Here is a 72,089-nt window from a genome sequence, read left to right on the forward strand (position 1 = left end):
KCTCTAAGTAAGTGAAACTGAAATTGAAAAAAAGTACAAAATCTCTCTCTCTTGCTTCTCCTTCCTTTTGGAATAAATTAATTTCTTCAAAACTGTTAAACTATTGTCTTTCTCTCTCTTTATGCCAACTACTCACCACATTGCATGCACTGCAGCGCTAGCAAGCTGTAGCTTATGCTTTCGGTACTATATTAATTCTCTGATCCTTTGATTGGGTGGACAACATGTCAGTTCATGCTGCAAGAGCTCTGATGGTTGAGGGGCGCGTAAGATGGAGGTCAGTGCAGATGTGTTTTTTTGGTAGGAATTTTGGGATTCCCTCACCCAAATATGACCAATTGGTCATTTCTAAGGTCAGAAAACCCTGTATGAATATGGTTGATTTTGTTGATCAAATAATTTATTACTTTCTGCAAGTTATTCACCTCAAACTCTAAAGCGACAAAATTAGATATCCAGATCAGCTAGCTAAATCTGTGGAGAAGTATAAACCCTCAAAAGTGACATGAAGTAGGTGGAAGTTATCTACCAGGAAAATTAAAAGAAGGTGGCTGAACTCGAGCAAAAGGTGAATGAGGCGGAGAGATACCAGCGCAGGTGGAACCTGAGGCTCCATGGAATTCCAGAGCAGGCAGTTGAGGAMATCAACCGCAGAGTTGTTGACATCTGTGGATATGTCATTCCCGAATCAAAAGCCAAACTTCAGGAAAATGTGGACATCGTTCATCGTTTGGGAAGACTTAAGAATCAAGACAAGAGCCCGAGGACAACCATCAACCAGTTCACCAACAGATCTACACGGRATCTTCTCTGGAGGCGWGCAAAGAACTGTGAGTTCCTCATCAAGCAAAAATTGAGGTTCACAGGGATCTGACCTCTGCGGACAAAGTGACACGGGAGAAACTGCAGACGATGGTGGCTGCAGCTCAAAATGCAAGGAATTCTTCATCGATGCAAGAGTGATCGTTGATGGGAAAGATATGCGGCCAAATCAGAACATTTGAGAGAGAACTGGACAGAACTGGTAGGCCAGGTGAAGAGCAGCCTTTTATTATAAAGAATTTACACAAACACTTGAATGAAAAAGGCTGACCTGAAACTGCGGTAAACTAAACACTAACTATGGTGAATAACTGCGCACTGTAAGCTCTATAAGCTCTAATTTCTCCCATTGTGGAGGAAGAACACTTTGGTAACTTTATGACCAGTATTTTTTTCTGTTGGGGGGGGGGGGGTTTAATAGTGGGATGGAATCCTTTTGAGTTTTCATATCTTAGGAAAAGCTTATATTACATAACAGGTTGTTGGTTGAAGTTTATGTCTTTATCTCTTTGTTCAAATTAATGTTTTTGTGATCTACTCAAACGTAAGGCATTTTCCTGTATTGCAAACGGTTAATGCAGTCTTTTACTTCTACAAGAGCTCATGCTTGTTCTTCCATCTAGCTTTTTGGAAAAATCTATGTGGGTAACAATCTGTATTATATGGCAATAACCACTCTTCGTGGTGCAGCGCAAACTGGCTCTAACCAGTATAGAAAGAGGAGTGGAGCCGCCAGTGCACAACTGAGCCAGAGGACAAGCACATGAGAGTGTCATTAAATAGTACCAGCAAAACACCAGTCTCAACTCAACAAGTGAAGAGGCGACTCCTGATGCTGGCTTCTAGGCAGAGTGGAAAGAAAAGCATGTCTCAGACTGGCCATTGAAAAGAGAAAAGATTAAGATGGGCAAAAGAAACACAACACTGGACAGAGGAACAAGCATCCCGGAGTCGCCTCTTCAACTGTTGACGTTGAGACTGGTGTTTTGCGGTACTATTTAATACAGCTGCCAGATAAGGGCTTGTGAGGTAGGTTTCTCAAACTAGACTATGATACTTGTTCTCTTAACATTCTAACAAATATCAAACTTTTGGAATTCATGGTAGGACTACATGTACATGGGCTAATTTAGTATGAAGATGGTAATGAGAACTCCACATCAAAAGTTATAATATACCCGTTCTTTGTGCCGTGCTAGTTTTCCCAAGGCTAAATAACTCTGAACTGAGAAAGATTAAATGACACAACTCCAAAGGGCAATCAACATCTGAAACATGCTTTTTACTGGAAGCAGCGGCCAAATCACTGGTTAAATCACACACTCCCCCATTACAGACCTCTGAGATAAGGATAAAGACATTCACAACTTGTGATATTTACTAACAGTAGGCTATTGACTCTGCCAAAACCAGTAAGTATGACTTTTACAGCTATGGATACAAATCGCTTCCACCTAAAAAGTTACAATAAAAATGAGCACACTAAGACAATGATAACTAATTACTAGGTATCATGAATTGTAAAATAGTGTGACACGTAAGGCTTGAGAATAAAGCACCAAAGTACAATCAATGGAGAGAAATGGTTGCCATGTAGGCCTATAGCATTTTTAGTTATTTACACTGAGTGTACAAAACATTAGGAACACCATCCTAATATTTATTTACACCCCTTTTTGCCCTCAGAACAGCCTCARTTYCTTGGGGCGTGGACTCTACAAGGTGTCAAAAGCGTTCAACAGAGATGCTGGCCCATGTTGACTCCAATGCTTCCCAAATGTCCTTTGGGTGGTGCACCATTGTTGATACACACAGGAAATTGTTGAGCGTGAAACACCCATCAGCATTGCAGTTCTTGACACACTCAAACCGGTGCGCCTGGCAACTATTACCATACCCCGTTCAAAGGCACTAATATATTTTGTCTTGCCTATTCACCCTCTGAATGACACACATACACAATCCATGTCTCAATTGTCTCAAGGCTTAAAAATCCTTCTTTAACCTGTCTCCTCCCCTTCCTCTATAGTGATTGAAGTGGATTTAACAAGTGACATCAATAAGGGATAGCTTTCACCTGGATTCACCTGGTCAGTCTATGTCTTGGAAAGAGCAGGTGTTCTCAATGTTTTGTACACTCAGTGTATATTATTTGTAATAATTTTAAAAAGTGTAGAAATAAATGGGTTTGTCTTTAAAAACTTACAATGTAGACCGGTTATGATAAGGAATTTCGAAATTCTAAAAAAATATTATTATTTGCGGTTGAAAGAGAAAAAAAAAGTATTCTCTGCCAGGCAAACACTCAAATACATTCGATCATGCTGAAAACTATAGGCAAATCTAGTCTAAATGAACTGAATAATTGAAACATACTTAACAGGTGGAGTTTACTTATGGAAAATATTTTCTGAATCCTTTTAGTGTAAATGGAATTTCTCATTCGTTCTTATTTCAAGATTTTTCTCCTCCAATCTACCAGGGAAACTTTACAATAGAAGGTAACAGTCGTGAGTGAAGCAAATGAGGGAGAAGAGTTTGAGGCAAGAGTAGTCTGACGTAGAGGGCRTGTGCCACAACTTTTCATGCAGCATCTCGACTCCACTGGCTGCAATAGAAAGAATTCCTGTGTATGTGCGTGGTTMACCACATGGGGCCATGATCTAAAATAATTTTCCTACTTGCCCATGTTAGAAAAGGATATTGAATGTTGGGCTGTCTGGGTTAAAAAGTCTGGGTTAAAAAAGGCTTGCATAAAAGCTTGCTAGATAGACTAACACACTGCCAAATATTAACAACCATTAAAACAAGATTCATAAGTATCATTTATTACACCTTGCCTTGTTCACTACAGACCACCTAAGGTAAAGGATTCATTTGATGCTTGGATAACTCTGTAAAAGTGGATTCTCTTTTTACTGACTCATGACATTTACTCCCCGATGAGCTTTCCTAGAGCGCTAAAGACAGATGTGTTCCAGCTTGTTCATACCACATCCTGTCAAAGCAGATCGTGTGATGATGAGGCTCATTGCCAACATTACATGGTACTTGTCATAATAGCCTGACGCATCTTATTCAGTCATACAGACCCCACTGTGAAAAACACACTTTTTCAGTCATCTGACCAATACATTTCAGATACTCTGACAACATTAAGATCACTAAAACCCCCACACAAAAAAACTTTGTCTGGCTCTTGCATTGCATTTTCATATGTATTTTGAACATACAAATCTATGAAACACCGAAAAATAAATGACACCTTTGTTTCACATTGTAATTGCGTACATACGAAGTGCATCAGAATCACATAGCAATCGGGCTCTCTGTGCTTGCCTGGTTGTCACGCTCGTCGTAATGTGGAAGAGAGGAGGACCAAGGCRCAGCGTGAAGTGAATACATTCTTCTATTTATTTAAGAAGAAACACTAACCAAACTAATACAAAACAACAAAACGACCGTGAYGCTAGATATAACAGTGCAGACACAGGCAACTAACACATAGACAATCACCCACACCCCACAATGACAAAACAGGCTACCTAAATATGGTTCCCAATCARAGACAACGACAAACACCTGCCTCTGAYTGAGAACCATATCAGGCCAAACACAGAAACAGACAAACTAGACATACAACATAGAATGCCCACTCAGATCACACCCTGACCAAACAAAACATAAAAACATACAAGCAAACTATGGTCAGGGCGTGACACTGGTCCTGTAAACCTCTGAAGAATGTCCCTGACCTAAATAGCATTTTCATCATAAAAATCCTGGAAACTTTTAAAAGCTTTTTCTTCTTTTTGCTAATGCAGAGCCACTGGCTCAGAGCCAGCATATATCATACGTCTTTTGATTTCATGTATAAAAGCGATATTTAAAAAAAACTTCATTTGGCACATATTGCTCGTATGCTCCCCTGTGGAATATACAAACTTTACCTATACAAACCTGCATGGTTCCAAATATTATTGTACATTGTTTCCGTCAGGTTTTTTTCCTGTATTTCAGAGATTTGGGTTCCCAATTTCCAGAATTCCTCTTCTCCCAACATTCCCAGGTGTCTCAGCTGTAGCTGCTGTCAGCTGACAAGTACGATGTTGTCGTCATCGTTTGGAGCCCTGAAACAGAACAACCATCTCATCCGAGTAAACTAACATACCACACACCCCCCCCAAAAAAAAAAAAACATTGTTTACAATTGTTCCAGTAAATCTCATTTACTAGCTTCAATCAGAATGACATTGTTTTGATAAATCGCTAATGCTCAAATAATGCCTGTCATTCGGCCAGCGTCGGTCCATGTATCCATTTATCCTTGATGTTTTTCAGGGGCACTCAAAAGGTCAAGTGTTTGATCTGGTTAGAAAGCTCACTGATAAAGATGGCACAGAGGCATTAGAGTGGGATTAGATAGAGGGGAATCTGGAGACTTTGCGCACCCCATTCCTTACATCTAACCACAACAAAGTACTTTTTAAGATGACAGGCTAGCCCTGGCTTTTCTCGTGAACTCATTTTCAATCGAGTACAAGCTTAACTGATTGACAAAACAGAGACCAAGAAGATCATAATTAGAGAATTTGATTGAATGAGTTGGGGTAGCGCCTCAATCTACGAGGAATCTCCTCAGTAGCCAGACGGTGCTTGAAGTCTGACAAGACCTGGGCAGGCATGCATCAAACCTCACCCCCCCCCCCTCCCCTCCACAACAAAAAGAGAAACAGGTTACCAGGGAGAAGGTGGAGTACATGCTGGCTTAGAGTTTAACGAGTTTGAAGACAAGTTAAATACGTGCTTAACCAAAGCATACTATGACATTTGCAAGCAACTACTAACAAAAGTGCAATTATGCTGTAATTGAAAATATCATATGAAATGTTTTTGGTTGAAATGAGATGTCTGCGTGTACCTCTACCCAGCCATGCATGCCGTAAGAGGTATGCAGGATTAACATGAAATCCTAACTGAGTGTTGAACCCAACAGCACATGCCGTAATGCTATATGCATGATTGACATGGAACGCTAACCGAGCGTTAGGCCCACTGTGCACCGCCGAAATGCAGGAAGATATGGACACCTGCCCAAGTCCTGGCCCAATGCTGACCTACTGAGTGCCTCGCATTGTTACTCTGATTTATTCAGAAGAAATGTTACGCATGATGGTAGGTAGGACCAAACCAAACATGCTGCAAATTGATTTGTCAAATATGCTTCGAACCCAGTCGTGCATTCGGTAAACGAGTGATGGGGACGCACGCCAAAATGTGTCTGACCCAAAAGCCGGGTGTAATATGAATGACCGCCACATGCATGCGTGTAATTGGAAACTCGCCAACTAAATTAGATATTGATAGCTACGGTAAGGAGCCATTGCTGAGAAGAGGTCAAATAGATTGGGCCTAACAAGTGAGGTGTAGCAGAGCATAGCCAGAGACCTAGCTGCTGGAATTATACCTAATGTAGCTGTGGTGGTTACTGCTCCAATTCTGAACAAAAGAGCAGTAAAAGGGGAAAGATAGCACCTTTATATTACTTAAGAAAGGAGAGGAATGAAACAGAGGGATGGAAAGAGAATGAATGATGAGGAAAAGAGCACGGTCGAGTGTGAATAAGCATAAAGCAAGAAAAAGGATAAGTAAGAGTGCGCTATYATGAAAGTACCGCAGGAACCCAATTTAGAATGCAAGTGATTAAGGTGAAAAGACCAGATSAGAAACACTAAATCACGTGAAGGAAATTAGTGATAGGAGTTGTGAATGCCATTGAAGGAACCATGAAAACCAGTAAGAAGACCTTAGGGAGACGTCAAGCGGGTGGAAACACCTTGTCTGAGGCTGCAAGCATACGCTGTAAATTTATTTTTTTAAATGACGATACTTAATTAACTGTTAATTTTTAACATTTTGTTTTCTGTATTTATGAATAATGGTGGGATAACATTATATTTAACTTTCGTCATGTAGAATAATAGGAAATGTCAGTAAATGCGAAATACATTAAACTTCTTGTATTTTTTACAGACATGCATCCTTTTTTCACAAATAAGCTGTAGAAATACAGTAATAGACTTATAAGAAAATACAAAATGTACCATTATTGTTTTATGGATTTTACTTTAGTTTTATTGTAAGTGCAGAAGGTTACAGTAAAAATAATGATTTCTGATGTTTAAATACAGTATAAAACTATGCAAGAGAATGTAAAAAGATGCTTCGTCTGTGAATTGTACTGATATTGATCATTACATTACAAACATTAACTGGCATTCTACCTTGATCTCAGGTGGAAGACCATGCTATATTGTCTTTTGTTTTACATTAATATCACCTCACTTCAGCAATTTCGTCCTCATCAGAGTATGATTCATTATGATCATTCATTATGAATCTAACATTCTCCATATCAGACACTTCCTCTCTATTTTCAAAGTCACCCATCTTCTACATCACTTTTCTGAACTATTAAAAAGGTTAGTGTAATTAAAGGCTAGTCAATATTTCACATTGCTTTTTCGCAATTGCCATTAGAAACCATTTGACAACGAATCAGACGCAAGTTGGAGGCGTCATTCAAACGCCCGCGCACACAACTGACGCCAATTGAATGCAGTTGGCAGCAGCTTTGTCACATGCGTTGATTCGAGAGCGGATAGCTTATCATATCCAGGTGAGCGTCCCCACCAAACAGTTTAACATAAAGTTGAAATAGTTGACGAAGTTGCTGGATGTGCAGCTCATTAAATCAAATCAAATGAAATGTATTTATATAGCCTTCTTACATCAGCTGATATGAAAGTGCTGTACAGAACCCAGCCTAAACCCCAAACAGCAAGCAATGCAGGTGTAGAAGCACGGTGGCTAGGAACAAACTCCCTAGAAAGGCCAAAACCGAGGAGAAACCTAGAGAGGACCAGGCTATGAGGGTGGCCAGTCCTCTTCTGGCTGTGCCGGGTGAGATTATAACAGAACATGGCCAAGATGTTAAAAATGTTCATAAATGACCAGCATGGTCAAATAATAATAATCACAGTAGTTGTCGAGGGTGCAACAGGTCAGCACCTCAGGAGTAAATGTCAGTTGGCTTTTCATAGCCGATCATTCAGAGTATCTCTACCGCTCCTGCTGTCTTTAGAGAGTTGAAAACAGCAGGTCTGGGACAGGTAGCACGTCCGGTGAACAGGTCAGGGTTCCATAGCCGCAGGCAGAACAGGTGAAACTGGAGCAGCAGCACTACCAGGTGGACTGGGGAACCAGGAGTCATCAAGGCCACTAGTCCTGAGGCATGGTCTAGGGCTCAGGTCTCTGGAAAGGGAGTGGGAGAAATTAGAGGGATCATACTTAAATTCACACAGGAGAATTACACCAGATTAACAGACTGACCCTAGCCCCCCGGCACAACTATTGCAGCATAGATACTAGACGGCTGAGACAGGAGTGGTCAGGGGACACTGTGGCCCCATCCGACGATACACCCGGACAGGGACAACCAGGCAGGATATAACCCCACCCACTTTGCGAAAGTACAGCCCTGAGCATGTGTGCCAAATTTCATCACTCTGAGTCAAACAGATCAAGAGATACAAAAATGTGTCCRTTATAGCACCACCATGTGGTCAATGAGTTCTTGCGTATGTTGAGTCTTGACAGTGTTTGCAACATGTGTACCAAATGTAGTTACAATACGAATATCCTTGACTGATTTATATGCATTTATGTGCCACACCACGCACAYGTGAATGTTTATTGGCCAATAGCATCCATGTTGTTTTAGGTACTAGTCTGGGRAAAATTGCAAGAGACSTTTGTCCACAGATGCTGCAGATCGGTCATTCGGTGACAGAAGAGTACCGTTTTAAGTGTTTATCAAATTCAAAATGGCGGACAATCCATCAGGGCGGACCTTATGGGTCACTGAGGCAAATTTGTTCCTTGAGGAGATTGATGCATGTACCACATTTTTTTCATGACTGTAGGTCAAATGGGGTGAAGGGCGTGACCTTTGAAATTTGCATTTTCAATCTCTTGTTATAGMGCCATCATCTGGCCAATCAGTGTCATTTTGTAAATGTCGGAGCTCTATTGCAAGACGCATCATTCACGTAAGTTTCGTAAAAAATTGKCCGGTGCTGTCAGATATCGCGTGTGACTATCGTACTAACGGACGAAAACTGATCCACAGTCCCCTCCCCGATTTCATTGTGGAGGACAACAAGGCTGCATGGGATTTCTGTTAATGCGACTCCGTGTAGTAAATGGCAATGTCCGCTTTAGTTATAATGCCAGTTGCACCAACACAGTTCAACCTCTGACACTGCCAAAACAACTGCTATGCGAATGTCAGCTAAAGAGGATCTGATTGAAGAGCCCTAAAGCTAAACATACATGAAGCTAAACATGCATGATTGCAGTGCCTGAATCACATACCAATATACCAACATGGATGGCTAAATAGTAAGCAGGTCCAGATAGAGGCTGAAGATAGCCTTATGGCATACCTGACATGGCTAATGCTATGATAAAGCAATAGGCTTGGGMAAGGCACTGCCTTGKAGCATACAAATCTAACAGTAAATKATGCACTATCAGCACAATAATGAAATGTGAGAGAAGGACATTAGACTAGGGTGTCTGTATGTAGCCTCAGCATTAAGTACATAGAGGATGAGGGCWCAGAAGCCAACAGTTCAGATGAGCTCCAGCAAGCTGTTTTTACCAGATTTCAGAGCCCAACAGTTTTACATGCCTCGAGAGGAATAGGCCACAATACAATATTATATTCGTTATAGAATACTATATAAAAATTAGGTGACGAGGACATTGTTGGCATACCATATTTCCTTGTTACCATCACAAAAGGGAAAAGAGTGAAGACATATTGTGCCTCTGTTCTCCCTACAAGCCTTGTTCAACTTTTTTCCCCTTCACAAACCAAACTTCTGCCTCTGGACCAGGACCAACCAAAAGCATATTTGGCAGCAGAGAGTTTCAAACGTAAAATGAGGAATTGAGCACAAACACATACAAATGTGGAATTGAGTAGCATTGTGTGGTGTAAAGCCACAGAAAGCCAGTAGCTGCGTGGCACTTTACAGTAGGGAAATAATTTCTAATTAAAGACACACATATACTGAGTGTACCAAATATTAGGAACACCWAATATTAGGAACACCAAATATTAGGAACACCTTCCTAATATTGAGTTGCAACCCAGCCCCCGCCCTTTTTGCTCTCAGAACAGCCTTATTTCATCGGGGCACTGACTCTACAAGGTGTCAAAGCGTTCCACAGGGATGCTGGCCCATGTTGACTAAACTGTTGTCCTTTGGGTGGTGGACCATTCTTGATGCACATGGGAAACGGTTGAGTGTGAAAAACTCAGTGTTGCAGTTCTTGACACAAACAGGTGCACCTGGCACCTACTACCATATCCCATTCAAAGGCACCTACATTTTATGTCTTGCCCATATGTAAACATTAAAGTGGCATTATTAAAGTGACTAGTGTTCCATTTATTAAAGTGGCCAATGATTTMAAGTCTGTATGTAGGCAGCAGCCTCTCTGTGCTAGTGATGGCTGTTTATCAGTCGGATGGCCTTGAGATTTAAAAACAGCTTCTGTCTCGGTCTCAGCTTTGATGCACCTGTACCGACCTCGCCTTCTGGATGGTAGCGGGGTGAATAGGCAGTGGCTCGGGTAGTTGTTGTCCTTGATGATCTTTTTGGCCTTCCTGTGACATTGGATGCTGTAGGTGTCCTGGAGGGCAGGTAGTTTGCTCCCGGTGATGCGTTGTGCAGACCGCAAACCCTCTGGAGAGCCATGCGGTTGTGGGCRGTGCTATTGCCGTAACAGGCGGTGATACAGCCTGACAGGACGCTCTCAATTGTGCATCTGTAWAAGTTTGTGAGGGCTTTAGGTGACAAGCCACATTTCTTCAGCCTCCTGAGGTTGAAGAGGCGCTGTTGCAACTTCTTCACCACACTGTCTGTGAGGAGCATTTCAGTTTGTCTCAAGCATGGAATAGCCTTCATTACTGAGCACAAGAATAGACTGACGAGTTTCAGAAGAAAGTTATTTTTTTCTGATCATTTTGGGCCTGTAATGGAACCCATCAATGCTGATGCACCAAATACTCAACTAGTCTAAAGAAGGCCCGTTTTATTGCTTCTTCAAATCAGAACAACAGTTTTCAGCTGTGCTAACATATTTGCAAAAGGATTTTCTAATGATCAATTAGCCTTTTAAAATGATGAACTTGGATTAGCTAACACAACGTGCCATTGGAACACAGGAGTGATGGTTGCTGATAATGGGCCTCTGTGGATATTCCATAAAAAGTCAGTCCATTTTCCAGCTACAATAGTCATTTACAACATTAACAATTGTTACACCTAAATTTCTGATCAATTTGATGTTGTTTTAAAATGGACAAAAAATTGCTTTTCTTTCAAAAACAAGGAATGTAGGGTGTGAATACTTTTGCAAGGCCTGTACAGGGCTTAGAAACAAAGGTGTCATTGTACACTGATGATTCATGCTTTCTTTAAATCCACAACTTGGATCCATCCACAGCCTTAATAGAGGATCTAGATACTTTTCAAATCAAATCAAAGTTTATAACGTGGAGTCTTCGCATTTTTAGGGCCTCCTCTGACACCGCCTGGTATAGAGGTCCTGGATGGCAGGAAGCTTGGCCCCAGTGATGTACTGGGCCGTTCGCACTACCTCTGTCGTGCCTTGCGTTCAGAGGCCGAGCAGTTGCCATACCAGGCAGTGATGCAACCAGTCAGGATGCTCTCGATGGTGGCAGCTGCAGAATCTTTTGAGGAGCTGAGGACCTATGCAAATCTTTTCAGTGTACTGAGGGGAATAGGTTTTGTTGTGCCTAATCAGACTGTCTGTGTGCTTGGACATGTAGTTGTTGATGATTTGACACCAAGAAACTTCAAGCTCTCAACCTGCTCCACTACAGCCCATCGATGAGAATGGGGGCGTATCGGTCCTCTTAATCCTGTAGTCCACAATCATCTCCTTTGTCTTGAAGGAGAGGTTGTTGTTCCTTGCACCACATGGCCAGTTTTCTGACCTCATTGTCGGTGATCAGGCCTACCCTGTGTTGAGGATCAGAGTGGCGGATGTGTTGTTACTACCCTTACCATCTGGGGGCAGCCCATCAGGAAGTCAGGATCGAGTTGAAGAGGGAGGTGTTTAGTCCCAGGGTCCTTAGCTTATTGATGAGCTTTGAGGGACTAGGGTGTTGAACGTTGAGTTGTAGTCAATGACTAGTATTCTCACATAGGTGTTCCTTTGTCCAGGTGGGAAAGGGCAGTGTGGAGTGCAATAGAGATTGCATCATCTGTGGATCTGTTAGGGCGTTATGCAAATTGGAGTGGGTCTAGGGTTTTTGGGATAATGGTGTTGATGTGAGCCATGACCAGCCTTTCAAAGCACTTCATGGTAAGATGTGAGTGCTACGGATTGGTAGTCATTCAGGTTACCTTAGTGTTCTTGGCACAGGGACTATGGTGGTCTGCTTTAAACATGTTGGTATTACAGACTCAGACAGGGAGAGGTTGATAATGTCTGCGAAGACTCTTGCCAGTTGGTCAACGCATGCTCGCAGTACATGTTCTTGTGTAATCCACCTGGCCCTGAGGCCTTGTGAACGTTGACCTGTTTAAAGGTCTTACTCACATTGGCTGCGAGAGCGCACACAGTCGTTCGGAACAGCTGGTGCTCTCATGCATGTTTTAGTGCTATTTGCCTCAAATATTAAATAGAAGTAGTTCAGTTTGTTTGGTAGGCTTGTGTCACTGGGCAGCTCGCGGCTGTGCTTCCCTTTGTAATAGTTTGCAAGCCCTGCTACATCCGACGAGCATCACATCCGGTGTAGTACGATTTGATCTTAGTCCTGTATTGACGCTTTGCTTGTTTGATGGTTCGTTGGTGGGCCATAGCGGCATTTCTTATAAGCTTCCGGGTTGGAGTCCTGCTCCTTGAAAGCGGAGCTTCTAGCCTTTAGCTCAGTGGCGGATGTTGCCTGTAATCCATGGTTTCTGGTTGGGGTATGTACGTACAGTCACTGTGGGGACGACGTCGTCGATGCACTTATTGATGAAGCCAGTGAGATGTGGTGTACTCTCAATGCCATCGGAGGAATCTCGGAATCTCATCAGACAAGTCACTGGTTCTTTCCTGCTTTAATTTTTGCTTGTAAGCAGGAATCAGGAGGACAAATTATGGTCAGATTTGCCAAATGGAGGACAAGGGGAGAACTTTTTGTATGAGTGTCTGTGTGTGGAGTAAACGTGGTCCAGAGTTTTTCCCTCTCTGGTTGCACATTTAACATGCTGATAGAAATTTGGTAAGACGGATTTAAGTTTCCCTTCATTAAAGTCCCCGGCTACTAGGAGCGCCGCCTCTTGTTTGCTTTTGGCGGAATACAACTCATTCAATGCGGTCTTAGTGCCAGCATCGGTCTGTGGTGGTATGTCGACAGCTACGAAAAATACAGATAAATTGTCTAGGTAGATAGTGTGGTCTACAGCTTATCATGAGATACTCTACCTCAGGTGAGCAATAGCTCGAGACCTCCTTAGATATCATACACCAGCTGTTATTTACAAAAATACATAGTCCACTGCCCCTTGTCTTACCAGACGCCRCTGTTCTATCCTGCCGGTACAGCGTATAACCAGCCAGCTGTATGTTGATAATGTTGTCGTTCAGCCACGACTCCATGACGCATAAGATATTACAGTTTTGAATGTCCCGATGGCAATTTAATCTTCAGCGTAGGTCATCTATTTTATTTTCCAAAGATCGCACGTTTGCTAGCAGAATGGAAGGAAGTGAGGTTTATTCTATCTTCTACGAATTCTCAGAAGGCAGCCTGCCCTCTTGCCCCTTTTTCTCTGCCTTCTCTTCATGCAAATGAYGGGGATCTGGGCTTGTTCCCGGGAAAGCAGTATATCATTCACATCGGGCTCGTTAAAAGAAAAAAAGGATTCTGCCAGTCCGTGGTGAGTAATCGCAGTTCTGATGTACAGAAGTTATTTTCAGTCATAAGAGACTGTAGTGGCAACGTTATGTACAACAACTTAAAAAACAAACAACAAACAAACAAACAAACAAACAAACAACGCAAAGAAGAAAAAAAAAAGAAAAAACTTTTGTTAGGAATACGTAAAACGGCAGCTTTCTTCTCCGGTACCATCTTAATTACTGCTCGACTAAAAGAATCTCGGGTTGACCAACAGCCTAACGACAAAACAATCGACCAGTCAAGTAATTGGAGTCAGCCCTACTTATAAATATAGACCTATTAAAATCTCAACAGGACCAATTCTGAGTTGAGCTCACATTTGATTGGCTGCAGAGACTGACACCTCCAACACAGAGTAACCAATAAAATAAAATGGCCCCTAGGGAGTATCAGCTATTGACAGAGTAGTGAGGTCAGGGTACACTTTTCAGGGTGGGTATAATTTKTGGAACATTCCAACAGGAATGTGTTCCAAAAACTTTGTAAATAACAAATGTTGCCAACAAACAACACATACAAAGTTGAATAGCGGGCAAATAAGATACCGGGTAGGGAGTGGGCTATTTCATTAAATTTTCACTCACGTTAAATACGRAAAATGTCTGTCCTCACTTTGGTAACCTATGGACAAACATTAAGAATAAACTACGTGGTGAGTTGATGCCTATTCGGCAGCTAGTTAGCTAGGTGAATTGATCGCGCTATTTTGTATGCTTTGTTTTTTGGCACCTTGTTACTTACGAAGTTATAGAACATATTCCCGTTGGAACGTAACACAAATTATACCCACCCCACTTTTCACAGTCCCAAGCACATTCCTACAGCACATAATCTAGCAAACACTGCTCAAAAAAATAAAGGAACACTTAAACAACACAATGTAACTCCAAGTCAATCACACTTCTGTGAAATCAAACTGTCCTACTATAGGAAGCAACACTGATTGACAATAAATTTCACATGCTGTTGTGCAAATGGAATAGCAAAAGGTGAAATTATAGGCAATTAGCAAGACCCCCACTAAAGGAGTGGTTCTGCAGTGGTGACCACAGACCACTTCTCATTCCTATGCTTCTGTGTTTTGGTCCTTTTGAATCTGGCGGTTGCTTCACTCTAGTGAGCATGAGACGAGTCTACAACACCACACAAGTGGCTCAGGTAGTGCAGCTCATCCCAGATTGGCACGTCAATGCGAGCTGAAGGGCAAGAAGGTTTGCTGTGTCTTCAGCGTAGTGTCCAGAGCATGGAGGCGCTACAGGAGACAGGCAGTACATCAGGCAAGCGTGGAGGAGGCCTCGGAGCGGCAAAACAACCCAGCAGCGAGGACCGCTTACCTTGCCATTTGTGCAAAGCAGGACACTTTGCACGACCCTGCCAAAATGACCTCCCAGAGGCCACAAATGTGAATGTGTCTGCTCAAACGGTCAGAAACAGACTCCATGAGGGTGGGTATGAGGCGCCGACGTCACGGTGGGTTGTGCTTACAGCCCAAACCCACGTGCAGCGACGTTCGGGGCATTTGCCAGAAGAACACACAGATTGGCAATTCCCAGCTTTCACAGATAACAGCCAGGTTCACCACTGTTAGCACATTGTGACAAACGTGACAGAGTCTGGAGACGACGCCGTGGGCAGAAGGCTTCCGCTGCCTGCACATCCATTCCACGCATTCGACCGTTTGGCGTGGGTCAGTCATGGTGGTGGGTGCCATTTCTTATGGGGGCCGCACAGCCTCCATGTGCTCGCCAGAGGTAAGCCTTGACTGGCCATTAGGTACCGAGATGAATCCTCAGACCCCTTGTGAAGACATATGCTGGTGCGGTTGCCCTGGTTCCTCCTAATGCAAGACAATGCTAGACCTCAATTGGCTGGAGTGGTTCAGCAGTTCCTGCAAGAGGAAGGCATTGATGCTAGGGACTGGCCGCGTTCCCCAGACCTGAATCCAATGAGCACATCTGGGACATCATGTCTCGCTCCATCCACCAACGCCACGTTGCACCACAAGACGTCAGGAGTTGGCGGTGCTTTAGTCCAGGTCTGGGAGGAGATCCCCCAGGAGACATCCCGCACACCTCATCAGGAGCATGCCCAGGCATTGTAGGGAGGTCATACAGGCACGTGGAGGCCACACACACTACTGAGCCTCATTTTGACTTGTTTAAGGACATTACATCAAAGTTGGATCAGCCTGTAGTGTGGTTTTCCACTTTAATTTTGAGTGTGACTCCAAATCCAGACCTCCATGGGTTGATAAATTTGATTTCCATTGATAATTTTTGTGTGATTTTGTTGTCAGCACATTCAACTATGTAAAGAAAAAAGTATTCAATAAGAATATTTCATTCATTCAGATCTAGGATGTGTTATTTTAGTGTTCCCTTTATTTTTTTGAGCAGTGTATATATTTTTGAAATATAATCTGGACATGTTAGGTGGTTAGCTGTTGAAAGAGTCAGACTGCTGTTCTTTACAGAAGATCCTAACCCGACTTGACCCAAGGCGTGTCTGCCTCCTGAGTTAGTTACAGTAATAAAGTTCACATGGTAATAGCCTGCTAACAGAAATCCTATTATCTATGACATGGTGTAAAGTGTGATGTGAAAGAGAAATGTTATATCATTACATGGCTGATATTCTAACACAATGTTGTTTTATTTCGAGTAAATTCACCTCAAAATGTATTTTGTGTCATACTTAAACATATGCAACGAATATCTAGACACTTGTGCAACAAATACATGTTTTTGTTTTGTTTTTACCTGAGCAGTAACAGTGCTGGAACTACTCGGTCCGTACTCCATTGACTGAAAGATATTGTGTTGGTGGTGCTGCCAACCATGATAAAATGTTGCAAGAAGTAACTTTTAACTTGTGTTGATCATCAACATGAAATTATGTATCAGACACCCCCACCGCCTTCACTAGCTTAGTKGCCGCTGTCTCTGCTTTAGCTAGCMGGACAAAAATCAACTAGCTAAAATCAACTAGCTATCAGCTAGCATGTTGTGTATGGTAGTCAGTTTCCACACGGACACATTAGCGTGTGGACCCATATTGACAATGCGCACGCGTGGAATGTCTGACCGCTGCTCGTCTGCTCTCGGCTTTCATTCGACTGTCCAGTCTTGTTGTCGTCTGAGTCCGTTCCTAATTTTTTGTGTTTATAGATTCTGCATATTATCTCAAAGGAATGTGATATTTTCTTAATAGAGATAAAACAGCAGCAACCATCGCCTGTCAAATAGAGCTAGAATAGTTGTATCCTGTTATAAGAGAATAACTACAATTACTATACTGAAGTTTTCTGAAGTTACAGCTCGCTAGCTAACGTTATCGTTCGGGCTGGGTGTGGACTGCCAATGGCGTGTGTAGAGACATCAGGTAGCTAGGTCTGCCAGTGCAATTTMTCATCACTGCAACAATGTAACCAAGTTATCAGTACATTGTTATTGCTAGCTATCAAGATTCTGTTCTATTTGACATTTAGAATTATTTTTATGTTGACTAGACCTAAGCTGATTTTTATTTATTTGTTCTACAGATGACAGAGTAGGAGAGGTCCTGCTGAAAAGGTGAGTTCACTTTCACAGATACTCAAAACTAACCAAAGATGCATCATATGGACACACCTACACTACCGGTCAAAAGTTTTAGAACACCTACTCATTAAAGGGTTTTTCTTTATTTTTTACTAGTTTCTACATTGTAGAATAGTAGTGAAGACATCAAAACTATGAAATAACACATGTAATCATGTAGTAACCAAAAAAGTGTTAAACAAATCAAAATATATTTTATATTTGAGATTCTTCAAATAGCCACCCTTTACCTTGATGACAGCTTTGCACACTCTTGGCATTCTGTCAACCAGCTTCACCTGGAATGCTTTTCCAACAGACTTGAAGGAGTTCCCACATATGCCAAGCACTTGTTGGCTGCTTTTCCTTCACTCTGCRGTCCGACTCATCCCAAACCATCTTAATTTGGTTGAAGACGGGGGATTGTGGAGGCCAGGTCATCTGATGCAGCACTCCATCACTCTCCTTCTTGGTAAAATAGCCCTTACACAGCCTGGAGGTGTGTTGGGTCATTGCCCTGTTGAAAAACAAATGATAGTCCCACTAAGCCCAACCCAGATGGGATGGCGTATCGCTGCAGAATGCTGTGCTAGCCATGTTGGTTACGTGTGCCTTGAATTCTAAATAAATCACAGACAGTGTCACCAGAAAAGCACCGCTACACCATAACACTTCCTCCTCCATGCTTCACGGTGGGAAAAACACATGTGGAGATCATCTGTTCACCCACACCGCGTCTCACAAAGACACAGTGGTTAGAACCAAAAATCTACAATTTGGACTGCAGACCAAAGGACAAATTTCCACCGGTCTAATGTCCATTGCTCATGTTTCTTGGCCCAAACAAGTCTCTTCTTCGTATTGGTGTCCTTTAGTAGTGGTTTCTTTGCAGCAATTTGACCATGAAGRCCTGATTCACACAGTCTCCTCTGAACAGTTGATGTTGAGATGTGTCTGTTACTTGAACTCTGTGAAGCATTTATTTGGGCTGCAATTTCTGAGGCTGGTAACTCTAATGAACTTATCCTCTGCAGCAGAGGTAACTCTGGGTCTTCCATTCCTGTTGCGGTCCTCATGAGAGCCAGTTTCATCATGGCGCTTGATGGTTTTTGCGACTGCACTTGAAGAAACTTTCAACGTTTTTGAAATTTTCCATATTGACTGACCTTCATGTCTTAAAGTAATGATGGACAATCATTTCTCTTTGTTTATTTGAGCTGTTCTTGCCATAATGTGGACTTTGGTCTTTTACCAAATAGGGCTATATTCTGTATACCCCCCTACCTTGTCACAACACAACTGATTGGCTCAAATGCATTAAGAAGGAAATAAATTCCACAAATTAACTTTTAAGAAGGCACACCTGTTAAGTGAAATGTATTCCAGGTGACTACCTCATGAAGCTGGATGAGAGAATACTAAGAGTTTGCATAGCTGTCATCAAGGTAAAGGGTGGCTATTTGAAGAATCTCAAATATAAAATATGTTTTGATTTTTTTGACCACTTTTTTGGTTACTGCATGATTCTATATGTGTTATTTCATAGTTGTAATGTCCACTATTATTTTACAATGTAGAAAATAGTCAAATAAAAAAGGAAAACCCTTGAATGAGTGKGTGTTATAAAACATTTGACCGGTAGTGTAGCTGTAAACCTGTGGCTGCTTCCAGTGGTGGGAAAAGTACCCAATACCCAAGTACCCATACTTTTGTAAAAGTAAAGATACCTTAACAGGAAATGACTCGAAGTAAAAGTGAAACTCACCCAGTAAAATACTACTTGAGTAAAAGTCTACAAATATTTGGTTTTAAATGTACTTAAGTATCAAAGTAAATGCATTGCTAAAATGTACTTAAGTATCAAAAGTAAAAGTAGAAATAATTTCAAATTCCTTATATTAAGCAAACCATACAGTACAATTCTTGTGTTTTTTTTAAATTATGGATAGCCAGGGGCACACTAACACTCAGACATAATTTATAAACAAAGCATTTGTGTTTAGTGAGTCCACCAGGTCAGAGGCAGTAGAGATAGCCATGGATGTTCTCTTGAAAAGTGTGTGAATTGGAGTAAAATGTTGTTGTTTTTTAATTCTTTTGGAATGTCGTGAAGTAAAAGTAAAAATTGTCAAAAATATAAATAGTAGAGTACAGATACCCCAAAAAACGATTTAAGTAGTACTTTAAATATTTGTACTTAAGTACTTAATACCACTGGCTGCTTCCATGGGGTTGGGAATTGACAAAAACAGAGAGCAAAAAACAATGTATTCTCTACATTATCAGCTAAGTGCAAGGAAGAAATGAAAACCGTCAGACACCGTGTGTCGTGACAACAGTTGTTTAGTTTGACACACAGTAGGCTACAGCAGGCTATGTGCTCTAAGAAGGAGTGGTTCTGAACCAGAATGTTCTCTCGTCCCCAGAGTGATGCAGGAGCAGCTGGATGAGGTGTTGTCATCAGAAGTMCCGGTAGTGGTCTCCACAGAAACCCAGGAATTGGAGAGTGAGCAGGAGCAGAAGATGGTGTTACAGCTGGCTGTGATGATACGTACCATCGGAGACGCCTTCAAGGAGAACAGGGAGCTGGACGAGTCAGTTGATATTAGAGCCATTGCTTTGTGTTTTACAGTACCTGTTCAATTTCTCAAACTGTTATTATGTGAATTCACATTGATGAATTTGATGCATAGACTACCCAGCAAATCGGGAACATTCTCTGAACATTATACATTAAGTTTAAGTTAAGGTTTAATCTAACATTAGCATTTATTTTTCTTCGGAAAATGATTTAAATGAAGTGTCCTTGGAATGTTCTAACATTCATTAAAATGTTATGCACAACGTTTGTAATAACCACAACAGAACATTCCCCAAATGTTCTCATTAGGTTTCCAGTTAATGTAATAATAAAAAACAGACTAAATGTGTTCWGGGAACATTCTTGCAACATCAGGCGAATGTTTTATACAAACATTGTTTAATTATCAGCACAACTGAACATTTTTTGTGTAATGAGAACATTTGCCGCAACCTAACGAATGTTCTGGGAACTTTCTCAGAATCAATTTTGGTTTGCTGGGTAGCTAAACAAATATGAATATAGAGTATGCTTGTCTATCTGTGTGTTAGTTTACAATGGTCTAAGTCAGTAGTCTAATTCCTTCCCTACCTCCCTCAACCCGCCTGTCCAAACAACAGTGTGATAGATGGAATGGTGGGGCAAATGACCAGCAAGCCCAGCTACTGGAAGTTGGTAGAAAAGGTATTTGAGGACGGTCAAATCACCTGGGAGAGAATTGCTGTGCTGTTCTACGTAGCAGGGAGGATAGCTGTCAAGGTATGTTATACAGTGTTCTTGTTACTTTGTTATTATTATTGGATGTACAGTACAATCACTGTGTGTGTATTAAATCACTCTTTTCATCTCTGCTAGGTGGTGATTGCTAACCTCCCYGAGTTAGTGAAGGACATTCTGAAGTGGACTCTGGAGTACTTCAGAAGCAAATTACTGGACTGGATCCAGAAACATGGAGGATGGGTAAGATATGGATCCCATCAGAGGCTGTCCCCGAAGTGTTTCCCCTTTTGTATTAAAGTAAACAGAATGGGCAATATTCTACATTAATATAAACTTGGTCTTGGTTGTTGTGTATGATGTGGTATTAACTATTGTTAAAGAAAACTGAACTGGGATTGTCATTGATTTCTCTCTCACTTTCTGCCCTTCCTTTCTCCATTTTCTTTCTCCCCCCTTTCTCTCTCCTCATCATTCTTTGTTCACCCTCTTTAACTCTCTTTTCCCAGATGAACAGTTTCGCTGAGCTGGCACGTGTACAGGTGGAGAGGATATCCTCTATGAGCGCCCGGTCCTCAGGACTCATCCTGGTCTTCCTCGGAGGTGTCATAATGGGTAGTGTTATCACCTGGAAACTGGTCAGGAGGACCTGACACACACACACATACACAGTCCCACTCCGGTTCAAACGCAATTGTTTGACATGACATGCAAACGTGTGGGCGTGCACACACACACACACACACACAAATACATTTGTTTACCTAGTCTATGTATTATTAGTTACCTACCTTCTGGTTTGCTCTGGATAAATAAGATGACCAGATGCTGCTGGAAGTGGTGTTGGAGAGCCAGTAGGAGGCACTCTTTCCTCTGGTCTAAAAAAAATATGTCCCAGTCCAAAGATTGGGGACATTGCCCTCTGTCGGGTGCCGTCTTTTGGATGGGACGTTAAAACGGGTGTCCTGACTCTCTGTGGTTAATAAAGATCACATGGCACTTATCGTAAGAGATGGGGTGTTAACCCCGGTGTCCTGGCTAAATCCATCTGGCCCTCATACCATCATGGCCACCTAATCATCCCCAGCTTCTAATTGGCTCATTAATCCCTCTTCCCTGTAACTATTCCCCAGATCGTTGCTGTAAATGAGAATGTGTTCTCAGTCAATTTACCTCAACTTAAATCAAATGAAACTCAGTGCCTTCAGAAAGTATTCACACCCCTCGACTTTTTCTACATTATGTTGTTACAAAGTGGGATTAAAATGGATTGAATACTTTTTTTGTCAACGTTCTACACAAAATACTGTATTACATCTCTGCACTTAGAAAAAAAGAGCCATCTGCACTGCTATTTTAGTTTTCAGTTAATCTGATTGAATATTCTCTCATCATTGATTTCATCTACTTATCTCAGCAATTTCAGGGTTTTCTGTATAGTTATCTAATGTTGGTGTGGCATATTATTCTGTTTTAATGTTACTCTTGAATCACAAAAAATCTTAAACACTACTGTTGCTCACAGAGTGAGTCCATGCAATTTATTATGACTTGTTAAGCAYATTTTTACTCCTGAACTTATTTAGGCGTGCCATAACAAAAGGATTGAATACTTATTGACTCAAGACATTTTTYATTMATTTGTTTAARAAAATCATCTAAAAACATAATTCTACTTTGACACAAAATCTCAATGTAATCCATTTTAAATTCAGGCTGTAACACAAAGGGATGTGAATACATTCTGAGGGCACTGTATATATTGACCTACAGTAATGAAACCAAAGTGTTGGGGCAGAGCTCAGTACATTTTGTGTCACTACCCTTGCGGGAAAAAACATGAATTTCACGTGTTTAACATGTGATCTTATGGGAAGTTAATGTGTCAACATGTAAAAGCAACATGTGATAATATGAAATTGCACATTTGCAAAATTTCAACATGTGATACCATGAAACTACACCTCACAACATTTGAACGTTTTTCACATGTGAAAGTCAAAATCTGATATTCACATGTGAGGTGAAAACATGTTATTCTCACATGTGAAAGGTGGTGTTAACATGTGAAATCTGTATTGAATACATGTGAACAAATGGTTTCACATGTGAACAACTGACCTCGCATGTGTCTCTTTTGTTTTCAAAGATGAAAATTTCAGCTCAACATGTGAACAGGTATATACAATTTCAAATGTGAAAATGTGATTTTCACATGTGGAACTGCAAATAAAATAAAACTGTATATCATCAAATGAAGTGTTCCAAAACCACATGGTTTCAAATGATTTCAAGTGAAGGGAAATGTGAAATGTTTTCTCGTAAGGGTATATCATCATGTTTGTTGGTATCCTGCTAGACTATGGTATCTGTGCCTGAAATGAGAAACCGGTGTAAGCCTAACAGACAGCCAATCATGTTATGTGATTTTTTTTTTACAGAAAGGTCATATTATTTTTCAATACAATATTTTACAGAAATAACACATGAATACCGATTTGATATTTTTTACGTTTATGAAAATGTATGAAACATGTATTTTGAATAAAAAACATTTGGGATGTTTGACTTGAATGTATTAAATGTGCCATTTTATTAGGATAAACAAAATAAATATGAGTTGACGATGTTTGTGCTGCAATAATCATGTTTTAAMTATGACCCCTAAAAGTCCTCAACATGAGCATCAGTCAGTAAGCTCCATAATATCAGTCATGATAGGAATTGTTAGCTAGATGTACAAAAAATGCACAGGACACAAATAGAACATTTTGGCATAAGCTTTTAATATTTTTATAGAGTTTTTGATGTTTTCTCTTTGAATTGGATTTGCTTGTTTTTCCAGTTAATTTTGTGGGTYTTTTCATTTTATTATTCTTGTTTTATTTTCCTATCTGCAATGGAGAAGAGTTTTTCAGTTTAATTAGCATTCACTTTCAAACTTTCATACTTTTAATAATAGAACTGTGTTTAAGTCTCTTTTTTCACAAACTTGTTTGTTAAATTATTACTGTTTATTAATCTTTTTTCTTTACACGTTTCAAAAATATAAAAGGTAAATTATAAACATTCCATTGAAATATATTTTATACAGTTCTTGATTCTTTTTTTTCCTGTGTTATGACATTAAAATTGTATCCAGTATCAGTCTTTATAGCATAAACCCCATTCAGTGTTATTGTAGTAACCTTCTCTTCTTCCGTCTCTGTCTTCCCTCTCTTTCTCCCCTGATAGGAAAGTGGCACGGCTGCACCCAGTGCCTTATTCCCTTAGCGGCGATGTAGTCACAACAGTTGGCAGGACCAATAGAAACATTAGCTGCATTGGCGCTAGTAGTGCAATGTTCTTTCAAATGTAAAAATCATAACACAAATCAGCAACAAAAACACAAATCAGACAAAAGAGTAATAAACAAGTCACCAAATGATAAGAAAATAAAAAGCACCAAATAAGGAAAAATAACAGATAAAAATTAAGTAAAGCAATGATATTGACATATCTGTATCTAGAGGGGTAGATTAATAGATACATAATCTACTGTTATAGACAGAAGAAGTGACTGTCAAAATTATATGTAGAKATGTACAGATGCAAAAGACAGATGGACATGTAAAAATATAACAGAATGGACAGATTGGCGCTATGTTACTAGCACTGCTGAGATATCCCGGACTGTTGTATGTATCAGGAAAGATATCGGACTCATGAAACTGAGCCTATTTCACCTCCCAAGTGCAATACACATAGAAAGATAGCCAGTGTATTTCTACCAATTCAGTAAAGCCACACTGCAGTGAACCAAAAATATAACAAAAAAATTTACATAATAAAAAGTTATATAGATTTCTTTTTTTTAAAGAGTATGTTTCAGTTTGCATATCCCCCCCCCCNAAAAAGTTATATAGATTTCTTTTTTTTAAAGAGTATGTTTCAGTTTGCATATCCCCCCCCCCCCCATCCTCTCACCACTGGCTGACAGAGAAAGAGGAAGACAGAGATTGCCGGCGAAAAGAGAGTTACTTCATTCTGGCCATTCACAAATAAGTTGTCTTTTTTTTCTCCCACGCATGCATTAGAATTGAACTTCAAACAATATGTTAGAAAAACACAAGAACAAGGATGCAAAAAGAGCTTCTTCTTCAAACATGTGTGGAGGGAGAGAAAGAGAAGGGGATAGGAAACGGGGATGAGAGGGAGGAAGACGTCGGGGAAAGAGAATTTATGACAGCGGGGTTTCTGGTTTTACTCTGCTCCTCTCTTGATATGTTTTGTATTTGGGTTTCAAGTAAAGTTATGCAAGTGTTGAGCTATCAATCCTCTAAAGTGGGTGTGGCCAAGTTCAGGAGCTGGATCACACACACCCCCACCTGCACAACGTGTCTTCAGGTAGCCCACACACACAAACACACACACACATTCCTATTGACACACAGTCAGACTCACAACTGTGGTAGTACAGTCATTCACATAAGGTGGCGATTATTCACAGTATATTCATCTGTTTTGTGAAAACCCATCCCAAAACTCAGAGACTAGATGTGTATGCATGCTATAAAATCAAGATGAAAACGTTTTGTGTGTTCTTTTTTTTTTTGGAGGTGGTAAGGTTACTTTGACAGTAAGTTTAGGTAAATGGCATTGGACTCCCCCACAAAATTGAGGGTTTGGAAGAAATTATTGCTCTGACAATATACCCCCCCCCCCCCGGCATTTTAAATGGAACGGTCTGTGTGGGTTGTGCTACCAGAAGGATGATGGGGGGGGGTATGATCCATTCACCTCTGTCTTTAGCTGTACCTAAGCCAGTTGTGCCCTTCCCCTCTTCTTCCCATCCACCTTGCACCCGATCCCTCTCCTTCTCTACCCCACAAACAATAATTTACATCTTCAGAATGAAACGTCTAGTAGTGATGCATCCTTCCATAATCTATGATTACTTATGTCTCTATCATTTCAAATCATTCTTTTGGTAACAAACATAGTGCCATAATAAACTTTTTTGGAAAGGGAGAGAGTGAAAGAAGGAGTAGGCAGGAGTTGAAAGAGGGAGAGAGGGAATGAATATGAAAGGGATGGGGGTCGAGGAGAAGGAAAAGGTGGAGGAATCAGACAAGGTGATGAATGACAGAGATCCAGTGTATCAAATGAAAACTGCGAGAACAGGGACATAACCGTGAGTGGCTAACTCCAGGGTCTTCAGTGGAGCCCCTATTCTAATTACTTTAACCCCCACACCCCCATTTACTTCAGTAAACAATGCACCATGCTAGATATAGTAGCTGCCCCTTTTTTTCCACCATTACCCTGCCCCATTCTTGCACTGCCACACAACAGACAGACCCAACACACTGAACTCCTTTGGCACAATGAAACACTGAAGTATAATCATATGCTACAGTCAAACTCTTGCATAGGTAGTTGCTCAGTTCTCAGTACAGTTAGCCCCCAGCATCTCTGGAACATCATCAAAATCTTCATCATTGCGTAATAACAAATAAACAAACAAAAACAAAGCAACAGTTTTGGCAAGTGAACACTCATTTAAGACAAAAATATAAACTAGCAATATGCAAATGAATGTGACCCAAATTGTATTTGACACGGTCTGTGATGTCATTTTAACCCCCCACCCCCAAACATAATTAACACGCCTCCTCCTCCATGTAACATTAAATACCACTCTTGAGATGAATCCTGCTCTGCTGGAACACTCGGCTAGACCAGAGTGTCACCAGAGACTAACCACGGCTCAGATGACACTCTTCACTGGGGGGGATAAACTACATCCCGCGCAATGCACTGGAGCCCAGTAGAGGGCGACAAAGAGTAGGCTACATCAGCAGCATATTATCTAAACTCTGATGTAGGCCTAGCTAAGGGTTTGCGGTGACTGGCGAGAWATGACCTATACATACAGGCCTAGAAACTGAACATAGCAACATTAGTTTTCACTTGAAAATAAACATGGAAAACAGGGGGAAATAAAACAAAAAAATCTGTTGTTGAGTGTGGTGAGGTGCCTGGTGCGATGCATCCAGCCATACTGCAAAACAGGCCGTGGTGGTGGAAGGTCAACATGAGCTTTTGTTCATCAACAGAAACAACAACAATTTATCTAGATAAGCTCAATATGATAGCATAGATAGACCGTTCGGCGTTCCCTTCATGCATATTTGAACAGCTGTTTTCCTGGAAATATGCTATCCCCACCTGAGGAAATGGAGCAAAGATGGCTGCYTCACCAACGCCGGGGTCACCAGTATGTGTAAAACAAACACTGTTGACSGTCACAAGGGCTGTAGAGTTAGCSAGCTTGTTAAATGCCACAACGACACGTTATGCACATCCCTATAATCATGGAGATAGGCCTACAGTACATTATGTCATAGCAGTACAAAGCTATGCATCGTATAGCTACAATATCAGAGCTGAGCTAATATGACACTATCTGGCCAGTCAGTGCAGTGCTACAGGTGCTAGCTAGCTACAGTACAGGGTCAGAGCTACAGTATTATTGGGCTACACGATCCAATCGATGTAATTTCTTGTATTAGGTCATCGCGAATCTCGTTCACTTGATCAGATACTTTCTCCCAATGCGCTGTAGGCAATTAGCCTGGGGACGGTGTGAGGTCTGATCTCCGCTAGGTATCGCTACACTGCTTTAGTTAGCCGAGACCTTATAGAGTCTACAACCGCGTCCTGGTGGTGAAGCTGCCATCTCCCACCTTGAGCACGAGAATGAAAGAACAACAACAGAGTCCATCATGGTCGTATTCATTAGTGCACACCGTAGCAAACAGCTTTGCAGCGGAAAACGTGTTAGACAAGTTCAGGGATAGTCCCTCCCGTTCCGAGCTGTTTGCTTCCGTTTGGATCCTAGTGAATATGACCCATCGGATCTGAGTACAGTCCAACTAAACATAGTTATACAGACAGACAGTGGAGAGGGGACCTGGATGGACAGTGGGGTGGAAGACAGAGAATTGGCAGCAGGGGACGCAACAGGGCGGTAGGACCAGAGCGTGAGAGCAGTAGACGAAGAAGTAGCAGAGCACAAGAAGAGTAGTCATCAAAGTAGTAGTAGAGTAGTTGTAGTATCAGGGGACGTTCATCGCATAGTTCATCTCTGGTAGATTTGGTGGTGTTTGTATCTTATTTATCTAAGAAAACATTGTTCAATGTGTATCTTGCAATCCTWTTTTTTTTTTCGTTATTCCTTTTTTATTATCCCAAAACAAAATATAGATCTTTTTTTTAATATAATCCTGCTCTTTTTTATTTTTTATTAGTTGCATATAACATAAATATTTTTTGTTTCCTCTCGATTTTGTTCATTTTTTCAATTCCTAGCCCTCTTTTTTTACGGAGGGGGTGGGGTGAGGGCTTGCAGAAGTAGACTCATGCAGAATAGTCATGCTGGTAAACAAAGTAATAAAAATGCATTTTCACTTTTTTCCCGGAATTGTTTATCAAAGTTCACCCTGTTCCCGCTATTTTCTCGCACTTCCTTGTGAACCTTTCTGATCCCCCCCAGAGGTGCAGTGCTCTTTGATCATCCTCCTTTCTACAGAAAGGAGAGAGACCTTTACAGTAGCCACTCTCTCAACGAGCAGTTGACCATTTGTTATCTTGACACTTGCAAATAGTTACCAATTGGATATTTTTGAAAAAGGTTGATGTGACAATGATTGTTTGGTTTRAAAAATAAAGTCTCTCTGGTCTCTCTCTCCATCCTTTTGTCCTCTACGTTTCGTTCTTCAGGTTTTTTCGATCATGCCATGCAGTTTGCTACGGAGGAGGAGCAATGCTGAGATGCAGAGGGGTGGAGATAAAGAGAGGGAGAGATTGAGAGCGAGAAAGTGAGGGCAWKGTATGTCCTTGTTTTCCAGCAGTCGCTTCCGTTCTTGGCATGCGCGTTGCGGTCATGCTTCCAGTGTCTCTCCTTTGGCGTCCTCCTCAACTCTTCAGCACACACACGCGCACACGCACACACACACTGGTTTTCTTTAGGTCCAAATCCTTCAAAGTGGTCGATGAGTAGATCTGTTAGGGTCAGCCGACACACTCTCATGCAACACGAGTCAGCATCAGTCAGTCAGGGAGTGTATCGTATTTCAGATCTACGCACAGGTTTATATGAAATGGCCAATGGCCTGGTATACTATATGCCTGGTTGCTCTACTATTGGGGCCCATAATTCAGCATCTTCTGAAGTGTGTCTCTTGTGAGAGGTAAGAGGAGGGCTGTCAATCAATGAAAACAGTCCAACAAGTGTGACTGACTGAACATAAGAAGGTAGTGTCACCATAGTGGGCTGACTCAAGAGTCACTGGACGCAATGGTTGTTCAGCCTCATAGCTTTGCATAGTGTTTGGCTGTAAAACAGTAGAATTACTGTTATGTAAATGTATTTTGCCATTGGCTAGCACCTGGCTCTCCTTTTCTGTAGTCACATCCACGCTGACTATGTTGAGTAATCTCAGACCASTGCAGTAGTTTGTTTAWATAGCCTACCCTACTGTATGTCCGATCTTTGAAGTACTAAATAGGAAGATTTAAAAACAATTGAATATACTRTATCTGAGAGCCGGTAAGATGTAATTTGTCTAAGGGAACATTTGACAGTGGGTAAAAGCATACATTGTCTATGACACAGTAGGATGACAACCAAGTTGTGGAACATTGTCCTACTATCCCATAACCCTTTGGCTCTTTCCTAGGGGCATTCTGTTCTATTGTTTGTTTCTTTTATTGTTTGTCTGGGATTTCAATGTCAATGACTTAGTATAATAAGACTCTGTAAAGTATGCTGACATAAGGTATGTGTTTCAGTGTGATGCTTTTCCAGGTACTCAGAGTCACTGTAAGTCTGTCACGTTGGTCTGGAGTTTGYTTTCTAAGGGATGGTGCTGATTGAGKAGTCCACAGGAACGAAGGATGCTTCTGGTGTGGAGGGATGAACAAATCTTTTTGACTCTCTTTGTCTTCTATCATCCGCTCATCATCGCCTTCAGTTCTCTCTTTCTTTCTTTCGTTCTCTCGCTCTCTCTCCTTTTTTTTCTCTCTCTCTCTCTCTCCGGTTACGTATCCCTTCAGCCTACAGTGAATCCAGTAGGGAGCTCTGGGTGAATTGTGTCCTAAGGTTGTTCCTCTTCTTGGMCAGAAAGGGACATTTTAGAAACTCAACACTGGAAAAAAAGAGGAGAGAAACAAGGAGAAGAATCAGTGGAAGTTCCAGCAAACCTAGAAAATCAACCAGCTACGACTGGATGTGTAAAAACCTACATGATCCAGGGTAGTTTAGTTGATATGATTAACCTAAAATGAGCTTGAATGGGAGTTTGAATTCATTTCACATTCTCAATTGTTATAGTCAAGTGTTTGATTGTATGACTGGATGGGTTTACTTATGATGAGTACAACTGTTCAAAGCAAATTATTCAACTGATCGATAGGCGATAAAGCAAACKAAATACCTGTTTTTTGCAAAGCACATCTGGCATGCATGTACACAAGATACGAAAAGGCAGAAAAGCCTGTAAGTTTTGCACAGACACACGCACAGACACCAATACAATTGGCGTGGGTGGTTTCAGTTCTTGTGGGCTGTTAGGTCTGCTGGTGTTTGTCTACCTCTTAATTCATTGGTTAGTCATAATCCAATAGGGTGCTTTTCCAGGAAAAAGGACTGAGTCAGTGATTTTGGAGGTCAATCCCATACAGGACTACAGCCCACCAGGAATGTTAGTTTAGATTAACACAGACCAAGAGCTGAGAGCACTTCAGAAACTATTCATACCCCTTGACTTTTTCCACATTTTRTTGTGTRACAGCCTGAATTTAAAATGGATCAAATTGGGATTTTGTGTCATTGGCCTACACACAATACCCCTTAATGTCAAAGTGGAATGATGTTTTTAGAACATTTTACAAATTAATAAAAAATGAAATGCTGAAATGCCTTGAGTCAATAAGTATTCAACCCCTTTGTTATGTCAAGCCTAAATAAGTTCAGGAGTAAACATTTGCTTAACAAGTCATATAATAAGTTGCATGGGCTCACTCTGTGTGCAATAATAGGGTTTAATTATCTGTAAGGTCCCACAGTTCGAGTAGTACATTTCAAACAGATTCAACCACAAAGACCAGGGAGGTTTTCCAAATGGGTAGATGGTAAAAAAAAAGACATTGAATTTCCCTTTGAGCGTGGTGAAGTTATTGACTACACTTTGGATGGTGTGTCAATAGACCCAGTCAGTACAAAGACACAGGGATCCTTCCTAACTCAATTGCCGGARAGGAAGGAAACAGCTCAGGGATTTCACCACGGGGCCAATGRTGGCAGTTACAGAGTTTAATGGATATGATAGGAGAAAAGTGAGGATGGATCAACAAAATTGTAGTTACTCCACAACACTAACCTAAATGACAAAGTGAAAAGAAGGAAGCCTGTACAGAATAAACATATTCCAAAACATGCATCCTGTTTGCAATAAGGCACTAAAGTAAAACTGCACAAAATTTAGCAAAGAAATGTACTTTGTGTCCTTAATGCAACGCGCTATGTTGTGGGCAAATCCAACACACACATCACTGAGTACCACTCTTCATATTTTCAAGYATGGTGGTGGCTGCAATCTGGTTATGGGTGTGCTTGTCATCGGCAAGGACTAGGGAGTTTTTKGGGGGGATCAAAATAAATGGACTGGAGCTAAGCAGACACTGGGAGACAAATTCACCTTTTAGCAGGACAATAATCTAAAACACAAGTCCAAATATACACTGGAGTTACTTGCAAAGACAACATTCAATGGTCCCGAGTGGCCTACAGTTTTGGATTAAAATGGGTTGAAAATCTKGAAAATGGCTGTCTAGCAATGATCAACAACCAACTTGACAGAGGTGAACGATTTTTAAAAGAATAATCTGCAAATATTGTATAATCCAGTTGTGCAAAGCTCTTAGAGATTTACCCAGAAAGACTCACAGTTCGCTGCCAAAAGGGATTCTAACATGTATTGACTCATGGGGTATGAATACTTATGTAAATKACATATTTCTGTATTTTATTTTAAATGAATTTGCAAAAAAATCTAAAAACAGGTTTTCACTTTGTCATTATGGGGTATTGTGTGCAGATGGGTGAGATTTTTTATATCTAATGCATTTTGAATTCAGGCTGTAACACAACAAAATGTGGAAAAATCAAGGGGTGTGAATACTTTATGAAGGCAGCCTACAGCCTACACACACACCACACACACACACACACAGCAAATGGCAACATGGAGGAAAAATTAGACATGAAACGGGCGAAGCACAGAATCACAAGACACACACGCAAACACAAAACACAGTTACACACACACACACATGCGAAAACACAGAGCGAAACAGCACACAGAAGACAAAACACATTCTTACACTGAGAAGTGATCAGCTGCCTTCCTCCTCTTATTTAGTATTTTTCTTCTTCCTCAAACTGTCCTCCATTTCATGGTTCTTCCTTTGATGACAATCCTTTTTTAATATACAGTTCCTACTCCCCCCCCCCCCAAAAAAAAACATCATACGTCATGTCTGACAGTCTTTCTGTCCATTTCCTATCCTCGGGAGACGTTTGTAATCCACCTTTAGGGAAGATGGAACTTTAACGTTTATGGTGGGGGTCTTTTCATTTYCCCCAAAGTCTGTTGTTTCATTTTGGGGTTTTGTAATGGAAGCAGTAGAGATAGCACATCTCAAAATACCAATTAAAAAAAGAWTAGGAGAAGGTGGAGAGGTCGAGATGGGGTGAAACGTGTGTGTCGGAGGGAGAGGAGAGTGGAGGGATAAAACAATCTCAGAATCACATAACAGGGTACATACTGTAGGTGAGCTGGGATGAGGACACAGGACATACAATATTTACAGGTCCATACATACAGTAGAGAGGAAGCAAAACATTTCAAACCTTCTCTCTGTTCGGCTCTGATAGACATTACGTCTGGAAGCACTGATTTAAACCAACATAGAGAGAAATATACCTGAGTTGTGAATGGAGGGAGACTGACGAAGAGAGGGAAAGGGGAAATGTGGAAAAGGGGGAAGACAGAGGTGTAGTCAAAAACATTGCACTGATGATATTATTAAATAAATTTCTACGTCAGTTGATGGCTAGACTACAAACATCCTCCATTTTAGCATCTTAAAGTAATTCTCCCTTCTTAGGATTGGTAAAAAAGTGGCTAATGAACTTCTTCCCAGAGTTTTTTTTAATCTGCAATGATTGAACAAGAACATGCTATGATACACAGACCTGAACATCACTCTACTAACTGAAACCACTAACTAAACCATCAACTTKCCCATCAATAATGAGCAAAATAACCACCTATCACAACAGCCTCTACTKATCCATTCTAGAATGTCACATGCTCGCCTCCTACTGCTTGTCAAAGAGCAGCACCCTCCTGTCCCAGTGACAATGGGGGAAAATTCACCACCCATCGGGGCACAGACAATCAATTCAATATCTATTCCACGTTGTGCCCAGTGGGTATTGACTATTCCTATCCCCTATAATAGGGCTCTGGTCAAAAGTAGTGCACTATATAGGGACTAGGGTGCCATTTCAGATGCATCAAAGCACTAAATAGGGAGTAGGGTGCCATTTCAGATGCAAACTAAGTTTAAAAAATGTGCAGGATGCACAAGGATGTAGCATAAGTATTTTTGTTGAGTCATGTATCTGTCTGTAGCCTACGGTTGGTTACGTGTGAATTCTACCTCCAGGGGGGAAGTATAGTCTATTTGTAGATTGTTAGTGACAGTTGAGGTTCGTTTTGCTATCTTCTTTGACTCAATATGTGTCCTAAACTAATAACCTGTAACCTGGGATATGATGTGCATTTAAATGTTACTTCGTTTTGCTACACCTTGTGGTTACTTATTATCAAAAGAAAGGATCACTAATAATGTAGATGTTGTGTGAGCTTTCCCTTCACATAGGGGAGGTTAGGGGAATTTGGGACCTGCTCAAAAGTAGTAACGTCGGTTACTTTCAAACGCTAAACCCCTAAATGTTGGGTATGTACTGTATCTCAGGATATTTCAAGCAAGAGGGGGCCAGGAGAGGATGGACTGATGGAACAAGAGAGAGGGAGAACAGAGAGGAGAGAAAGTGATGAAGTGTGTTGAAAAGTCGGTCAGGTTTGGGTGGGCTTTGGCCGATGTGGTTTCACCGGAGGGGCAATTGAGTTTTGAAGACGTTTTCTGATTAACGTGGAAAAAGGAAGAAGTAGATGATTTTTTTCTCTAGTATTAATTCACAGTTACTGCTTCTTTTTGCATATACCTGATAAGCACTGGGCTCTCAGAATAGTTCTCTGTAAAAAGATAACAAAAATTAGAAATCATAAAGTAAWTATTATTACCAGTTAGTCTAGTAAGGTCTATAAGAAATAACAGAGCAGCTACACAAGACCACTGGTTACCCTTCCCCATCCTTAAAAAATACAACTTTCCCAAACCCCCTYCCCATTAGGGTACCAATGGTCTCTTCCACCCTATAACATCTTAACATGCATATATAAGCTCAACTCTTCTCAGACAAAACTGTGAGAGGTGAGTGCTTTTTCCCCCTAATAGCATGCTGTTAGTCTATATGTTGTGTATAGAAATATACACATTCATATGCACTTAATATATACAGTAAATATATACACAATCATTAAGCTCATGATCAAATCTGATGTCTTCTCAAATCATATTTCCTTGATTTTGGATATAGACATATCAATTCCTTATTGCTTGCAATGGAAACCCCATGCAGATTGAAATAASTCAAAACTTTACAACTGTACAGAACATTTGGACCAATAACAGGTATAAGAAGAATTCCTATAATTAAAGAACAAACACCCAAAGCACTAGATCAAGGGAGAAGACAAGGGAGGGATGTAGGGATGAAGAGAGAACATTAGAAAAAATTGATTTTGTAGTTTGTAGACTGGTGTCTGGGTGTCAGCAAAACCATATATAGGGAATATATCTATGTATACTACCATATATAACTATATTATCATATATATTACTCTAGTGCAAGTTGGGGTGAATTCCATTTATATTATATCAACTCTGGAKGTGAATAAAAATGCAAACCATGAATTGAAAACAATCCGACATTTAATATAACAGGCCATTTTCAATGAATGAATTGAGATTCAATGCATCTCCTGAATTGACTGCAATCAAAATGGAATCCACACCAACCATAGTTACAGGTCAAGCTGTCACCCTCCCTGACACTCCCACCTCAAACTCAAACTCWACACAGATGAAGGCTTTTCAGATTCTCGCGCACTACTATTAGATTAGCATGGTCCCAGATCTGTTTGTGCTGTCTAGCCAACTCCTATGTCATTGGCAAGCTAATGTGACAATGAGTGACAAAGACTTGGTTATAGAGCACGAACTGACTGGCAATCAGGCTACTATTGGATAAGTACAGATGCAGATATGGAGCTATGTCATGTGACTCAYGACAACAGTTCATATTCTAATCTAATAAACGTCAAACCTCCTCACAGCATCACTTGAGCCTGTAGAGGATACAGTTCTCAACCTAATGAGTCCTGAGCTTTGAATTATCTAAAGGTTTTGTCTTATTGTATTTTTTTTTGCTTCGCTCGCTGAACGAGGTTGCCCTAATAGCCTTTTTAGCTTAACGCTATCTAGRGTGTATACAGTCSACACCTGTATATGGCTAATGCTAATGTTGGTCATAGAGAATGCCCTTTCTGCGAAATGTGAAAAGATTTCACCTTCAGTCCTTACACAACCCTCTGTCTYTAGTGAGAGAGGAGCAGGTGGCAGAGTGAGAGATGAGGAGGGGGAGAAATGGGAATGTCAAACCAAAAAAATCACATAAAATCAAACTGACAAGTTTCAAGCAACAGAACTGGATACAACCAGTTAGAGACATAAGCATTACCTTAATAGATTGCAACATTCGATGCCAATAAATATCAATAATAAAATCGACGGTAACATCGGAAAATACAAAAATAAAMATTTCTGTAAATCAACCGCTTAAATGAAAATATACAATCCATAAGAATGACAATAATTTAAATGTCGACATTGGGTATATCAAGATAGAAYGTTTTTAACATTGTCACTATAACCTCGTCATCTTCTACATTTCAACAAACAATTTCAAAAGAAATCAGGATTTTAAGAAGTTTTGGTCTCTTTTTTTCTAATGTCTGGTATGGAGGGAAAACATTTGTCCTCCTTCAACACTTCATTTGCCTTCCTTTTTTCCCCAGAAAACAGTGAGAAAGAAAGGAATGATCTGTAATTCTGATGAATTGGCACTCTKGCATCTTGGGCCAGAGSTAGATGCATGTCTGTGCACACAAAACCACACAACTCCCATGTGTGCCACAGATATACAGCATACAGCACATCTCCATAGGATTAACTATACATAGATACAAATATATTTCTATACATTGCATATTTCTATATATGTATATTGCCTTTTTTGTTCATTTTGTCATTGATTCGTTCTGTTCTTCTACCAAGCGCTGTCAGTCCATCCTCCATTCACGGTGCCCTCTTTTTAYGTGAGGTGCGATGGTTCAGCAGCCAGGACCGGGAGGTGGGGGGTGGGAGGAGRGTCAAAAAGGACAAAAGAGAAAAAGAAAAAAGAAAACTGAAAAAATCACTACACTCAAATCATAAGAGTCATTGTGAGTGTGGCAATGTGGTGAAATGCTCGATACAGGAAGACAACGAAGGATTGAGGAAGTGGAGGGAGATCGTTGATGAAGATGAAAAAGACCGAAACTGATCTCTCGTCTAACGGGTGACCCGAAGCCACTTCTGATTATAGCCAAACCCTCCTGACACTGACATGTGCAGACTGTATAGTTTGATAAGTGTACAGATTGATTTCTGAAGAGCCATATTTAGAAAAAGAGAAAGAAGCTACATTTAATTTCACGCACCTGCATACAAGAGGGCAGGCAGGGCCGGTATATGGTCAATGATGAGAAATACTGATCTCTGCTTCGATGGCCCCGCCCCTTTTACTGCTCCCGACMAATGGGAATGAGAGTTCCACCCCCCACCCCTTCTTCTCTACCACCCCTAACCCCGCCYCCTAGAGAAAGAAGAGAGAATCCCTCCATCCCTTCTAATCCTCACAACCATTATAAAAATAGTTTGTTATTATGTCCAACCTCTCTGTGGGTTAGGATGCTACTCGGAACCTCTTCTTTAAAACAATGATGGTTGTTGTTCAGGCTTTCATCAGAGTCTGTGTATTGCACAAAAGCCCCAGAACGCTTYGCGTTCTCTCCAGCTCTCTACATGGCACTGATAATATCAATAATGATAATAATAATAGTAGTGAATGAACGCTAGAATAATACAACTCTCTAGCACCCCCCCCCAGCTTTTAAAATGATACATTGCTGTTTGATCGGTCGGTGAGTCTCTATAAGYGTGTGTGTATGATAAGGTCTATTTTCAACACACAGAAACACATTTAACGGTCCAATGAGTCAACTCCCCTGGGAGATCTAGCACTAACCAGTACATGGCTTGTTTTATGGGTGATACTAAAATATACCTTTCTTATTTTGGGCTTGCCTCTTTTCTTTTCAAAGATTTTCTGTTAAATATAAGAATTTCTTTGTGTGATTTTTATTCCTACTGTTTTTCGTTCGATTTTTTCTTCAAAAAACAAATGCATGCATTTTAGTATATATTAGATATTTTGTTGGTGTTAGTTAGTGTAAGTGTGTTCTTCTCCCAAATACAAGAGGTGTGTGTGTGTGTGAGTGGATGRGTTTGCTGTTGAGGCTTGATGACGTGTGGAGGTGTAGAGTATTAGAAGAAGTCTCATTTGACTAAGGAGCTCTTTAGGATTAGTGGTAATATGGAGTGCAAGAACAGCACACATTTAGTATAATACAGGGAGGCCTGCTATTGTAGCTCACTACATTATTTATCAGTCTAAATCGCTAACCTACACTCAATCCCTGTTAATAAGGCAGGTGTGTGAGAGTATACGTGTGTGCGTGTTTGTGAGAGAGAGAAAGAGAGAGAGAGTATACGTGTGTGTGTGTGTGCGTTGATGAGTGTGTGTGTGTGCGTATGTGTGTGTTCTCATTGCTCCATCAGGTGTAACATTGCTGGAGACTAACACCGAATACCTCTTAACATTTTGCTTCGGCTTAACATATTGCACGTTGCATGTGKTGGGAAAGTGCATGTAGTCTTAGAATGAATAGCAAAAAATATCCACTAAGTCCCTTATACACTGGATGCCCGCCTCTACCTGGCTTTCAATAAAGAACATTATTACATGTGGCTAAATGGCACCCCCTACAGTTCATTATCATTATCACTATAGGACTAATATCAGTACTGGGATTACAGTGGTRTTGGTATGTCTCTCTTTCCTGATGCTCCTTCTGTAGTTGACTTGTTGGCTTGCTTCTCCACATCATGACGCTACAAAATGGAGGGGATGGGGGAGTGACAGCGGCGGAGGTTGGTTCCCGGGGGCTCGAAAGGGTTGGTGATGGGGGTGAGGCGCATGGGGGCTCCTGACATGCCCGAAATGTTATTGAGGCTGTGGGACTTCTCATAACCTGTCGCTGTGGTGACCGGGTTGTCATGTTTACAGGGTTACATTAGGTTAGAGGTCAAGGGGTTACCGTAGAGGTGACAGAGGTTATCAACAGTGGTGTTTTGGGGAAAGTAGTATTTGGGTTAAAATTAGTTTAAATGCAGGACATTTGGTACAAAATAAATATTAAGTAAAATTGCATAAATGTTTGTGGTTAATTTAAATGTTTTAATGATTATTATGTTATTTGTTCATGTTTAAGGAGGACATGGATATAATTTGGATGACAAAGATGTGGTGTTAAAATATATAATGGGTTAGAAATAGCAWGGAATAACAATTGTTATGAATAAAAAGGTTTCAAAAAACAAAAACAATTAAAACCCAAATCATACCAAATCAAGTCAAATCAACAGTCAAACCAAAAATTCAAATCAAGTTTTAAGGCCAAAGAAAACAAACAGACAGACAAGGGACAGAGAGAAAGACAGACAGAGACAGACAGACGGGAGAGACAGGACAAAACAGGAAAATGAGTTATGAAAATATGTCATCAAAATCTTGCCACATCAATACAAAATGGTGCTCTCTGTCAGTAGTGCCAGCATACACAGTACAACACAGTAAAGTACAACACAGTAGAGTACAGTGGAATATAGTAGAGGGGAGAGTACTGATGGATAAAACAGCTGGTGTCAAGCTCCAGTGACTTTTAGCTCCCTCTGGCACACACAAAGAGAGGGAAGAACACTCATGTGTCTCTTAGAAAAAGGAGAGAGAGAGAGGGCAGACTCAGCATCCAGATGTTTTAGCCTCCAACACTGAATTCTAAACCTCCAGACAGACAGACTTAYGACAGACAGAGGGACAGACAGACAGACAGGGCAACAGTACATACAGTCAAAGCTCTATTCAGCACCTCCCCAGAATAACAACGTGACCAACTTGGACCTGGTGAAGTCGTCAGGATTTGGGAACAGAAACATAAGCAGAACATTTACTGTGTGTGTGTGTGCTGTCTGAAGACCGTATGAAAACACTGACAGCTTCACCGGGCCCAACAGAACCTGGCTGCCTCTCCCTTATTCACCCTTTACACCTACCTCTCAGAGCCCCCATCACAKTAGTAATGATCTCGTATTAGTTTGACCTTTAGATCAAAACAAATAAAATKAATAAGATAATATTTGAATGTCCAGAGGTGACCTGATCAGAGATCAGCACTCCTACTCTGAGACGGTTTGTGAATGCAGGACCATACTTCCTCTCATGGTCCAAGCCTGCCTTCTTCCCTTCCTCCTYCTCCTCCTTCCCAGCGATGTAGTAGAACGCAAACATAAAACACAGTTTTTGCACCTTTTCATGTTGTGGATAGCCTCTATGCACATATTATTATGCTAGATTAGGGTTTGAATTTGCATTACTCCCAACTAGTCATTGTGGCTGGAGTTCAGAATGTAGTTTTTGTCACTACTGTACATCTCTGCTTCCTCAGCATWTCCAACAACTTGTGTYGGTCTGTTTGACATTTTTARAGAACAGATGTCATTAACCTGGAGAATGATCAGGTAGGGTAAAATAGATCAAGGCTTGACACAAGCTCAAGCTGTTGTTGCATCTTCYAAAATCTCACACCACCCCTTTAAGGGTGAGCCTAAATTCAACCACCTTTTAAGAGTGAGCCAAATTCTAACACCATCCCTTTMAGAGTGAGCCAAAGGTCRCATTCCCCTGCTCAGACGTTGCATGCATCAACCAATGGTTGCGTGCCACATCATTGACGGTGCTGTCAGCAACATCTGAGCAGGGGAACATGACCAATATCGAACACCACCCCTTTAAGAGCAAGCCAAAATCTAACACCACCCCTTTAAGAGTGAGTCTCTCTCTTTCCAGATACAATTTAGACGAAACTTTGTGTGTGTCTGTGTTTGTTGTGAAGTTACAATAGAGCAGCAATCTGGATATAAACCTCCCCACACATGACCAAGCAGTAGAATCCTCAGGTYAGGTGGCATAACAGGATAGGTTTGATCATYCTCTGTTCTCTAAACTCAAAGCAGCCATATCTCCTCCTAAGGTGTCCTTTCTTTGTGTTGTTTTTGTTGTCGTGAATGACTTTTTCCCCATCGTTACTGATAATAGAGAATGTGTTCCCGGGCAGGAGAATGAATGAGGGCGGAAAGACAGCCACAGCACATGTCATCAAACATGAAATTGGGATCCAATTCAATCAATCACRGATAAAGAGAAACCACACCGTGGTTTACGCTGTATACAAGGTCTCACAGACATTGTCATTGGATATTTTGATTTCGTAAAACCACATCTACCCTTAAAATACAGCATCAACATTCTGTATGAAACCTGCAGCCCTGCTGAAATAAACAGCATAGACCAGCATAAATTTCAAGCTGGTCTATGCTGGTCCATACTGGTCAGTGCTGGTCGGATGCTGGTCTAGCTGGTCTGACCAGCATGTTCTGGTTCTGCTGGCCGAGCAGTGTGGTCTAGCTGGTCAAGCTGGTCTGACCAGCATGGTCTAGCTGGTTATGCTGGCAGACCAGCCTTTGTTGTGTTTCCGTTCTGTTTTCGCTGATGACCAGCCTTCATTGTGTTTTTGCTGGTGACCAGCATAAGCTGAAGCAAAACCAGCATCAAGTCACATTTATGCTGGCTTACAAAGTGATGTTTAATTCCTATTGGAATCCAACCAGAGTGGATTSCCACAGTCTGCACTCAGAATGACTGCCAGGGTTTAGAAGATGAGGGTTGTTCAAAATTGTGACGCAGTTGTCAAGTCAACACGTCCGTCAGTGCTGCTGTGAACCGCATCACAAGAGACGTCCCAAATGGGAGATGTATATATATATTTTTTTTTTTAAATCGCAACGTTGGAGTTGCTTTGTGAATCACTAAATTAGCTCGATGTGATTTTACTGCAACGCTGCTCATTGCATCCGAGTTGCTTCTTGACATAGGCGTTTCAAAGAGCTGTCAGTCAAGTTCGAGCTCATGAATATAAGCTCCCCACCCCCTCATCCTGTCTTTTAAAACTTCCTGGTAGTTAGCCATGAGAGAAAAGGTACTTTTCAGAATGACTGTTCAGGACCGTTGGGTGCCATGTAGAACCCTTTGATTTGTCTCTATAGGGGAACCTTTCGATTTCCATTTAGAACCCTCTCATTAAGAACCCTCTGGTTCCCGGTAGAACCGATGACAGGTTCTACAGTTATACTTATAGGATACTACAGATGTGCCTGAAGTATCTTATAAGTATAAGTTACCTGCTACTGAGTTGCAGTAAACATACAGTGGGGCCATATTTGTTAACATAAGCAAGCATTTAATGTTAAATGGGTTCTCATGCACAAAATGTGTATCAGCCAATGAAAAGTGTTTATTTACATGCATGTGACGCAAAATTGTACTGGTCCCATCAAATAAGGATGAATATGTATGAACTTTCCAATTTGTAAGTCGCTCTGGATAAGAGCGTCTGCTAAATGACTTAAAAATGTAAAATGTAAAAAAAATAACATAGCACATGTTAGCCCTATACTAACCTCAACAAATCGTACTGATTATGTCCTGGCACAACTTCTTCATCAACCTATAAAAGATTTTASACTTTATATCGACCAACCAATGTCATTTCTTAACCCTGGACACTAGAGGGATATTTTAAACCTACAAATTCCAGATTTACTACTGTAACAAATTGTTGTGTGACAATATTGYWCTGATGCATCCTTGATTAGGCTACTAGCTACTACTAACGTAAGACACCATTTTCACGTATGACAAAACCCGGCGTTTTTGTTTACCAGTTTCACACACATCCATGTGCTTTTATGGGGACAATATAAATKAGGTCCTTACAACAACAAAAACCTGTTCACTGCCGGTCCTTGATGCTCGATTCAAAATGCATGTGATGAAGTGGATGATTCTAATAATGCACAGCCTACTAAACATTGTAGCCCTACATTTAGGTGTACACGTCCATGTAATATAGCCTATGCAATATGATAATTAGACAATAGCAGTGTGTTTGTGTGCAGGCTGAAGAAGGTAGCTCCTTATTAAATTCATTCATAATCTTAATTTTCAAACTGTTGGCTGTACGTCCCTTTTCAACACAATAGCAGTGCTTGACTTGGGCAGGAGCTCACCAGAACTGAGCACTTGCACCTCAAATGTTGTAATGCTTGAGTTCCTGCACCCCTTATCAAATATTAGCTCAAAAGTATTGTACAGTTCCTGCACTTAAATATATACAGTACCGGCACCCAAAATGAGTACCGGCACCTATTTTAGTCCAAGTCAAGCACTAAACACTAACACAATACATGTAAATCAACATTTCAAAAGGGGGGGAAACTCATGTGAGATTCAAACCGTTGCCACAATCTGTGACAATTACGTGGACTAGGCACTTTACACAGAGAGCAATTTGACMAGTCAGTCAAATACACGTGATAGTTGCTTTGACGATCAGATCTGTTGGACTTAGTTATGTTAAGGACACTTCCATCCATGAACAAGTGTTGGAACGCATCCAACTACTTTGACGATTTTAATTGGCTGACGCACCTGTGCCAGGATATAATCAGTACCACCTGTTGAAGTTAGCATAGGGTTAATTTGTACCATGTTATCTGATGGGACCAGCTACAATTTAGCGTTTGATCACACGCAAGTAAATCAACGCTTTCCATTGGCTGACATGCATTTTGTGCATGAGAACCCATTTAACTTTAAACGCTTGCTTTTTTACGGTTGAATTAAGGTGCTATTGTTGTAAAATGACTTGTTTACCTTACTTTCACTGCACTTTGAAATGTAGGTGGGGGCAATGTGCTGGTGAGGCTCATTAGCATATTTGGAGGCATGGTCTAAAATATGTTGTAYTTGTGCCAATTGTTTGTGGAAGTATTGTGCCAAGTTTAAGTGTTTTATCRTTATGTTGATGAAGGTTGAGGTAGAACTATCGTACAGTGCAGTGTGCCGCCGCGATCACTGCTCAATGAGTGCAGTCCATAGACATTGAAAACMGGTGCAATCATCTAGGTGTAGCGTGTGGGTGTCGAAGTTGGAAAGATGTGCAGTAGTGAGGACGAAATGGAAAAGTTTGGTGAAGCACAGCTGTGCTAGAATGCGAAAATTATGGGTGTGGTTCTGATGGTATGGAGAGGTGAGGATGAGGGTCAGGACTGAATGGTCTGGTAGTGGGAAAGACATAGGAAGAAGAGAGATAATGATACTGAAAGCAGTGGAGATTTAGTTAGAAAGCATAAAGAGCGCAAGGTAGGTAGAAGAAAAGTAATAATGTGTTTGGAGTGGTGGAAAGCGGTGACAGGGTTTATGAGACACAGGGCCTATTTACACCTGATAACTAATGCCGTAGAAAAAGAGGTAGGTCAATTAGCTCGGTTCAATTGGAATGGTACAGTTGAAGTAGAAGTTACAGACACCTTAGCAATACATTTAACTCAGTTTATCAATTTCTGTACAATTTGATCTAGTAAAGAAAAGAATTCTGACGTCTCATCACCTTCCCCCTACCCCAAAGGAGGAATCTAACGCTTGAACCTCATCTGTATAGAGCTGTTCTTACCACTAATCTCATTGCCAACTCCTCCAAGTCCGCCCATACTGTAATGCTTTTCTCTTCCGGTTCAATGCAACCTTCAACTGCCCTCCTCGGATGTATCGGAGCGTTCAATGTCGTTTCCCTCGTCTCGTCTCTCTCTCCATCTATCATTCTTCACTCTGTCAAACTTCACCGTATTCTCCTGTTTGCTCTCACTATTTCCTTTCTGCATGCCTTGACTCTCTATTCCCGTACCTCCAGGCCGGCTTCGGTCCTATCCCTCCTGGCTCGTGGCATCGACTACTATTGGCGGAGTCAGAAAGGGCTCGGGCAGCCGAGGGGAATGGAGGAAACCCGCCTTCCTGCGGACCCTGGCATCCTTTCATCCCTCTTTCTACTTTCTCTTTTTTGCTGCTAGCAATTCTAGCATTCCTAATCCTACATCGTCTGCTCTAACTCTAGGAAGCTCTAGTTGCACTTCTCCTCCCTTCCTGAATTCTCCGCTCTCCCCCCTCTCTGTGATGACTTCGTGCAACTATTTTTGGAAACGAAGGTCGAGCGACATCGATCTGTGTTGCTAAGTCAACGACTACTCGTGTTTGATCACCTGCCTACCGTGTGCTTTGACTCTTTCTCCCTCTCTCCAGATGAAATCTCGGATCTTGTGACTGCGTCCGCAACTGCGTTCGACTATCCCTCTCTCTCTTCCAACGCATTCGAGAGACTTTCCTTACCTCACGTCTCATCATCATCCTTGACGCTGGCTACGTTCTTCAGTCTTTCAGAGATGCGAGAGTGTGCCCCTTCTGAAAAACCTACTACTCGACTCCTGTCGATGTCAACAACTACAAGACAGTATCCCTTATTTCTTTTTCTCTCAAAATCTCTTGAACGTGCGTTTGGCAGTTCGCAATGCTGATCTCTATCAGAATGACCTTCTTAGATTCCAAGTCAGTCTAGGTTTAATCGATGTCATTCAATGAGAGCCTGTCTTCCTCTGTGTCACGGAGTGCGCTACGCATGGCTAGAAAGCAACTCTTCTCTCCTTGCTCTCATTCCTGCTAGACGTAATCGGCGCTTTGATATGTGAACATAGACTCCCTCGCACCTCTCTCGAGCTGGGATTTCGGCCGGGCCCACGCTTGGATTGGTCTACTGACCAGTCGCCTAGGTGGTGCGAGAATGTCTCGCATCCAGTGCTTCAACCTGTGTCCCCCCAGGGCTATGTTCTAGCTCTCCTATTTTGATACACAAGGTCATTTGCTCTGTCATATCCTATCATGGTCTCTCCCTATCATTGCTATTGCAGACGACACATCTAATTAATGTTCTCTGTCCCCATCTGATAACCAGGTGGTTGAATCGATTCTGCGTTGTCGACATTCAGTGGTGGATGAGATCAACACCTAAGCTGAATTCGAAGAGTGAGTGATTCTCTCCGGGGAAGGACTGCCGTTCCATGATCTCGCCATCCAGGACGGTTGACAAGCTCGCATTGTGTCCTCCTCGCGAGTCTAGAATTTGGGTGATCCTGGACAACACCTGTGTTTCAAAATAACATCAAGGGTGACTCGTTCCTAGTAGTTATGCTCTACAACGTCGCAGAGTAGCGACCTGCCGTCACGCAGGAGACGGCGCAGGTCCTAATCAGGCATTGTCTTACCGTGTGGATTTAGTCTGGCAGACTCGCTGGTGCGTGGGCTCCTGCTTGTGGATTAAACCCCTACATATGCCAGAAGCGCTGCGCCGTCTGGTGGTTTCAACTTTCCAAGTTCTTCAGACGTCACCCGTCGGGGTCCGCTCCTGCCGCTCTGTCTGCACTGGCTTTTCATTTGAAGCTCGATCGCTACAGAGACCATATGTGCTTGCCTACGGTGAGCTGGTGAGGAATCGCACCTCCGTGACCTTCAGGTTGCTTGATCGGCCCTACAACACACCAAGTGCCTGCGTTCATCCATCTCTGGCCTGCTCGCCTCCCTCCTCTTGAGGAAGACAGTTCTCTGTCAGCCCATCCAACGTTCGCTGCTGGCCCAATGGTCTGGGACAACTTCTCGTCAGTGACGCATGTCAGCGAGTCAGTCACACCTCCGGTAGACACCATGAACACCTTTTAAGGAATACTTAGGGTAGGATAAGGTAATCCTTCCTAAGGCCCCTCCCCCTTAAAAGAGTTAGATGCACTATGTGTAAATGTTTTCACTGGATATCATATTAGGTGAATGCACCAGTTTAGTGTATCTGTGCTCTGGTATCAGAGCGTCTGCTAATGACTTAAATGTAAAATGTAAATTGAAATTCCAGTCTTAGGTGAGTTAGGATCACCATTTATTTTAAGAATGTGAAATTCAGAATAAATAGAGAGAGAATGATTTATTTAAGCTTTTATTTCTTTCATCACATTCCCAGTGGTCAGAGGTTACATACACTCCAATTACTATTGGTAGCGTTGCCTTTAAATTTGTTAACTTGGGTCAAACATTTCGGTAGCCTTCCACAAGCTTCCACAATAATTTGGTGACTTTGGCCCATTCCTCTGGGGAAAGCTGTGTATTGAGTCAGTTTGTAGGCCTCTTGTCGCACATGCTTTTTCAGTTTGCCCACAAATTTTCTATGGGATTGAGGTCATGGCTTTGTGATGGCACTCCAAACCTTGACTTTGTTGTCCTTAAGCCATTTTGACACAACTTTGGAAGTATGCTTGGGGTCATTGTCCATTTGGAAGACCCATTTGTGACCAAGCTTTAACTTTCTGACTGATGTCTTGTTGCTTCAATATATCACATAATTTTCGACCTCATGATGCACTCTATTTTGTGAAGTGCACCAGTCTTTCTGCAGCAAAACACCCACAACATGATGTCTGCCACCTCCCCTTTTTCTCCAACATAATGATGGTCATTATGGCCAAAAAATTCTATTGTCTCATTCAGAAACAGAGGACATTTCTCCAAAAAGTACGATCTTGTGCCCCATGTCAGTTGCAAACTTAGTCTTGGCTTTTATGGTAGTTTGGAGCGAGCGGCTTTTTCCTTGCTGAGCGGCTTTAGGTTATGTCGATATAGAACTCATTTTACTGTGAGTATAGATATTTTGTACCTGTTTCCTCCAGCATTTTCACACGGTCCTTTGTTGTTGTTCTGGGATTGATTTGCACTTTTCGCAACAGAGTACGTTCATCTCTAGGAGACAGAACGCGTCTCCTTCTGAGTGGTATGACGGCTGCGTGGTCCCATGGTGTTTATATTTGCGTATATTGTTTGTACAGATGAACGTGGTACCTTCATGCCTTTGGAAATTGTCTCCAAGGATAACCAGACTTGTGGAGGTCTACAATTTTTTTCTGAGGTCTTGGCTGATTTCTTTTATTTCCCTAGAGGCACTGAGTTTAAGGCAGGCTTGAAATACATCCACATACACCTCCAATTGACTCAAATTATGTCAATTAGCCTATCAGAAGCTTCTAAAGCCATGATATAATTTTGTGGAATTTTCCAAGCTGTTTAAAGGCCCAGTAATTTAGAGTATACAGTGAATTATAAGTGAATAATCGTCTGTAAACAATTGTTTGGAAAAATTACTTGTGTCATGAACTAAGTAGATGTCCTAACCAACTTGCCAAAACTATAGTTTGTTAACAAGAAATGTGTGGAGTGGTTGAAAAACTAGTTTTAATGACTCCAACCTAAGCGTATGTAAACTTCCGACTTCAACTGTAGATTGTTAATATTGTGTGGTAGCCAGGCTCAGCAAGAGAAGATTCTGAAAATGGAAAAGCTTAATGGGAAGAAGATTAAAAGCCATGTCACTGGTGCTTATGCTAGATTGAGGGGAGTCATCACTGGGGTCCCAATATCTATGTCTATAGATGATATTAAAGAAAATGTGAAGGGAGGAAGAGTGATTGAGGCCAAAGTGTTGATCAGTAGGAAAGAAGGTCAAAGAAGTGAAGCCTATCAGTGCCGCTGAGGTTTGAGAAGGTTATGCCTGGGWAAGTACAGATAGGATTCCTTAGTTTCAATGTCGTGGAATTTGTCCTGTCCCCATTGCGGGGTTTTAAAAGTCAAAGAATGGGACTGATAGCTGTTCAATGTAAAGGAAGGAAAATATGTGCTAAGTGTGGAGGGGAACATGATTACCGTAAATGTGGGAGCAATGTGAAGGTTAAGTGTTGTAATTGTGTGGGGGAACATAGTGCAGCATTCGGTGGATGCCAGGTGCAGAGAGAGGCTCGAGAGGCTCAGAAATATAAAATGAGTCATGATGTATCGTATGCAGAGGTGCTAAAACAGATTGGTGGAGCTACAGTGTGGAATGATGCCGCTTCCATGGCTGCTCATGTATTAAGTGGACCTAATGTCGGGGGTGGTGTTTCTGCTGGTCCTGGCATGGTTTCAAGGCCTGTTCAGAAATCTTGTGCTCATGAAAGTGTGGTGTCAAAGGACACTTTGATAATGAATAAAGTTGACATCATAGCTTTTATTGGTAAGGTTATAAATATGACTCGGGTTGTGGAATGTAGGTTATTGTGGAGACGGCAAAATAGATATTGGGGGTAACAGATGTTACTGTTGAAGTGGTTGTTGACATGCTGAAAAATCCAAAGGGTGGAGTGTTTCAGCATGATATAGGTAAAGATTAATGGGGTAGGGGGGTAGGTTGGGAAGGGGTTTTGGGAGAAGGGCAGGGTGTGGTAGAAGTTAGTAGGGATTTATTTGGTTTTTATTTTCATGGTAGTACAGAATTGGAAAGATCATGATTGATCGTACATTCCAGCACAGTAGGTAACGGCATGCACTTAAACGTTTGTTTGCGRACTGCCATGATATCATAGAAGATAAAGGTTGAGCGCCTCATTTGTCATGTCCCAGTTCTACATCTTTKTAAGAGCTTGTGACWATCAAGAGCTGCGCTGTTAAGAGGTTACTGTGCATTTTCCAGTAACTTAATGGCAGTTTTTCATCAGGAAGTTCATGTTTAATTTSCGTTAACTTACTGTCAGCTTGCYGCAAGCAGTTATTGTAAAATTCACAGTAACTTACTGTGGCTGATCTCTGTCACRCTYACTGACCTGATGGTGTAGCAGGAAGGTCAGTTTGCTACCAACCAAGAGGTTGAGGCAATGTGAGGCTGGTTCCCAAGTGTGCTCACCACCAGGAATGCTGAGCGTTATACGCTATCTTGTAATCAGTTAGGTTGCCAGTTAAGGTGCCAGTAAGAAACTGGCAGTTAGTTACCAGTTTACGAGTTACTAGCAGTTACTGGCTATTAAGTTACTGTGAATTTTTACAATCATTTACTGACAACTGGTTGCCAATTAGGTAACGCAGAATTCAAAGCAACTTCAAGGCAACTCATTTCCATTAAGTTCCTGTGAAATGTAGTCATGTTACGKTTGATACCGGAGCTCCGAGGCATGCGTTGAAATTGCTAAGCAGCTAACTTCGAAGCAGTGTGCCGATGCGTGCATCACTTTATCAGTAGTACATCATCAATGACATCCGAGACTTCGTTTGATTCCATGCTTTTTCAAACCGTGTGTTGCAAAATGCGAGATCCCACTGATTTCGCCGCGGTTCAGATTATGAAAAATAGTCAACTTGAAGGCAGAAAAGGGAAGCATGATGAAAGATACAAACCTGGTATTCCAACTGATTATAGGAGTTTTGATGAAAACAGTGAAAAAATACTTCCATCTGATTATCACACGCTGCTATTTATTGCTGACCAGCAGATGTCAATAATGTACATTGTGAACAGATAATGAAGCTCTGAGTAATGAACCATTTTCCGGCACAATTTGGTGAATGCGCTGAAGCCTTCAGAAGGCCTCAGTTTCCCATCACACCCCCTTAAACTGGTACAACACTTCAACTGGCGGTTGGCACAAACACATATATACATTTCCCCCACCTACATTTCAAAGTGAAGTGATGATTGTACCTTATATTCAAAATATTGGTTAGAAAAATGTACCATTATACTAGATTATCCATACATGTACCCTAAAAGGGTACATTTTGCAAACCAACCAATACCATGTGAGTTCCTATGTGTACCTCTGAAGGTACCTGAAGGTCTACCTTTGAACTKTTTGTACTCCAGGGAACAAGACTGTACTCTAACTGTACCCTAATTTTGAGTGTGGGGATATATGTTCTTGGTAATAAAGATGCTCCTGGTGGAAATCCCCAAAGTATTTATGCACACTTTACAACAAGCACTGCTATTTCTTCATTGGTGTTGTCAGATAATCTGACAATTATTGACTTGGTTCTTGGAAACTTTWAGCAAAGTGCAGAAATGTAWTCTTGCCTTTAATCTGTGGCCAATCTCTGTCATGCCCACAGACCTGGTGGGGTTAGCAGGACATTCAGGTCATTAACAACCAACAGGTTGTGAGTTCAAATCCCAAGTGAGGTATAGTCTCAAGTAACCAACATTCAGCAGCATACTGTCCTTTTATAGCAATAACACCTTACATTTGTCTGAACCACACCCATCATTATCATATTTACAAGCATACTGTCACGCCCTGACCTTAGAGATCCTTTTAATTCTCTATTTGGTTAGGTCAGGGTGTGACTAGGGTGGGCAATCTATGTTTTCTATTTCTTTGTTGGCCTGGTATGGTTCCCAATCAGCGGCAGCTGTCTATTGTTGTCTCTGATTGGGGATCATATTTAGGCAGCCTTTTCCCACCTGTTGTTTGTGGGATCTTGTTTTTGTGTAGCTGCCTGTGAGCAGCCCAGAACGTTTCGTTTTCTTCTGTATTGTTTTTGGTGAGTTTCATATTTATTAAACATGTGGAACTCTAAGTACGCTGCGCCTTGGTCCATTCATTCAGACGAACGTGACACATACTCTATTGCTGTCTGTTTCAATATCTATGTTTTTGCATGTACATTGATTGATTAATTAATCAATTCATTTATCTTATACAACACAAAGTAGTATACTACTATCTTATACTAAATATTTTTCTCAACTAATCAAATCTGTTATTTGGATTTATTGCACCCGTTACTGAAATGGTTGTTACAGTTTAGATGGCTTAGGTAGTCTCATTCATACATTTTTCTAACCATGGCATTCGTGCTGAATGCAGATTTTGAGTGAGTGAGTGAATGAAAGGTCCAATTATTGGATATCCTTACTCAGTCTGGATTCCAATAGGAATAAGAAATCCCTTTTCAAGCCAGCATAATGTGACTTGATGCTGGTTTTGCAGGTGAACAGCTTATGTTGGACATCAGTGTCAAAAACACAACGAAGGCTGGTCACTGGCGAAAACACAACGAAGGCTGGTCACCAGAGAAAATGCAACAAAGGCTGGTCACCAGAGAAAACGCAACGAAGGCTGGTCTATGCTCTTTTTCTTCAGCAGGTAGTGCGGTTTCTTTCAATATCTGTAGTTGATTAAATGTGGGCCATAGTCGCCAACAGCACAGGGAGAGGTTGTAGGCTCCCATCCCTCTCCTCACACTGACACAAACTAACAAACAAAACGAGAGACAAAACATGGCTCATCACAAACAAATCAAAATCTGAAACGAACACAAAACAAAATAATACAACGCTGAATTACTATCACAAATACCAGGTATTAATATCATTACTATACTTCCAGATTAGTTGGGCTTGTGTCTGGAATTTAGAACTTAGACCTAGAACTTAGAATACCACACTGAGGGGCAGGTTTGGGGTTGGGGAGCACTGGGCTAACGTCGTCGCGGCCGGATGAGTTTGTTTGACGCCAGGTTCTTACAGTAATGCATTGCCTATAGGAGCCACTCAGTCATGGGCTGGTGCTGTGAACAGGAGGCATGCTGGGTAATACTGCCTGGGTAGTACGCTACAGCTATGCGACAGATCTGGGTCATCGTGTTCTTCACAACCTGACCACTCCTCTTTGGCAGAGCGGGTGTGATGATTATGTGTGTGTGTGTGTGTTCATGTGCATGTCTGTTTATGGTTTGTCTGCCTGTTTGAGGGTACAGGAACTTCCAGGATTCTGTATTAAAACTTGAGCATGTACTGAGCATGTACTGTTAATGTCTAAATTGATGATGTGTAAATATATGTGCACGTGTCTACTTTCTAAATACAATATATTTATGCATTAGCATGCATTACTGTTTTCATGTCTTTACACATGCATCTGACTAGCATCACTTTATGTGTAGGGTACAGCACACACATCATTTTTCAAAGGTACAGTGCATGGCTGTGTAGGATAACCTCCTGCGTTGGTCTCTCTCTTCAAACTCTTTGTGTTTGAGACGTCGACCCTTGTAACAGCCCACATCAATCCCAGCCCTGCAACTCTTAGCTGATTAGGAAGAGTGTGTGTGTGTGTGTGTGTGTGTGTGTGTGTGATCTTAGGGTTCCACAAGCAGTAGGGGGTGGTTTGATTGAGATCGATTTCTCCCAAACGGTTGGCCTATCGTGTCCTACAGTAATGACATGTTTGTTTTCAGGCTTTAAAGAAGCTTCGCTTAGCTTAGCTCGCTGAGACCAGGACAGGACAGGGACCGGGACGAAGGCCCTGCTCAGGAGAGGYTGAGGTGGGAAMGAACAACGTGGTAAACATGAGTAAYGGCTGGTAACCGTTGGACGGATTCCAGGCATACCTAGCGTAATGATTCATTTGTGGAATTGTAATGTCATGAAACAGGGCTGGGAGGTTTTCYTTGGTCAGGTCACAGGGTTGGGAAAAACTCTGGGCCCTCGTTATATAACTCTGAACTAGAGCCTTGGGTTTTTCTTGGTYGGATCAGGTGGTCTGGACAAAACTCCCGGCCCTATATAATGACTTAGAACTAGGCTATGTGTAAATACAATGGATAGATAGGTGAATATGTGGTTGGTAGTGACAGTTTGATTGGCAAATGGCTATTGGCCGYACTGTTCATCTAACATTACCCAGATCACCTCCTTCACAGCATCCAACACACCATGCAACATGCACCTTACAACTAGGAGGTGACAGAGAGAAAGAGACTGAGAGAGATAGAGATAGAAGTACAAGCAAAAATAGTTCATTAARTTATCACAAAAAATGTCAAACCATAAATATCAACAAAGAGAGCAAAATAATAATATAATAATTATAATAAATTAGCCAATAAACGGTACAAATATGATCTCTTTTTGAATACTCGCTTTTTTTATTGACTTTATCAGGAACTCCTATTGTTTGATTAGCACTCGGGAGAACTTAACTCTGTTTCATAGCTTCATTTTTGACACAAATGCATACTGTATTCTCACACACACACTCGAACACACACACACACACACAAACATACACACACACATGTGCGCCATAAAACAAGATGATTTAAAACTGGCCTGCTAGTATGTGATCTATATGCATTGCCAAAGATTTCTTGCTGTAAAACATGCATTGTGCATCACTATCAAAGACTATCAATGCTATTAGATCTCAGAGTATAAAAAAATCTACTTGAATTCACTTTTAGATTTGTAAAAGCTAATGTATGTAATTCTACTCCATTCTTGCATTACATCCTTACATATATCAGGTTGAACACATTCACGCCACTCTACATGGCTTTACAGCAAAGCCTGGTTGTTTAATGCAGCAGAATGCAGCACTGTTCCTGCCAAAGCCGTGACATACCAGCTTGTTCCTCCTATACCCTTTTSACACTACCGAGCCAAACAGAGCMGAGTCCAACCAAGCTGTACTGCGCTGGCCTGGTTAGTGGTTACGCATCCCACTACAGTTGCTGGAACTCTGCTGGAATGGACAATGTGAAAAGAAGTCATCTGAGCCAGCGCAGCATGGTTCGGGTCAGCTTGATAGTGTGAAGAGAGTGTTACAGAGGAGGAGGGCAGGAAGCTAGTCGGTTGTACGTACCTCAGGTCAAACTTTAGTTATGCTACGCAGGTGCAATGACTGGGGATGTCCTGGGGATGGGATGGAACGGAACATGGAAGTTAGTCTGAGAGGGGGAGGGAGGGGAGAGGGGAGAAAGAGGGGAGTGAGGGAGGAAAACAAGGGGGTACAAGGGGACAAATATTTCCCCCAGCGCAAATCTACATGTAGATAAGGTTTCCAATATCAGAGTTGTTATATACTTTGTTATGGCAGCCATTTTGTATTATATCTAGTGTTTGGATCGTTGGTAGTGGATGTAAATAAATATGCATGCTCAGGTAGTTGATGTCAGATACTGTATAAGCTATATACACCAGTATTGTGCAGTAAATGCCTWTGTAGCAATAGAGTTCAATAATATGTGTGCTGTAGAATTACTGTAGTACAACTGTAGTATCACTGTAGTATTAGTGTAGTATCACTGTAATACAACTGTACTATCACTATAGTAGTATCACTGTAGTATCACGGTAGTATTACTGTGGTACAATACCACTGTAGTATCGTATCACTGTGGCATTAGTGTAGTATCACTGTAGTATCACTGTGGTATCACTGTAGTAACATATCACTGTAGTATTACTGTGGTATCACTGTAGTATCTATCACTGTAGATTCACTGTGGCATTAAATACAAGCAGCTTAAATACATGAATATATACAGTTGTCGGACGTTTACATACACTTAGGTTGGAGTCATTTAAACTAATTTTTCAACCACTCAACAAATTTGCCAAAGTATAGTACATTTTAATTTATAGATTTAATTTGCATAAATGTTTCTTATTACTTTCCCACTTTTTTAGTATCATATATAAATKATGATATATTTGCATTGGCTGATTATTGTTATGTCACATTACGAAACAACATGTAGATTTGTAATCACCCGAGGCAATATTTGAAACACATTTTTCACATTTATGGATGTATGACAGACAACAACACAATTGACACAGTAACCATACATACAGTAGAACATCTGTATGTATCAGACATAGCATGACAAACTGAACCCCGTTTTAACACACAAGCACCATATCCCCATAGAACATTGAGTTGCTTCATAGGAAACCACACTGGGGCCTAGATGGCCAGCTCTCTGCTATGTCACATGGACACATATATGAACACACATGCTGAACACACATTACTTACGATGGGGAGAGGGAGAGGGGCGCTATAGATGAATGAATGAATCTACTACATCTCCTCCTGAAGAATCTAATCCTACTGTTCTTTTCCTCATGCATATTGCATGTACCTTGATAGTGGCCCATGACAGAGAGAGAGAGAAAAAGAGAGAAAGAGAGAGAGAGACAGAGAGACAGAGAGACAGAGAGACAGAGAGAGAGAATGGGGGCGGAAGAGAAAGAGAGAGAGAAAGAGAGAGCGAGAAAGAGGAGGGAGGGCAGAAAAGAGAGATTGAGGGAGAAAGAGAGAGAGAGGGAAAAAGAGTAAAATGGAGAGAAAGAGAGAGAGGAGGGACAGGACAGACAGAGAAAGAGAAATATTCCCTGAGGTGAAAAGTGTTAGTTCAGTATTATGGTAATATTCGACGCAATCACATCTAAGAAACAAGAAACAGTTTGCTGTACTGACACTGCTACACTGAACATAGCCCTTAGATGTATATTACACATATGTTCTGTATATACAGAGGATAACCAGAGTATATACAGTAGAAATTATTCCATGTTGGCGTCAATGACCGAGATATGACAATAAATAACACACACACACACGCTCACACACACACTCCAGGACTCACTGTCACATGCAGTATATCCCAGTCTATTTGTTGACATAATGCAGACTCTATGTCACTGTCACATGCGATCTGTTTACCGTCTGCCCTGGTTGTCTCCCCCCCTGTACAGGTACCCCCCCCCTCCTCTCTCCCGAGCGTTCACTCGCCTCCAGCACACAAGCACTGTTGGGGCGAGTGACTCTGAACTTACAATGGCTAGCCCCAAGTAGTTATATATATTTTTTTTTAATGATTGTGCATTTTGCTATTTGCCTCATGACTCCTGCATGCATTGTTGACTACGAACAATGTTTGTTCCCACACTCGGGACTCTTACTCCCTATTGGTTACACAGACGTTTGGCCTCCCATCCCATTCGAACTACCTCTAGCCGGCTTTGTATTCATGTTACCTGATGAAATTGCTGTACAATATGATCTTGTTGCCATCTGATGCACATTCAGATGTCATAAATCATCACTGCAGAGCTCTCCCTGTCCTCTGCCTTGCCTGATTGTATTACTGCTGATGATATCTGGAAATGTGCATGTACACCCTGGCCCATCTACTGTTGCAAGCCCCAATCCTGACTTGTGCTCTGACATCTGCTTCACTGATTTCTGCTCTTGTAAAAGCATGGGTTTTCTGCACGTTAACACTAGAAGCTTATTACCTAAAATGGATCAATTGAAAGTGTGGGTTCAAAGMTCCTATCCAGATGTGTTGGTCATTACTGAGATGTGGTTAAGRAAGAGTGTTTTGAATACTGATGTTAACCTTTCTGGTTATAACCTTTTTCGGCAAGACAGATCTTCCAAAGCAGGGGGAGTGGCAATCCTTACCAAGGATCACCTTCAGTGCTCGATTGTCTCCACCAAGTCTGTCCCCAAACAATTTGATTTGCTGGTTTTAAGTATTAAACTTTCAAATAGCTCTTTGTTGACTGTTGCTGGGTGCTATCGTCCTMCATCATCAGCAGCCTGTACCCTAAGCTCTCTCCTRGCCCCTTACACTAAGTCTGAATTTGTCCTGCTAGGTGACTTAAACTGGGACATGCTTAACCACCTGACCAAGTCCTAAAGCAATGGGACTCCCTAAATCTTTCTCAGATKATTACCAATYCCACAAGGTATGACTCCAAACACCCAGAAAAGGCTACTCTTCTTGATGTTATCCTCACTAATAATACTGACAGGCATCAGTCTGGTGTTTTCTGTAATGACCTTAGTGATCACTGTTTTACAGCCTGAGTTCGCAATGGCTGCTCAGTGAAACGACCTGTCCTGACTTGTCATAGACGTTTGCTAAAAAACTTTAATGAGCAWGCCTTCCTTCATGACCTGGCCTCTGTAAAATGGTAAAGAATCAGCTTGATCCCCTCTGTCRAAGAYGCTTGGACCTTCTTTTTGATATTTTCTGTAGTATTATTAACAAACACCCCCCATAAAGAAAATGAGAATTMAAAAMAGGTTCAGCCCCTGGTTCGACCGTGATCTTGCAGAGTTACTCCACCTCAAGAATTGCATTTGGCAAAAGGCTCGGCACAYGCATACTCAGGCTGACTGGCTCTCGTTCAGGCAAATGAGAAATAAGTGCACTCAGGCTATCCGGAAGGCCAAAGTTAGTTACTTTAAGGAGCAGTTCTCTCTCTGTGGGTCTRACCCCAATAAATTCTGGAAAACGGTTAAAGACCTGGAGAATAAACCCTCCTCTTCACAGCTGCCCATGTCCCTTAAAGTTGATGATGTGGTTGTTACTGACAAGAAGCACATGGCTGAGCTCTTTAATCACCACTTCATTAAGTCAAGATTCCTATTTGACTCATCGCCAAGTCTGTCTCTCCTTTCTGGGGAGGTTCCCATTGCTTATTTAAAGGGGGAGATCAAGCTGATCCTAACTGTTATAGTCCTAGTTCTATTTTGCGCTGTTTATCAAAAGTGTTGGAAAAACTTGTCAATAATCAACTGACTGGATCTGTCACTGCAACCTTAAAGGTCGTCAATGATGTCACCATTGCCCTTGATTCTAAACAATGTTGTCCTGCTATTTTTATTGACTTGGCCAAAGATTTTGATACGGTAGACCATTCCATTCTTGTGGGCCGGCTAAGGAGTATTGGTGTCTATGAGGGGTCTTTGGCCTGGTTTGCTAACTACCTCTCTCAAAGAGTGCAGTGTATAAAGTCAGAAAATCTGCTGTCTCAGCCACTGCCTGTCATCAAGGGAGTACACCAAGGCTTGATMCTAGGCCCCACACTCTTCTCAAATTTATATCAACAACATAGCTCAGGCAGTAGAAAGCSCTCACATCCATTTATATGCAGATGATACAGTCTTATACTCAGCTGGCCCCTCCCCGGATTTTGTGTTAAATACTCTACAACAAAGCTTTCTTAGTGTCCAACAAGCTTTCTCTACCCTTAACCTTGTTCTGAACACCTCCAAAACAAAGGTCATGTGGTTTGGTAAGAAGAATGCCCCTCTCCCCACAGGTGTGATTACTACCTCTGAGGGTTTAGAGCTTGAGGTAGTCACATCAACAAATACGTGGGAGCATGGCTAGACGGTACACTGTCCTTCTCTCAGCACATATCAAAGCTGCAGCTAAAGTTAAATTTAGACTTGTACCTCTATCATAATCGCTCCTCTTTACCCCAGCTGCCAAACAAACCCTGATTCAGATGACCATCCTACCTATGCTAGATTACGGAGACATAATTTATAGATCGGCAGTAAGTTCTCCTCGAGCGGCTAGATGTTCTTTACCATTCGGCCATCAGATTTTCCACCAATGCTCCTTATAGGACACAATACTGCACTCTATACTCCTCTGTAAACTGGTCATCTCTGTATACCCGTCGTAAGTCCCACTGGTTGATGCTTATTTATAAAACCCTCTTAGGCCTCACTCCCCCCTATCTGAGATATCTACTGCAGCCCTCATCCTCCATATACAACACCCGTTCTGCCAGTCACATTCTGTTAAAGATCCCCAAAGCACACAAATCCCTGGGTCACTCATMTTTTCAGTTCGCTGCAGCTAGCGACTGGAACGAGCTGCAACAAACACTCAAACTGGACAGTTTTATCTCAATCTCTTCATTCAAAGACTCACGTGGACACTCTTAATGACAGTTGTGGCTGCTTTRCGTGATGTATTGTTGTCTGTACCTTCTTGCTGTTGTCTGTGCCCAATAATGTTTGTACCATGTTTTGTACTGCTACCATGTTGTGTTGCTACCATGTTGTTGTCATGTAGTGTTGCTACGTACCATGCTGTGTTGTCATGTGTTGCTGCCTTGCTATGTTGTTGTCTTAGGTCTCTCTTTATGTAGTGTTGTGCTGTCTCTCTTGTCGGGATGTGCGTTTTGTCCTATATTTATATATATATTTTGTATTTTTTTACACAGCCCCTGTCCCCGCAGGAGGCCTTTTGCCTTTTGGTAGGCCGTCATTGTAAATAATAATTTATTCTTAACTGACTTGCCTAGTTAAATAAAGGTTAAATAAAATAAAGTATATCCAAGTCTATTTGTTGACATTATGCATAATCGTGCCTGTCTGATTTTGCATACAGTATTTTCACCTGCTGATTCTAAAAGACATCCTATTGGTTTAGATCGAGGGGGGTTGAGCGCGTATTGTCATGTACAGCATCATTTTTTAGATTAGCTGTTGTTCAATGGTCAATATTAGCAATATAAGTGCAATATTATCTTTGTCTTTAATCTGCAGTTTTAACATCACTGCAGCACATACCCAGCTATACAGACCTCCGGGGGCGGGGGGGGGGAGAAACGAGGGTGAAAAGCGGAGGTGAAGAAGAGAGGGAACAAAGTGGCAAAGAAGATTAAAGTAGGGAAGGCAGAGAAGTTGAAGAAGCAAGAGAGAGAAATAGGGAGAGGGGAAGAGAGAGAGAGAACACCATTGTGGAACGGCATCTCCTTCCGTCCATCAATGATTCCGAGTGCAGCACAGAGAGAGCAGCAGCCTAATGGCGGTGGTGCTTTGTGTCTATGGGGGAAAGTCAATGGCAGAAGAGATCAACTGGAACAGCGCACATGAGAGAGATTAATTGAACGGACCACTAATTCTAAACAAACCCACTCCAGTCAAATATGGCACCCTATTCCCTATATAGTGCACTACTTTTAACCAGTGCACATTGAGGGTAGTGAACTTCATAGGGAATAGGGTGCCATTTTGGAAGCACTCCTGGACTACTCCAGTGTTTTAAAAGCAGAGCCTGACAGACTGTAAGTGCCACTCAAGCTGCTCTCAGGGGAACACTTTGGTCCTGGATCAGCTCTTACAGGACAAAGGCACTCTGCTCCACTAGGAATCCTTAGGGAGGAGATTCACCCTGGTCCCGGATCAGCTCTTACAGGACAAAGCCACTCTGCTCCAATAAGAGTCCTGAGGGCTGATGCTGCACTACTGTCTGCTTTAGGGTTAATAGGGATAGGATTTGTCTTTCGCCAAATAATACACTCTAATGAATAGTACATGATGAGAATAAATACTAAAATGATAAACAAACACTGTAGAATAAATAATAATAATAATACAACTTGAACTCAGTGCATTGTGGGAGCATGGTTTGATGACTACATGTAGTATTATCTGATTTGATTACTTACTAGTACAACATATTTACATATTATTAAAGTGAAAGAATTATGCAATCATTCATTTGAATAATCTAACCCAGAATGCTTTGCACAAAAGTCCCAGAATGCTCTCTTCCACTGTTTCCTTGGCAACAGTGGGAAATAAGGAGAAAGGGGAGACAGAATGAGAGAGAGCGAGAGTATGAGAGGAAAAGAGGAGGCGCGGTAAAGATGAAGAAGGAAAGGAGGTGAAAAATAAAATAAAACTCACAAGAAAGAAAACCCCAGAGTACATTACAGACAAGAAAATAACAACCACCAAGAAACAAATTATACACACATCATTGTACATAAAACACAACACAATATCCACACACACCCTCAAACACACCAATTACACTATTACAACTATACAATATTTATCAGAGGAAAGTATTAAAGAGAGAGGGAGAGAAAGGCTGCTTCCCAACATGTCCTGTCTCCTGAAGTGTACGCTTGTGCTTCCCTCGGCGCATTTGAAAAGCATTGGATTTGTGGATGCATTGAAAAGCATTGGATTTGCTCTAGACAGAGTTTCCACCATATGTTTGAGGCATACCAATCTTTTTMTTTTAAATCCATGAGGGGGAGTGAACAAGTGCACACTTCAGGAGTCAGGAGAGATATTGGGATGCAGGGTATAGACGTAAGGAGCCCAAGCCTCCAAGCTTTAACCTCTCCTGACCTCTGCACTTTAGCATTTGTCAACAGAGGTCAAAGCTGCACGTGTTATAAAATAAACCACACTAAAATAAAGCCAGCAGAACCACTCTGGGCACAGAAACAAAGGAGAAGCGCCAGAAGGAGGAGGAGGAAGGGGAAGAAGGGGAGGTTTAAAGCACTATATCCCACTTTAAAAGCGGAAGGCCGGCAGCCATTTTGKGGCGCCTTTGGAGGATGTCTTTTTTTGCTTTTAGAGTGTGGATGAAGCTTCTATTATTAATATTACAGGGCCGTCAGCGGCTGTGGCTCAACACACTAACCCCCACTAACACCAGTCAGCTAGTCACCACAGACCGTACGGCTACTACCGTCACTTACCTAGCACTGCACGTAGCAGTGTGTCTGTCTGTCTGTCTGATGGTTGGTCCGTCAGTCGGTCTGGTTGTAAGTCTGTCTGTCGGTCGGTCGGTCAGTCGGTCTGACTGACTGTCTGCTTGTAAAATCAGTCTGTCTGCCAGTCTGTCTGCCATTCTGTCTCTGTCTGTGTGTAACACTGTATGTGTGGAGGGGTGCGCTATACACCTGCCCAGTGCCGGTAAGCCGTTCATTCCCAAAGTGTGTACAGGATCTAGACTAGACCTATACGTTTTGATCTAGCCTGGCCTTAGTGCTCTCCCACTAAAAGACTGAAGCACACCTTAAAAAGCACTAGACTCATGAACAGTGTTTCAGCACAGCCAAATGCATCCCCCACTCCAGCCACTAACATTCATAGATCTACTGCTGTATAGACTACGATAGCTTGTCAGCTTGAGTCAATGCCACTCGTATAGGGACATTTGTGGTGGTTGGGGATTAGGGAGCAGGCATAAGATCTGATCCAGAGTCAGTCTTGGTTTAGGGTTGTAAAGGAGAATGGAGAGGACTGACTCTGGACTAGCACATAGGGCCTGGGCACCCCCCTGGTACTGTGATGAAACAATGTTTTGGTCACCTCAGAGTGGAGGGCAATTCCAGAARAGAGAGAGAAGTAACCAGCTTTCACTTCAAGAAATGAACCAGTACACACCAGTGGCCTTTACTCTGCTACCAGTTTATATCGACAAACATGTTCACACTGATTTGGTTCAATCATCTGGATTTAAATAAGTCACTGTTTTTTCTCTCGGAATTCTCCAATATTGTCTATGGATTATACAGTATCTTGGATTTGTGTATTGTTTGTGTGACTGTTTGTACACTGCTAAACATGGCAGTTGTACTGGTRTCTCTGAGTAAGGCGAGAGGAGACACCAGAGTAAAGAGCCACAGGAGTGAGAAGAGGACACGGCAACACAAAACAAAAAACGACAACAAAAACAAAGGGAGCACAAAAGGAAAACACAGGACACACCACGGACAGACAGACGGACGGACGGAGGGAGGGACAGAGACTGGGGAGAGGACAGCGACAGACAGACAGACAAGTGTAACGCAGAGCAACAAGAGCCGACATACAAACGCATGACACGACACAACCTGAGGAGGGAGACAACAACAGACACGTCAGAAGACATGGCCCCCCTCACAACCCCACCCTCCTCTCCATGGTGGTCCTCACACACATACACACAAACRCACACACACATTGCAGAGAACAGAGGGCTAGCATTGCAGCCGACATACACACACATACACGCAAACGCACTTGCACGCACACAGCGCTAACCGATGGACAGAGGGACATCCACAGCCAAACACAGGTACCGTAGCTCATTCACACCCACACACTCCCGATCAGAATCTTGAGTTATGTTGGTAGCGTTGCGTAGTGGCTTAATTGGTCAAATGGGTCATGAAGGGCTCAGTTTATGGTGTGTAACAGGGCTCTAAGACGGGGAGTCGAGGGGTAGGCTACAAGTACATGTGGTGAGAAATCCTGTGTGTTGTGTGTGTGTGGAGGAGTAGAGTTCTGAGAGGGTGAATTTGAATGGAGGCCTGGGCTGAGATTGCAGACGAGGTCTCTGGGAAGGAGGGARGGAAGGATGGAGGGAGGGAAGAGATGAGGAGGGGGAGGTGGGGGTGGYCATCATATCGCTCACATCACGTTACATAACGCCATTTAGCCTCCCATTGCACAATTAAGCCCGGCTCCTCTCTCTCATCCTCTCTTTCTCCCTCTATTGGATCCAATGAGTCATGTAGGTCTAATCGGGCYCATTCGCTCAGGGCACATTCTCTCACCCCTCAGTGGAAAACGGTTGTGGCGTTTTGGTGGTGAGAGAGAGAGAGAAGAGAAGGTTGAGTAAGAGAGAGAGAAGAGAAGAGAGAGAGAGAGAATGGAGAGTGGGGGAGAGAGAGAGACAGAGAGGACTACACTGGCCTGCAGGAACTGAGAGGGGGTTTGGGGTCATCCGGAGGGCAGAAAAGGAGGTTAAAGGTTGTGCGTCTGTCTGTGTGTATAATGTAAGGTTAAGTGCAGAAGTTGAACTGAATGAAATTGACCAAAAGCTAAGCCATAGTTGGGGTTGAACTGTGTTAAATGTGGGGAGACGTAAACACATACATTTCCAAACATACGTTGATGTACAGTGCCCTCCTGAATGATTGTCACCCTCGGTAAATATGAAGAAAAAAGGCTGTGAAAAAATGTCATTGTTGTTTATCAGCTTGATTTTACACTCAAAATATCATATGAATCTGACCTGTAATTGAGTAAAAAAAAAACATAAAATAAAAATAATAAAAATTCATCAAGAAATAATTATTTTATTCAAAAACATGTGTGTCACAATTATTGGCACCCCTAGAAATTCTTAGGAACAAAATCTAATTAATGTACTGTATATTCCGATTAAGATATGACTTTTTAAAGTTCATCTGACTCTTTGGGAACTCTTAAGTGGTCCATCCATGACTTCCTATTTCACTGGGATATAAATATGAGGCGACACACAAGCTAAACTCCCTTAGTCATCCATCAACAYGGGAAAGGCCAGAGAACACACAAATGAAATGACTTTAAAAAAATTTAAAATTAAGTTGTTGACCTTCACAAATCTGGCAATGGCTATAAAATGATAGCTACAACCCTGATAATACACATTTCCACTATTAGGGCAATAATTAAGAAATGTAAARCAACTGGAGCAGTGATAATCCTGCTTGGAAGAGGACGCAAGTTTATTTTGACCCCACACMGAGTGAGAGGGATGGTTCAAGAGGCCAAAAAAATCTCCAAGGATCAYAGTTGGAGAATTGCCGAARTTGGTTACATCTTGGGGTCACCAACGCTCCAGAACTACAATTAGACGCCACCTCTATGCCAACAAGTTATTTGGAAGGGTCGCCGCCTCTGCTGTCACCAAACCACAAACGTAAGCGCCTGGAGTTTGCTATATGTCATTGGAACTTTGATTGGAACYAGGTTYTGTTGTCTGATGAGACTAAAATACAGCTTTTTGGCAACAAACACCAGAGGTGGGTTTGGTGTAAAARGAGCCATAGTCATACAGAAAATAACCTAATCCCCATTGTGAAGTAYGGTGGTGGATCTGTGATGTTGTGGGGATGTTTTACTTCCAAAGGCCCTGGGAACCTTGTTAGGATACATGGCATCATGGACTCCATCAAGCACCAGAATATTTTCGGCCAAAACCTGTCTGCCTCTACCAGGAGGCTAAAACTGGGTCATCCGGGCAGGACAACGATCCAAAGCATACCTCTGAATCCATACTAAAATGGTTCACTGACCATCGAATCAAGCTTTTGCAACGGCCATCCCAGTCCCCTGACCTAAACCCCATTGAAAACCTGTGGGGTGAGCTGAAGAGGAGAGCCCACAAGCGAGGACCATGGACTMTGAAGGATCTGGAGAGTTTCTGTATGGAGGAATGGTCTCAAATTCCTTCCTATGTGTTTTCCCAACTCATCAAACATTATAGGATACGACTCAAAGCTGTTATGTTACTTCATGTGTGTGTGTGCTTTGCTGTGGTTTGCACACGCTTGCCATGTTACTGTCTTACTGTGTGTTTGCTCATTGTGCTTTCAACCAAACTTCTGTATGTGTCTTTTGTGTTACCTCTGATTCGCTATGGTTTGATCCAGGAGGAGGCTGAGTTTGCATTGAGGTCCTGCTGTAGCAGAGGCCCCTCCGGCTTGAACCACTCCTCTCCTGGGGGGGATGCCGGGCTGGCCGCTGCAGCGTCTGGTGTTTGTTGGAGTGGGGTTTGTAGAGGAGTGTATTTGGGATCGGGGACGTTAGGGGCAGGCCGGACGGGGGGTTAGTTTTAGGTTGAGGTTGAGGTGGCGGTTCAAAAATGGCAGGTGGAAGGGGTTGGATTGTTGGAGGTAGAACAATGGGGATGTCAGGTGAAAGAAGAAGCAGGTGAGTGGTACAAGGTAAATAAAAAAGATGTCCAGTGAGAAAGCATGGAGAAATGGAGGGCAGGGGCAGAGGGGAGAGGAGGATGAATGGATGGGTGGAGCGATAGCAAGCAGACAGGGTGTGGAGAGGAGAGAGAGACAAAGAGGAACAAAGCATGACCAATAAATGAGAGCCAGAATGAGAGCCACAATACAGATAGATAGATAGATAGATAGATAGATAGATAGATAGATAGATAGATAGATAGATAGATAGATAGATAGATAGATAGATAGATAGATAGATAGATTAGAAGGCCGTTACGCAGAAAAATAGGGACCAACTCATTATTAATGCCCTATAAATGTTCGGTATGATTAGTTCAGAGTAGGTGTCCAGGCATACTTTTTGGTCATGTAGTATCATCTATCTATCTATCTAGTCTATCTATCTATCTAATCTATCTATCTGACTCTATCTTATCTATCTATCTATTCTATCTATCTATCTATCTATTATGCACTAATCTATCTATCTAATATCTATCTATCTAATCTATCTATCTATCTATCTTATTATCTATCTATCTATCTATCTATCTTCCTATCTATACTATCTGTTATTGTTGGCTCTCATTTCTGGGCTCTCATTTAATTGGTCATGCTTTGTTATCCTCTTTGTCTCTTCCTCTCTCCACCCCTGTCTTGCGTTGCTATCGTGCCACCCATCACTTATTCTCTCCCTCTGCCTTTTTTGGCCCTCCATTTCTGTCTATGCTTTCTCACTGGACATCTTTTTTATTTACCTTGTAGCCACTCACACGTGCTTTCTCTTTCACCTACAATCCCATTGTTTCTAGGACCTCGACAACAAATCCAACCCCTTCCACCTTGCCATTTTTGAACCGCGGCGCCACTCAACCTCAACCTAAAAACTACCCCCCTGCCCGGACCTGCCCTGACGTGCCCCGATCCCCAAAAGTACTTAGCTGCCTCTAACAAACCCCCACTCCAACAAACACCAAGACGCTGCAGCGGCCAGCCTCGGCATCCCCCTCAGGGAAGAGGAGTGGTTCAAGCCGGGAGGGTCCCGCCCTGCTACAAGCAGGAGAGCCCGTCAATGCGATAGTCAGGCCTTCGGTCCTCCTGGATAAAAGCCAACATAGCGAATTCAGAGGTAACACAAAAGACAACAATACAGAAGTTTTTGGTTGAAAGCACAATGAGCAAACACGAGCGACAGTAAGACAGTAACATGGCAAGCGTTGTGCAAACCACAGCAAAGCAACACACAATATCACGATGAAGTAACATGCCCCCCCCCCCCCCCCCGCCCCCCCTGCTGCCCCCACAACCACACACTCTTAAAAGGTTTGTAATGTTGTAAGAATGCATGACAGTTAATTGGCTTGTTCCTAGTAAAGTTTTAAGGTTTGGTTCCAGCATTTTCATGGTAGATTATGGTGCTAAGTGTAGGGTGGGAAGGTAAATGTATGTGTGTATGTGTGTTTCGTGCTCGGGTGTGCGTCGGGCGTTTGTGTGCGTGAGATCGTCGGTGCAGGCCGCGTGGGATGCGTGAAGGGTGCGTTGCGCGTGCTATCGTGTGTTTGCGAGAGTGGTTGTTCGTGAGCGCAGGGTGCGTGTGCTCGCATACAGGCCCCTTGAATTATGGTCACTTAAAAAGGCAGTGAAAAATGTAATTGCCTGTTTATGCAGCTTGTAACTTCCCACGTCAAAAATATCATATGAATCGAACTTTAATTGAGTTAAACATTTTCAAAGAAAAACAAAAACGGTCATACAATAAATAAATATTTTAATTCTAAACCAGTGCATGTCACAATTATTGGCTCCCCTGCATTTAGTCCTTTGTGCCCCCTTTCCCTTTGCCAAGATAACAGCTTTGAGTCGTATCCTATAATGTTTGATGAGTTTGGGAAAACACATAGGAAGGAATTTGAGACCATTCCTCCATACAGAAACTCTCCAGATCCTTCAGAGTCCATGGTCTCGCTTGTGGGCTTCTCCTCTTCAGCTCACCCCACAGGTTTCAATGGGTTTAGGTCAGGGGACTGGGATGGCCGTTTGCAAAAGCTTGATTCGATGGGTCAGTGAACCATTTTAGTATGGATTCAGAGGTATGCTTTGGATCGTTGTCCTGCCCGGATGACCCAGTTTTAGCCTCCTGGTAGAGGCAGACAGGTTTTGGCCGAAAATATTCTGTGCTTGATGGAGTCCATGATGCCATGTATCCTAACAAGGTTCCCAGGGCCTTTTGGAAGTAAACATCCCCAGCAACATCACAGATCCACCACCGTACTTCACAATGGGGATTAGGTTATTTTCTGTAGGACATGGCTCTTTTTACACCAAACACCACCATCTGGTGTTTGTTTGCCAAAAAGCTGTATTTTAGTGCTCATCAGACCAAAAACCTAGTTCCAATCAAAGTTCCAATGACATATAGCAAAACTCCAGGCGCTTACGTTTGTGGTTTGGTGACAGCAAGGCGGCGACCCTTCCAAATAACTTGTTGGCATAGAGGTGGCGTCTAATTGTAGTTCTGGAGTGTTGGGTGACCCCAAGATGTAACCAATTTCGCAATTCTCCAACTGTGATCCTTGGAGATTTTTTTGGCCTCTTGAACCATCCCTCTCACTCTGGTGTGGGGTCAAAATAAACTTGCGTCCTCTTCTCCAAGCAGGATTATCACTGCTCCAGTTGCTTTACATTTCTTAATTATTGCCCTAATAGTGGAAATGTGTATTATCAGGGTTGTAGCTATCATTTTATAGCCATTGCAGATTTGTGAAGGTCAACAACTTAATTTTAAATTTTTTTAAAGTCATTTTCATTTGTGTGTTCTCTGGCCTTTCCCGATGTTGATGGATGACTAAGGGAGTTTAGCTTGTGTGTCGCCTCATATTTATATCCCAGTGAAATAGGAAGTCATGGATGGACCACTTAAGAGTTCCCAAAGAGTCAGATGAACTTTAAAAGTCATATCTTAATCGGAATATACAGTACATTAATTAGATTTTGTTCCTAAGAATTTCTAGGGTGCCAATAATTGTGACACACATGTTTTTGAATAAAATAATTATTTCTTGATGAATTTTATTATTTTATTTTTATTTTTTTTTTACTCAATTACAGGTCAGATTCATATGATATTTTGAGTGTAAAATCAAAGCTGATAAACAACAATGACATTTTTTCACAGCCTTTTTTCTTCATATTTAACCGAGGGTGGACAATCATTCAGGAGGGCACTGTACATCAACGTATGTTTGGAATGTATGTGTTACGTCTCCCCACATTTAACACAGTTCAACCCCAACTATGGCTTAGCTTTTGGTCAATTTCATTCAGTTTCAACTTCTGCACTTAACCTTACATTATACACACAGACAGACCACAACCTTTAACCTCCTTTTTGCCCCTCCGGATGACCCCAAACCCCCTCTCAGTTCCTGCAGGCCAGTGTAGTCCTCTCTGTCTCTCTCTCTCCCCACTCTCCATCTCTCTCTCTCTCTTCTCTTCTCTCTCTCTTACTCAACCTTCTCTTCTCTCTCTCTCTCACCACCACAAAACGCCAAAACCGTTTTCCACTGAGGGGTGAGAGAATGTGCCCTGAGCGAATGGGCCCGATTAGACCTACATGACTCATTGGATCCAATAGAGGGAGAAGAAGAGGATGAGAGAGGAGGAGCCGGCGCTTAATTGTGCAATGGGAGGCTAAATGGCGTTATGTAACGTGATGTGAGCGATATGATGGACCACCCCACCTCCCCCTCCTCATCTCTTCCCTCCCTCCATCCTTCCTCCCTCCTTCCCAGAGACCTCGTCTGCAATCTCAGCCCAGGCCTCCATTCAAATTCACCCTCTCAGAACTCTACTCCTCCACACACACACAACACACACCACCAATGTACTTGTAGCCTACCCCTCGACTCCCCGTCTTATGAGCTCCTGTTACACACCATAACTGAGCCCTTCTAATGACGCCATTTGACCAATTAAGCCAACTACGCAACGCTACCAACATAACTCAACGATTGCCTGATCGGGAGTGTGTGGGTGTGAATGAGCCTACGGTACCTGTGGTTTGGCTGTGGATGTCCCTCTGTCCATCGGTTTAGCGCTGTGTGCGTGCAAGTGCGTTTGCGTGTATGTGTGTGTATGTCGGCTGCAATGCTAGCCCTCTGTTCTCTGCAATGTGTGTGTGTGTTTGTGTGTATGTGTGTGAGGACCACCATGGGAGGGAGGGTGGGGTTGTGAGGGGGGGCCATGTCTTCTGACGTGTCTTGTTGTTGTCTCCCTCCTCAGGTTGTGTCGTGTCATGCGTTTGTATGTCGGCTCTTGTTGCTCTGCGTTACACTTGTCTGTCTGTCTGTCGCTGTCCTCTCCCCAGTCTCTGTCCCTCCCTCCGTCCGTCCGTCTGTCCTGCCGTGGTGTGTCCTGTGTTTTTCCCTTTTGGCTCCCTTCGTTTTGTTTGTGTTTTTTGTTTTGTGTTGCCGTGTCCTCTTCTCACTCCTGTGGCTCTTTACTCTGGTGTCTCCTTCTCGCCTTACTCAGAGATCACCAGTACAACTGCCATGTTTAGCAGTGTACAACAGTCACACAAAACAATACACAAATCCAAGATACTGTATAATCCATAGACAATATTGGAGAATATCGAGAGAAAAAACAGTGACTTATTTAAATCCAGATGATTGAACAAATCAGTGTGGAACATGTTTGTCGATATACAACTGGTAGCAGAGTAAAGGCCACTGGTGGTGTACTGGATTCATTTTCTTGAAGTGAAAGCTGGTTACTTCTCTCTCTTTTCTGGAATTGCCCTCCACTCTGAGGGACCAAAACATTGTTTCATCACAGTACCAGGGGGGTGCCCAGGCCCTATGTGCTAGTCCAGAGTCAGTCCTCTCCATTCTCCTTTTACAACCCTAAACCAAGACTGACTCTGATCAGATCTTATGCCTGCTCCCTAATCCCCAACCCACCACAAATGTCCCTATACGAGTGGATTGACTCAAGCTGACAACTATCGTAGTCTATACAAAGCAGTAGATCTATGAATGTTAGTGGGCTGGAGTGGGGGATGCATTTGGCTGTGCTGAACACTGTTCAACTGGTCTAGTGCTTTTTTAAGGTGTGCTTCAGTCTTTTAGTGGGAGAGCAACTAAGGCCAGGCTAGATCAAGAGTGTATAGTCTTAGTCTAGATCCTGTACACACTTTGAAATGAACGGCGCTTACCGGCACTGGGCAGGTGTATAGCGCACCCCTCCACACATACAGTGTTACACACAGGAACAGAAGACAGAAGTGGCAAGACAGACTGGCCAGACAGGACTTGATACAAAGCAAACATCAGTCAGACGATGACACCGACGAGACAGACTTTACAACAGGACCGACTAACGGACAACCATCAAAGACAGACAGACAACCACACTGCTACGTGCAGTGCTTACGGTAAAGTGAACGGTAGTAGCTCGTCACGGTCATTGAATGGGGACTAGCTGGACTGGTGTTAGTGGGGTTGTGGTTAGTGTGTTGAGCGCCACGCCGCTGGATAGCAACTGTAATATTAATAATAGAAGCTTCATTCCACACTCTAAAACAGGAAAAAAAAAGACATCCTCCAAAAGGCGCCACAAAATGGCTGCCGGCCCTGTCCGCTTTTAAAGTGGATATAGTTGCTTTAAAACCTCCCCTTCTTCCCCTCCTCCTCCTCCTTCTGGCGCTTCTCGCTTGTTTCTGTTGGCCCAGGAGGTGGTGTCTGCTGTAGCTCTGTACTTTGAGAGTGTGGTTTATTTTATAACAACTGCCACTATTGACCTCTGTTTGACAAATGCTAAAGTGCAGTAAGGTCAGGAAGAGCGTTTAAAGTTGGAGCTTGGCGCTCCTTACGTCTCTTACTGCATCCAAATATCTCTCAGCTCTGAATCTCCCTGAAGTGGTGCAGACGTTGTAACACTCCCCTCATGGAATTTAAAAAAGAATAAAGAATTGGTATTGCCTCAAACATATGGTTGGAAACCTTCTGTCTTAGAGCCAATCCAATGCTTTTCAATTTGCCAATCCACAAATCCAATGCTTTGTCAAATGCGCCGAGGAAAGGCACAAGCGTACACTTCAGAGACCAGGACATGTTGGGAAGCAGCCTTTTCTCTCCTCTCTCTTTTAATACTTTCCTCTGATTAAATATTGTATAGTTTGGTAATAGTGTAATGTGGGATTGTGTTTGAGGGTGTGTGGGAATTGTGTTTGTGTTAATTGTACAATGAATGTTGTGTATAATTTGTTTCTTGGTGGGTTGTTATTTTTTCTTGTCCTGTAATGTACTCTGGGTTTTCTTCTTGTGAGTTTATATTTATTTTTCACCTCCTTTCCTTCTTCATCTTTATTCCGCGTCTGGCGCTCCTCTTTTTCTCCTCATACTCCGCTCTCTCTTTTTCTGTCTCCCCTTTCTCCTTATTTCCCACTGCTTGCCAGAGGAAACAGTGGAATGAGAGCATCTCTGGGACTTTTTGTGCAAGCATTCCTGGTTAGAATTATTCAAAATGAATGCATTGCATATTCTTTCCACTTTAATAATATGTAAATATGTTGTACTAGTAAGTATCAAATCAGATAAATACCTACATTGTAGTCATCAACATGCTCCCACAATGCACTGAGTTCAAAAGTTTGTATTATTTATTATTATTTATTCTACAGTGTTTGTTTATCAATTTTAGTATTTATTCTCATAAAATGTCTAATTCAATTAGAGTGTATTATTTGGCGA

The 72,089-nt window shown here is 41.9% G+C and overlaps 2 protein-coding genes and 1 long non-coding RNA gene across 3 annotated transcripts in view; 1 reads left to right on the forward strand and 2 right to left on the reverse strand.

Moving 5' to 3' along the window:
- The first annotated feature begins 17,061 nt into the window (after positions 1–17,061).
- LOC111971873 (apoptosis regulator BAX-like) lies at positions 17,062–21,487 on the forward strand. The gene is made up of 6 exons (XM_023998665.2): positions 17,062–17,257; positions 17,418–17,448; positions 19,881–20,048; positions 20,656–20,794; positions 20,891–20,995; positions 21,262–21,487. The coding sequence occupies exons 1-6, from the start codon at positions 17,236–17,238 to the stop codon at positions 21,403–21,405; spliced, it is 609 nt and encodes a 202-aa protein (XP_023854433.1). The 5' UTR covers positions 17,062–17,235; the 3' UTR covers positions 21,406–21,487.
- A 3,845-nt stretch (positions 21,488–25,332) lies between these two features.
- LOC111971440 (uncharacterized) lies at positions 25,333–36,829 on the reverse strand. The gene is made up of 2 exons (XR_002878260.2): positions 32,180–36,829; positions 25,333–29,943 (listed from the first exon to the last, which is right to left on the reverse strand). It is a non-coding gene; the product is annotated as an uncharacterized lncRNA (long non-coding RNA).
- Positions 36,830–64,941: 28,112 nt separating this feature from the next.
- LOC111971439 (voltage-gated potassium channel KCNC1) overlaps positions 64,942–72,089 on the reverse strand; it is a 103,884-nt gene continuing 96,736 nt past the window's right edge. The window contains exon 4 of the mRNA XM_023998215.2: positions 64,942–65,131. Coding sequence (XP_023853983.1) covers positions 65,016–65,131 — 116 coding nt within the window. The 3' untranslated portion in view covers positions 64,942–65,015. The remainder of the gene's footprint in view (positions 65,132–72,089) is intronic.

The sequence above is a fragment of the Salvelinus sp. IW2-2015 genome, linkage group LG13, assembly GCF_002910315.2.
Source record: "Salvelinus sp. IW2-2015 linkage group LG13, ASM291031v2, whole genome shotgun sequence".
Taxonomy (NCBI): domain Eukaryota; kingdom Metazoa; phylum Chordata; class Actinopteri; order Salmoniformes; family Salmonidae; genus Salvelinus; species Salvelinus sp. IW2-2015.